The sequence below is a fragment of the Silene latifolia genome, chromosome 11, assembly GCF_048544455.1.
Source record: "Silene latifolia isolate original U9 population chromosome 11, ASM4854445v1, whole genome shotgun sequence".
Classification (NCBI taxonomy): domain Eukaryota; kingdom Viridiplantae; phylum Streptophyta; class Magnoliopsida; order Caryophyllales; family Caryophyllaceae; genus Silene; species Silene latifolia.
The window spans coordinates 92598193-92670281 of NC_133536.1; the positions used below are offsets into that span (position 1 = coordinate 92598193).

General features: G+C 39.2%; 1 protein-coding gene and 1 long non-coding RNA gene across 3 annotated transcripts; one reads left to right on the forward strand and one right to left on the reverse strand.

Annotated features, from left to right (window-relative positions):
• Positions 1-16181: 16181 nt before the first annotated feature.
• On the reverse strand, positions 16182-48804 carry LOC141611815 (uncharacterized). 2 transcript variants are annotated; one of them, XR_012528773.1, is made up of 4 exons: positions 48651-48804; positions 47170-47365; positions 17722-17772; positions 16182-16478 (listed from the first exon to the last, which is right to left on the reverse strand). It is a non-coding gene; the product is annotated as an uncharacterized LOC141611815 (long non-coding RNA). The 2 variants fall into 2 exon arrangements; XR_012528774.1 differs by lacking the exons at positions 16182-16478; positions 17722-17772 and adding an exon at positions 24615-24705 and having other exon boundaries at positions 48651-48798.
• Positions 41395-46701, forward strand: LOC141612541 (WRKY transcription factor 72A-like). The gene is made up of 6 exons (XM_074431355.1): positions 41395-41470; positions 41975-42123; positions 42716-42790; positions 44492-45013; positions 45087-45224; positions 45426-46701. The coding sequence occupies exons 1-6, from the start codon at positions 41395-41397 to the stop codon at positions 46341-46343; spliced, it is 1878 nt and encodes a 625-aa protein (XP_074287456.1). The 3' UTR covers positions 46344-46701.
• Positions 48805-72089: the final 23285 nt, after the last annotated feature.

Consider the following 72089-nt stretch of genomic DNA (forward strand, 5'->3'; position numbering starts at 1 on the left):
AGTTAGAAACGTCACACATGATTTGAAAGGGAGATTCCAATCCGGTGCTCGGATTATGGGAGCCGTCACTAGCACGAGCTTCAACCCATTGAAATACTCAAGGCAAAATTCATCAAACACAAATGGGGCATCCTTGAGGAGAAGTGAAGTTAACGGTTTTGTAATCTTTGAAAAATCCTTGATAAACCATCTTAGAAGCCAGCATGGCCAAGAAAGCTTCTCACCCCCTTCACATTTGTAGAGGGTTACAAGTTCTCTATGACTACCACCTTGGCTCCGTCAACTTCGATTCCCCTCTTGGATATACCATGACCAATCACAACTCCTTCCTCCACCATAAAGTGGCATTTTTCCCAATTGAGGACCAAGTTATGCTCCTCACATCATCTCAAGGCATTAGATAAATTGACTAGACCATGATCAAATGAATCCCCATAGACGCTAAAGTCGTCCATGAAAACATCCATACTCTTTTCTAGGAAGTTGGCAAATATAGCCATCATGCACCTTTGAAAGGTGTCGGGTGCAGTGCACAACCCGAATGACATTATCCTATAAACATAGACTCCTATAGGACACGTGAATGTCGTTTTCTCTTGGTCCTCCGGGTGTATGGGTATTTGGAAAAACCCGAAGTAGCCATCGGGGAAGCAATAATACGCGTGCCCCACCAACCTCTCTAATATTTGGTCTATGAATAGGATTGGTAAATGGTGCAGCAGGAGCTGAGACACAGGTCAGCAACAATCCTGACTCAGCTACCACACCACCTCCACTAGTCATGAAGAGGTTCACCAAGTCTAGTGTGGGGGTGTCGAAATGGCCCCTTAATCAAGCTTAGTCCTGTCTGATAATCAAGTCCAGGGTCCAGGAATCAGTTCATTTTAATTTAGTATCAATCCAGTCACAAGTCAAGTGGAACTAGTTAGGAGAAAGGTCACTATCAGGTTACCATTTTTGTTCAGACAAGGCTCTAAAGCAAGCCAACTAGAGTAAGCATCATTCCAGCAACAATCCGGATGAAACAAATCCTCTTTAAGACTCTAGACAATTGCTGCAACCTTTCACAAAGAAACTTCAAGCCTTCACCAAGCAAAGACAAAGGCAGTTGGTTGATAGACCACTTTTTCTGCAATTCACTTGTTATTTACCTAGCTTTTTCAGTTTTTACCCCCTTGCCAGTCCCACATTGTAAGATATTTGTCCTTAGCTTTATGTACTAGCTTAATCCTGGACCTAGGATTCAAATGTAACCGAGCACAACTCCCAGCAATCTCTATATAAGGAGCATTGCCTGCAATGGAAAAGATAGACTGCTTTTGAACCAAAAACTCTGAGTTATTTTACTCTGAATTAAATCTGCACAACTTGTGCTTAGCTTAGTTTTAAGTCAGGCTTAATTCTAATATGTGCCTTGATGTGATTAGAGATTGAGGACCTGTGACAATTGATTCAAACCTGTGCATTGATGTGGTTGAATTTAATTGTTGTCTGGGTTTAAATCTGAGAATTCCTGTGCTTTGTTGTGGATTTTTCCTATTTAAATTCTCAAGTTATTTGCTTATATTATCATGTGATATTCTGTGGAAATTTAAGCAAGTGATTATATCCCAATATCCCAAAACAAATCATCAGTTCATATCATATCAGAAACTCTGTCAGAGTTCAGTTTGTTGTCCAACTTGAATGAATTATTAAAAATAGTTAGAGTGCAAAATAAATCTCCAAATTTTTATCAGTTGAAGTTCATATAATCATAGTATTTATCACCAAATTTCATGAATTTTAAAAATCATTTGCTATTTTTCTTTGCCTCTGCAAGAACATTGCATTATTGAAGTTCTATCTTATTTGCTTCATTTTCTGTTAAACCCCATAGTTTACATTCCAAATTGGTAATCAGAGCTCAGGTTTAACGCAATTCCACCTTTGTGTTAGTCTTGGGTTGAGAGAAGAGTGAGTTCATTATCCCTAACTACTTTAAAAACACAAAAAAATAACCATGAGTAAAGAGAGAATAACAGGAATTGAAACAAGGACTGAACAATTAGCAGGAACTGTCAATGTGATGGTTAATGCTATGAATGCTGTCATGGAAAGGATCCCAAACCATGACCCAAGGAGAAGACCATCTGGTAGAGGCAGAGGCAGGGCCAGAGGGTTTCCTATGGGAGCAGTAAGAGGACAGCCACATCATGAAGAGGATTATGGCTGAGAGTTGGATGAAGGCATCAGGACATAAGAGGAGGCGCTTGAGCAAACAGACAAGCATCTAAAGGTAGAAATTCCTGATTTTTCTGGTAGTCTTAACCCTGATGACTTACTAGAATGGATTAGGGATGTTGAAAAGATATTTGAGTATAAAAACTACAATGATGCTAAGGCTTGTAAGGTTGGTGTGTTGAAATTGAAAGGATATGCCTCACTGTGGTATGATAACCTTAAACACCAGAGATTAAGGGAAGGGAAGGAACCTATTAAATCTTGGTCCAAACTTAAAAAGAAATTATTGGATAAGTTTGTCACCAAAGATTACACTCAGGATGTGTTCATTAAGTTGTCTAAACTTAGGCAGGATGAGAGACCCCTTGAGACTTATTTAAGAGAATTTGAGCAATTAACCTTGCAATGTGAGATTAATGTGAAGCCTGAGCAAAGGATTGCTAGGTTTTTGGAAGGGCTTGATAAAAACATTGCTACTAAGGTTAGGATGCAACCACTATGGTCATATGATGATGTAGTTAACCTAGCACTCAGAGTAGAGAAAATGAGGAAATCTAAACTTGTTGCACCCAAATCAAACACTAAGCCTGTTTTCAAACCTTACACTGGTGTAAGATTCAATGGCACCTCAAAAACTACAACACCAACTACCTCAGATAAAGGAAAAGTTGTTGCTACCTCTAAGCCTACCCATCCCCCCACAGAAAATAGAATCAAGTGTTTCCAATGACCAAGGCTTTGAACATTTTAGGAAGGATTGTCCTTCTAAAAGAGTCATGACTGCTATAGAGGTAGAAGAATAGGAGAGAGATGGCCTAGTGGAGTATGAACAGGAGGAGGTTATTGAGGGTGAGATTATGGAGGAGGAGCCTAGTCAGGATATTGTGCTGGCTCACCCTGACACTGACCACAGTTTGGTTTTATGGAGAGTGACATACTCACAACAAGCACCCCTTGAGAAGGATCAAACATCATTAATTTTCAAGAGTAGGTGCACAATTCAGGAGAGAGTCTGTAACCCGATCATTGATGGTGGTAACTGCACCAATTGTGGCTTTTGTCACCTTAGTTGAGAAGCTTAACTTGAACACTCAGACCCATCCCCACCCTTATAAGCTCAGATGGTTGATCAAGGGAGTTGAGGTCAAGGTAGACAGGCAGTGTCTCATTCCTTTCTCCATTGGAAAAGTTTACAAGGATGAGGTGCTCTGTGATGTAGTGCCTATGGATGCCTGTCATTTGCTCTTAGGCAAGCCATGGGAATTTCACAAGAGTACAGTTCACCATGGGAGGAACAACACCTACACATTTAAGCAAGGTAGTAGGAAGATAACCCTAACTCCTCTACCTCCCAATCAGAAAAGCTATGGGAATCCTAGTGTGACTGATGGGCTCAATAGAGTTTTGTTCTTATCAAAAGCTGAAATGGTAAGGGAGATACAACAAGAACATCCAGTTCTCATATTATTGGCCAAGGAAATCTCAGAAGCTGAGAATCCCCAAATTCCTATGGAGGTTCAGAAATTGTTGAAGGGATATTCAGATGTGTTCCCTGAAGAACTTCCTAGTGGGCTGCCTCCCCTCAGGAGCATAGAGCATCAAATTGATCTAGTACCAGGATCAGTAATCCCTAACAGACCTGCATACATAAGTGATCCAACTGCCACTAAGGAATTACAAGCACAAATTGAAGAATTGATGACTAAGGGTTTTGTGAGGGAATCCTTGAGTCCATGTGATGTGCCAGCACTCTTAGTCCCAACTAAGGATGGCTCATGGAGGATGTGCATTGACAGCAGAGCCATAAAAAACATAACAGTCAAATACAGGTTCCCAATACCAAGGCTAGATGATATGTTAGATGAGTTGAGTGGGTCTCAGATATTTTCTAAAATTGATCTAAGGCAAGGATATTATCAAGTCAGGATCAGGGAGGGTGATGAGTGGAAGACAACCTTCAAAACAAAGCAAGGGCTCTATGAATGGTTGGTTATGTCATTTGGGCTATCTAATGCTCCTAGCACCTTTATGAGATTGATGACAGAGGTGTTAAGACCTTGCTTGGGGAAATTTGTTGTGGTGTACTTTGATGACATACTCATTTACAGCACCACCAAGGAAGAGCACTTGAGGCATCTTGAAATTGTGTTCCAAATTCTGAGGAGGAATAAGCTATTTGGAAAACTGGATAAATGTATCTTCCTTGTACCAGAACTGAAGCTCCTTGGGTATATTATCTCTGGTAAAGGTATCTCTATAGATCAAGACAAGATAGAGGCTGTTAAATCTTGGCATGTGCCAAAAACCATCATAGAAGTGAGGGGATTTCATGGCCTTGCTTCATTATACAGGAGATTCATAAAGAACTTCAGTGCCCTAGCTGCTCCTATCACATAGTGTATGAAGAAAGGAGAGTTCAAATGGACTGATAATGCCCTGCAAGCTTTCAGGCTAATCAAGAAACTCTTATGTAAAGCCCCTATACTCAGGCTACCTGATTTCAACTATCTATTTGAAGTTGAATATGATGCCAGTGGTGTTGGCATTGGAGCTGTGTTTATTCAGGAGTGGAAGCCAGTGGCTTACTTCAGTGAGAAGCTCAATGGAGCTAAGTTGAGTTACTCAACTTATGACAAGGAGTTCTAAGCAATTATCAGGGCTCTCATGCATTGGAGCCACTATCTCAAACCCAAACCCTTTGTATTGCATTCTGATCATGAGGCCTTGAAATACATAAGTGGCCAGCATAAATTGAGTCATAGGCATGCAAAATGGGTTGAGTTCCTTCAGTCCTTCACTTTCTCCAGCAAATATAAGGAAGGAAAACAGAATGTGGTTGCTGATGCCCTCTCAAGGAGATACTCTATGTTAACTATTTTAAGCCAAAGAGTTATGGAATTTGAATTTAAGAAAGAACTGTACAAAGATGATCCTGATTTCGTTGAAGACTGGAAGTTATTAACAGAAGGAATTAAGGTTCATAGGAGCAAATATCAGCTGCAGAAAGGGTTTCTCTTTAAGGGAAATAAGCTCTGTGTTCCTAAGGATTCCTACAGGGAACTGTTGATCAAGGAAGTCCATTTTAGTGGCTTAGGTGGGCATTTTGGTGTACAGAAAACAATGGAGATTCTCCAAGACCAATTCTATTGGCCAAAAATGTTGGGGGATGTCCAAATTGCCTTAAGGAGGTGTTCAACATGTCAACAAGCCAAGAGCTCATTCCAGGCAGGCCCCTACACCCCATTGCTTGTGCTAGTCAAGCCATGGGATGATGTTATCATGGATTTCATGGTGGCTTTACCAAGAACTCAGAGGGGAAATGATGTTATTATGGTTGTGGTTGACAGGTTCAGTAAAATGGCCATTTCATAGCCTGTAAAAAAACTGAAGATGCTGCTAGCATTGCTGAGGTCTATCTAAAAGAGGTAGTCAGACTCCATGGTGTCCCTAAAACCATTGTGTCTGACAGGGATGTGAAGTTTATGAGCTATTTTTGGAAGACTCTATGGAGGCTGTTAAATACCAGATTGCTATTCAGCACATCTCACCATCCACAAACTGATGGTCAAATTGAAACAACCAACAAGACCTTAGCAAGAGTTCTAAGGTGTATTGTCAACAAGTCTCTTAAGGATTGGGACATCAAGCTGTCACAGGCTGAATTTGCCTTCAATAGAACTCTAGCTTCTGCAACAGGGCACAGTCCCTTTGAAGTAGTTTATGGGGTCAATCCTCTAATACCCTTAGACCTCTCAAATGTCCCTAAAGAATATCTCAACTATGATGCCAAGAAAAGAACAGAACAGATGATCAAACTCCATGCTGCAGTAAGAAGGCAAATTGAGAAAACAAATGAGTCCTATCAGAGGCATTCCAAGAGTTCAGGTAAAAAGAATAAGTTTGCACCAGGTGATCTGGTTTGGTTGTACCTCAGGAAAGAAAGATTCCCAGCAAAAAGAAAGAACAAAATAATGCCCAGAGCTGAGGGTCCATTTGAGATCATTGAGAAGGTTGGCCCTAATGCCTATAAGGTTGACCTTCCTGGTGAGTATGGTGTACATGGGACCTTTAATGTAGGAGACATGAGTCCATACTATGGGGAGTCTGATGATGAAGAAGATTCTAGCTTGAGGTCAAGCTCCTCTTAAGCTGGGGAGGTTACAGCAGCAGCTGAGACACAGGTCAGCAACAATCCTGACTGAGCTACCACACCAACTCCACTAGTCATGAAGAGGTTCACCAGGTCCAGTGTGAGGGTGCCTAAATGGCCCCTTAATCAAGCTTAGTCCAGTCTGATAATCAAGTCCAAGGTCCAGGCATTAGTTCATTTTAATTTAGTATCAATCCCGTCACAAGTCAAGTGGAATTGGTTAAGAGAAAGGTCACTATCAGGTTACCATTTTTGTTCAGACAAGGTTTTAAAGCAAGCCAACTAGAGTAAGCATCATTCCAGCAACAATCCGGATGAAACAAATCCTCGTTAAGACTCTAGACAGTTGCTGCAACCTTTCACAAAGCAACTTCAAGCCTTCACCAAGCAAAGACAAAGGCAGTTGACTGACATACCACTTTTTCTGCAATTCACTTGTTATTTACCTAGCTTTTTCAATTTTTATCCCCTTGCCAGTCCCACATTGTAAGATATTTGTCCTTAGCTTTATGTACTAGCTTAATCCTGGCCCTTGGATTCAAATGTAACCAAGCACAACTCCCAGCAATCTCTGTATAAGGAGCATTGCCTGCAATGGAAAAGACAGTCTGCTTTTAAACCAAAAACTCTGAGTTATTTTACTCTGAATTAAATCTTCACAACTTGTGCTTAGCTTAGTTGTAAGTCAGGCTTAATTCTAATCTGTGCCTTGTTGTGATTAGAGATTCAGGACCTGTGACAATTGATTCAAACCTGTGCATTGTTGTGGTTGAATTTAATTATTGTCTGAGTTTAAATCTGAGAATTCATGTGCTTTGCTGTGGATTTTTCCTATTTAAATTCTCAAGTTATTTGCTTAGATTATCCTGTGATCTTCTGTGGAAATTTAAGCAAGTGATTATATCCCAAGATCCCAAAACAAATCACCAATTCATATCACATCAGAAACTCTGTCAGAGTTCAGTTTGCTGTCCAACTTGAATGAATTATTAAAAATAGTTAGATTGCAAAATAAATATCCAAATTTTTATTAGTTGAAGTTCATATAATCATAGTATTTATCACCAAATTTCATGAATTTTAAAAATCATTTGCTATTTTTCTTTGCCTCCCATTTCTTACATCAATCAACACTCCTCCCGTAGCCAAGAATGGTCTACCTAGGACAATGGGAGTATGGCGGTACTCCGGAATGTCAATGACAACGAAGTCGAAATGGATATAATATTTGCCCACTTTAACGGGTACATCTTCAAGTACCCCAATGGGGCGCTAGATCTATCCGCTAATTGAAGGGTCATGTTGGTGGGCAACAATTCATTCATGCCAATTTTCTTTGCAATGTTTAGAGGCAACACATTAACACTAGCCCCTAGATCACATAAGGCCCTAGATATCTGAACACCACCAACTATGCATGGGATAGAGAAACTCCCCGGGTCACCAAGCTTGGTAGGCATTTTGTTCATCAAGACCGCGCTACAATCCTCGGTCAATGCCACCAACTCTTGGTCACCCAATGTTCTCTTTTTCGACAAGATAGTCTGAGCTGTGTCTAACTGATAATGTATGAAGTCTAAGGTAAGTTTGAGATGAGTATGAATAAACTAATGTGGCAGACTCTTATGACTTTGGAGAGTCTTACCAATAATCATGTCCTTATCGTACTCATGAATACAACTTAAACAAGATCTTGAATGACCATATTTTCTCATATATAAAATAAATAATTATGAAAATTCATTTCACTTATGTTGTTAAAAATAATTAGCCTCTCTTAAGAAGGATATATTCATTTCACTTATATGGATAAGACAAATATCTTGTATTACATAGGCATTTTACTTTTATCTTACTCCGTTCGTCCTGGTCAATTGTTTGCCTATTCCATTTTAGGTGTCTTAGTCAATTGTTTGCATTTCTATTTTAGAAATGCCTTTAATTGGCAATTGGATCATCCATACTCAATTTGGTCCACTTGTCATCTAATAATTAACTACCTCCTCTTTGCTTAATCTTTATGCCAAAACTAAAGGCAAACAAATAACCGAGATAAAGGAAGTATTTGACATATTTAACCCGTCTATATTTGCTTCTTAAAGAATGATAATTAAGTTAAATTATGTCACCTAATTCAGACATCACCTCCCTAGTTATGACCCGGTATTAATCAGAAGAATCAGAGGTAGACCAAACACCATGTAATTCGAGGGAGAATCCAATTAATAATGTTATAATCGGTCTCATTTGTGACGGGTCAAGTATCACTCAAATCCAATTAATAATGTTATAAGATAAAAAGTAGAATGCATAGGTAATCACAAATGACTTGTCTTTATCCTTCCATGCGGATGTTATTTAACCCGTCACAAGCTTGTAACGGATATCTGCCGTCACAAATGAGAATTTGTGATAATGCTAAGATGTACGTGTTGGTAATTTACAAATATTTTCCTGACAAAGATTCAGCGCTAATAATAATTTATGGAGTAATTAATTAGTACGAGTAACTAACTAGCTACCAATAATGTCTTAACATTTCATAAATAATCTTTAAAAGGTAAAATATATAACCAATCTCTACACTAACCCTGAAGGCTAAAGAGTTTAGCACTCCCTATGTCCTAGCAATTTGTTTATCTTTTATATTCTCAGTGGGAGTATTGGGACGGAGGGAGTACCGAAGAAAAGTAAAATAACACGATAAATCAAGTGATTATTGTGTAAGACGATCTTAATAAACAAAAGACAACTTATTTGGCACATTTACAACAACATCAGAGCCTTAATCCCAAAATAATTTGGGGTCGGCTGACATGAATCATCCTTTGGAACCGTCCATGGGTGAACGCACAGCTCAAAGAGAAAAAATGGAAAAAAAAAAAAAAAAAAAAAAAAAAAAAAAAAAAGTGAAAAACGAAAGGGGAGTAAAACATAGTAATACAAAAGTCAGGTAAACTTATAGGTTTTAAAATCGAAATCCAGATTTCTTTTATTAAAACTAAAAATTAAAATCGGGAATAAAGATTAAAACGATTTTGAAAACCGAAGTAAAACTAAGGGTCCGAAATACCTTAAAAGTGAACCAAGTATTAATATATTAGAAAGTTGTTGATAAAAAGGTGTCATAAATCTGAAAGAACAAATAATTTTTTTAAAACTTAAATAAAAATATCAAATGAATAAATTACATGAATAAATAACTTATTTAGCACCTTTAAATGAATAATTGTTTTTATAAAAATTGACCGTCTTAGTATATAATTTGTGTAACACTAAAACTTGGGAGAGACGGTCTCTCACTAAGTTATTGACAGACCAATCTTTCGTACCCTTTTATGTGTATTTCGTACCATTTTTATTGTTGATCGTGATATAGTAATTTCGTACCTATATACATAATAAATGTACCCATCTATCTATATATATTTATAAAAGAGGCTTTTTTCGAGCGATTCTAAAGCGTCCACATCATCAAAAATCAATTTAGGAAAGTGTCATAAATAATAATTTTTGATGTAAAAAATAAAGTGCAGAATCTTGAAATTATTATAATATATATATTTCCAAAATTATATTCAAGTGATATTTCCAATTTTTATATAAAAACTTTTCCATTTCATTTGACAACAAAGTATTGTTAAAAAAATTATGAAAATAATATAATTAGATTCGTGTTAAAAAATGCTATCATTAGAGTATAAATTTTATATCATTTGCACATACTAAAGATAGTGTACCTCTTAGTTCTTATTACATTATATGTCCCACATTGAAAAATAATGTAGGATTGGAGAATATACTACGTATAAATAATAGAATTGTCCCACATCGAAAGATTAAAAAAGTGGGTTAATCCTATGATTATAAATAGGAGACATCCTTGAAACTTAGGTATTAACCCAAATCTTTTGAGTCTCTTAAGTATTGTTTTAAAGAGCTCTTAAACGTTTGTATCATATCTCCACAATATGATATAAAAAATAAAGTGGATATTTTTTAATTATTATAATATATATTTCCTATATTATATATCCAAGTCATGTTTATAATTTTTATATAAAAATATTTTACATTTCATTTGATAAAAACTATCGTAAAAAAATTATATATTAGATTTGGGATTAAAAAAAATGAAATTATTAGAGTATGAATTTCATATCATTTGCAAATAGTATGAAATTATTAGAGTATGTAATTCTTAGTATACTAGTATAGAGCCCGTGCGAATACACGGTATTTTAGAATGTCATGTGTATAGAACTTAACAATTAGAGCTAATAATAATAATATATAAATGAACTTTGAATTTTGGTTGTACTTATCTACAATTGTTAATGTGTAAAAATACTAATAATTAAAACAGAACGAATTTTACATTTTTACTCGGAATAAGTTTATGATTAAAAAAAGAAGATTGTTAGTTTAATACAAAAACTTATGCTTATTTTTTTTGCATTTGAAGCATATAGCTATTTTTGTAATTTTGTTACAATATACGGAGTAACAATTTAAACGGAGTAAAAAATTTAAAGAATAAAAAAGTGAAAAGCACACACTGATTTTAATAATATGAGTAAAATCTGCATATATTTTAAATAGAAAATTTACGACATTTAAAGTACATATATTTGACTAATGAGATAATAATGAATAAAATAAATTTGGCCATACTATAAAAGCTGCGGTGTTTGATGAGATACTTTGACACATAAAGACCATATATTAGGTCCAATTTATATCTAGATAAAGTTAGGCCCAATTTCTAGTTAAAAGCATTTAGGCGGGAAAATTTTCAGTTTTCTTATTCTTTTAGTTTAAGGGGATTATATGTCACACATTGTAAAATAATAAGATGTGGTGAACATACTATGTACAAATAGTAGAATTGTCCCACATTGGAAAATTACCATAAGGTGTGGCCATTCTATTATAAATAGTAGAATTGTCCCATATCGAAAGATTAACATAAGGTGTGCTGATCCTATTATTATAAACACATCGAAAGATTAACATAATGTGGGTGATCCTATGATTATAAATATGAGTCATCCTTGAAACTTAAATATCAACTCAAAATCTTGAGTCTCTTAAATATTGTCTTAGATAGCTCTTATAAGAGTTTGTATTTATTACCTCCACAATAGTGAAATTTATTTAATAGTGAAATTTATTTGTATTATACTTTTGATTTTGGTGGTTTCACAATTATATAATTATATATTGTTATATCATGTCCTTTTCTACTCAAATTTAGTAGTTTACCAATAAGTTATTTATTTTTTAATTTTTAAGCTGAATTTTTAAATAACGAACATATATCGGTAGTATTCTTATTATATAAGAGACTTTAAAAGTAACGTTCCATAATGTTAATTTTTCAAGTTTTAACATTTTTTTCATCTAGAGAGTCCAACCCTAAAAATTACTTAATATTTATAAGAATTTTTTTAAAATTTTATACGTAAGAAAAACTTTGGACTTTAGATAAGATTAGTTTGTTAGCAATAAGATAAAATTGCACAAATGTTACCTATATAGTTGCGAAAAACTTTAGACTCTAGATAAGATTAGTTTGTTAGTATTTGCTCATTATTAAATATTAAATATAACTATTATTAGATATAATGACTAGCAATTGTCCGTATTTCGGGATTTGGGTTGGATGTCGAGCTAGGTGTGAAAAATATGGTGTATTTATTAGTATGTTATTTGTCCCACATTGAAAAATAATTGAGGTTTTGTGAATATATTACGTATAAATAGTAGATTTGTCCCACATTGAAAGATTAGCATGCATAAGGTAGGATGATCTTATGATTATAAATAGAAGTCATCCTTGAAACTTATGAATCAACCCAAAATCTTTTGAGTTACTTAACTATTGTGAAACAGAGCTCTTAAGAGTTTCTATTATTAACGATTAAAATTAAAATTTAACAAACTATAATTTTGTTGTCACTAAATTGTATGTTTGCTTATACTGGCCAAAAACATAGACAGATTTATCTGTTGCACCTTTACGGTGGAATGATAGCAATAAGATGATCAGAGGAGTATACATTACAAGTGCTTTGTGAAAGAAAGAACATAAAAATGAACTCTATGTATCAGTAATTAGAAGATTTTATTATTATTATGTAAGACGGTCTTATTAATTGAACAAAATTTTTTGAAATGACTAACTTATAAGAATGACATGTGTAGGTAAATTGTCCATATTTGAAGGGTATGTATATGGTTCAAACAAAATATATACTCCCTCCGTCCCAGTCAATAGTTTACATTTGCTTTATTCTCCCTTCCAAAAGATAGCAAATGTAAACTATTCATTAATTTCACACCTGTCTTTATATTAATCATAAGGGTTATCAAAGCGCCCCCATTAGCTTACACTTATGATGATTAGTACTTAATAAATTTTGCTAGAATTCGAGATAACAAAGCTTTAGAGGCTACTTAATGTTTAGAATCAAGTACGTATCAAGAGATCATAACGGATTAGGATATTTCATTTTTTTAAGAATTATGTGACACCCGGATTTGAACTTTGAAACACCTATCTTTATATTAATCATAAGAGCTATCAAAGCGCCCCGATTGGCTTACACTTATGATGATTAGTATTTAATAAATTTTGCTAGAATTCGAGATAACAAAGTTTTAGAGGCTACTTAATGTTTCTAAAGTACGTATCAAGAGACCATAAGAGATTAAGATATTTCATTTTTTTTTAGAATTATGTGACACCCGGATTTGAACTTCGAAACACCTATTCGATAATGTTATAAAACTTAGTTTTAAAATAATCAAGGTAATTAACCCGTACGAAGTACGAGCTTTCAAACTAGATTTATCATTAATCATGATTTGTACCTATTTTATTACCTTTAGTACCACTTTTTCTTAAAATTGTACAATGGTCTCTCAATAAAGCTTATTAGGAGACCGTCTCAGGAGACCTACTCTTTGTGTAATAAATTACATGATTTAGCTCTATCACTTTCAGTATAATAAATTATCTAAGTATAACTAAAGCCAGTATGAGCTTATAATTTGCCTAATGGTAAGATCGTGCATTAGAATATAAAACCAACATTTGGCATTCTTAAAATCTATTTTAATTTAAATTTAAGAAGAGAAATGACTTGTGTTATAAATATAATGACAAGTTGATCTGAAAAGTCTAAACAATAGCAACACCTCCATTACTATTGGAATATCTAAAGCAAACACTAGTTTGTTAACAGAGACACATGCCCAATTAACCAATTGTATTCATGATTTCATATCAACATTAGTTCAATGATTTTTATCAAGGGTCAACAACCAAAAAAATAACATTTAAAATACACTTATAATGAAAATAAGCAACTAGAGAACATTTTAGATTAAGAAATTACACAAAGTTTGATTAGAATATCAACAAGACTCAAACAATCCCCTATCTATAAAAGCTGAAGCCAATAAATGATTCTCATTGGCTCCAGGGATTAAGGGAAGAAAGGGGCCCACGTTTTACACAAACCTTTTAATTACTCTCTCTCCTCAATTTTGCATTTAATTGGTCTCTCTTCTCATTTCACCTGTTTTTAGAATTAATTTTCTTATATCCTTAAGATTCGAGTCATCACAATATTTACTAATATAAAATTACAAATGTATTCAAATAAAATAATAACTTTAAGAGACCAGAAAACAAATTAAATGAGTGAAAAAATTATTGAAGTCAGAAATTCTTTAATCATAGTCAAAATAATTTATAAAATTTACCAGTTGTATATGGTCGAAATGATAAATAAATATTTGCAAAAAAATCTGAATCAAAATAATGCTTAAAAAGACATAAAAGAAAAAAATTCTGGAAATTAAGTATGAAAATCATTAAAATAATAGTTTAAAAAGAGTGTAATTGTAATTAAAATGAAAAAAAATACGAAAAAAAACCTCACTACTATTAAAGAAAATACCAATATGAAATATGCCGGTAAAAAAGTGAAAACAATTATCAAAAATCAGAATCTAATTATAGACAAGAAAATTTCCTCAGAAAATAATTCAGGTATGACTTTCACATCTATGAACGAAATAGATCTACAAAGTTACAGACCAAAAAGTTAAAATAATTTGCAAGCTATACACCTTGAGATATACACTTTCAATTTCAATATGAATGAATGTTATGATGATATATCTAATTTTCGAATATTAGTAAGATTCGATCATCCCGTTTGTAGAATTTTTAAAACGATATGAAAGTCAATTAGATATTGACAATGAGATTGGGAGAAAGCGATGAGAGGGATAGAGAGTGAAGTTAAGAGTGGCGGAAGATGATTGACAATGAATATGTTACATGTGAGATTGGAGCAAAGAGGAGGCTTGAGGGAGGCGCTTTTTTAGTGGATAACTTAGGGTTAACTTTGTGTTTTTAAGAAGGGTTAGAACTTAGAAGTGTGGAGTATAATTAGTAGAGTAGTTATGTTGGACCGGAACTATGGAATTACGTAGATAAGTAGATTGTTTGTCCATGGCCCAAGTTAGACTATTGGACTCACATAATAAGTTATAATCTGTCTCATTGTAGACGGACACTATCCTCACTTGCACTATTCCTTTTTATTTTGTGAGAGAGACACGATCTGTCTACAGCTTTAGATCGATAGTGTCCGTCTAAAGTGAGTTGTAAATAAGTTAATAGAATTTGGCACTTTTTGGCTCAATGGATGTAAGTTTATTTTGGCCAATTTAGACAAATATGACACAACTCTCTTTCAACAAGTCTATCTAGGGAGTGTTCGATTAGGCTAATTGTGCTTATTGTCGGGTTAAATAAGTTAAAGCTCTGTCTAATAAAATTATTATCTAAAAGGTAGCTGCAACGTAATTATACAAAAAATGTTATGTAAAATTTGTAGATGATAAGGTAATTTATTATATAACAAAATGTTTGGCAAATTAACTGTAAAGTTACTCCCTCTGGTCTAATGAATAGTTTACGTTTACTTTATTTTATGAGTGGAAAATAAAGCCAAACATAAATTATTCACTAGGACGAAGGGAGTAGTTAATACTCCCTCCTATTCAGCCTAATGTTCCCCTTTCTCTAATATATGTGAGGAGTATTATAATAAAAGCGGAACATTATGCTGAATAGGAGGAGTATATGATAAAATTATATAAATAGACATAATAAAGATTTAATATTATAAATTGAGTGGTGAAATAGGAAGATAAATAAAATAAATAGCTTATTTTTCACATATTATCCTAGATAACCTTTTGTTTTAACCAGCTTATTATTTTGTCAAATAAGCCAAATACAAGTGGACAACTGGTCAACCGTGTTAAAAGATCCCACTTTTGTTGACCTCTTTTTTCTCCAAAATTTATTTCAGATTAATTCACTACTTTGTGTTCTAAATTTGGTGTGCTAAAATGGGTAGACTATTACTATTATCCTTATTAAAAAAACATAATATGACGCTTGCATGACTTAATCACGCTTATTTATATAGCATATTTTTAATAATAACGTCTGTTATTACGACCCGTGCATTTTTTGCACAGGTATAAAACTAGTTGACTACTCCCTCCGTTCCAGTCATATGTTTACACTTCCTTTATTTCCCCCTCACAAAATAAAGGAAGTGTAAACATCCCACTGGAACGGAGGGAGTACTAAAGATGACATTCTCTCCTCCTATAATTGCACCCCATTTGAGATAACTGCTAGCCATGATCAGTACAAATACCAGTTTTTAACTGCAATTTGGTAATTTCTATCCCGGTCATTGGATTGAAATCAACACACTTGATAAATAATAACATTAGCTAATAAAAAAGTCGATGTCTGGGGAATTAAGATGAGTATTTTGATTCCATAATGTCAACTATACATGCCTGCTGGTAGTTTCTTCTCAGAAGCTGCAACATTGATCAGTATTCAAGCTACATCATTTTACTTGACCTTGATTACAAGACTAACCTGGCCTGGCGGCTTCCAGGATATCAAATGAGTCGCAAAGTCACCTTTCATCATCATTACCCATTTACCCCAGAGATTCGCACTTCAAGTGATGGAATACGGGTTGTTTGGTGTAGACTTTCAATCAAAACAGCATGAGCATCAGTTACAAAACAAAAAAAAGTTAAGACCAACAAATATAGCAGCATACAAACAGAAAGGATCAGTAGCCAAGCAAATGACCTATTATCCATAAAACAATGCACGACAGAATAGTAAGCATATTGCAATATCCCACTAATTTACATACCTAAACTTCTCTTTGTGGTTAACTTCTAACGATTTTACCATTTCCTGTCCAAATTAAACTTTTAGGACCGCATTGCCGTCACTAGGGTGAGCAAAACCGTATACCCGATACGGTTTTGAAAACCGTATCGGGTATACGGTTTTAAAAATCGCAAAAATCACTATCCGGATCCGATACGGTTTAACCGTATAAACGGTTTTCGGGTACCCAGAAAAACCATGTATACGGAATCCGTATATACGGATACGGTTTGGTGACAAATGCGCAATTAAACATTGTAGCTATTCAAGAGCTAATAATTACCTCTAACATGACTACCATTGATGAAGGGCTAATTTATATTTATTGAGATAAGTTAGTAAAATAAGTCATAAAAAAACATTAAGCGTGGAAGTTGAAAGAGGAACTTTGTTTTTTTTTTTGTTTTTTTTTTTTTATACAAAAACTTCAAACCGTGTCGAAAACCGTATATACGGTTTGTTTTTGACCGACCCGGATACGATGAAAACCGTATCGTATATACGGATTTTCGTATCGTATATACGGAAATCCGTATAACTCAAACCGTATATCGTATCGTATTCATATTATAAAACAGTGTCTTATATTTTTGCTCACCCCTAGCCGTCACCAAGTAATATACTTGCATTTTGGTCACCATTTTTGTTTTTTCTTCCTCGGTTAAATCTTTAACTAAGTCTCCAGAAGTGGTCCACTGGCTTGTTCTTTTGTTCTCATTTATTGTTTTTTGTAATTATTGTCCGAACGTTAATAAAGTATATTAGTACGGAGTAAGTTTTCTTGTCCCAGAGACATAGTAATCAAAACAATTGGGATCAGTAAACAACTCGTAGCGCCTACTGCGTATATATCAGCTTATATCTCCAAGGAGGGGCCAGTTGCAAAGAAATGCCATTAACAAACAAATAGCATAACCAACAAGTGTTTCTGGCACTTTTGTAACGCATTCATGTTCACGAGGTTCCAAAGTTTATGGACAGATTTATATGCTGCTATCTCGATAAGCTCATTAGGAAAAGCAACGTAAGAAAAATAGAGTGAAAGTGGTACCTGAAGTTCCTACAAGCAATTCTCCGAATGCAAACCCTGGCCTCATATTTTCTGATAAGAAAAATAAACATCCGAGAAATTGAGTGGAATAAAAAAAAGAAGCAGATATAAGGAATTTCACATCTGAATTCCAATAAATCACCAACAATTATACACAATCCTCTCTAATCTCGACATATGGAGTAGCAGTCCAGAAAAAATAGATAGGAGTATAAGACTATTCTTTTTTGATTTGAAATTATCTGAATCGAATCTGAATCGAATCGAATGGGTGAATCGAATCGAATCAACTTAATTGAAATTGAATCGAATCGAAATAATAATAAAAAGATTATATTAATAATAATAATAATTATAATAATAAATATTATAATAAAAATAATACCAATAATAAAAATAAATATTATTATAATATTGTTCATTAATAATAATATATTAATATAATCTAATAAGATATATAAAAAATAAAATATTAATATAATAATAAATAAAGTAATAATAATAATATAGTAGTAATATAAATGATAACATTATTAATAATAATAATAATATAATATATTAATAATAATAACTAAAAAATAAATAATATACTAATAATAATTGATGGGGCATATTCTGCACCCGCTGACCGAGTCAACACATTGAGCAAAGTCAAAGCTAAAAGACAGCAAGTCAACATATTATGACCCTAGCAGGCAAGGCTGCTCGGCTATCATGTCACTTGGGTCTCGGCCAAGAAGAACAGCGGTGAGAGGCATATCCGTGTACTCACATCCAGTCCCCTCGGCATGGAGTCAACCAGGCCTGCCGGCCTGCCATGGGTCCTCGGCCGAGGGTAAGACAGTCTTTCCACCTGCTAGCCACTTGGCCACTACGTGACAAAAGGTGAAAGTGTTGAGTTTATGGATTCAAGTACCTAAGAGGGGGAGGGGGTGAATTAGGTACTATTTAAAAATTTTATAACTCCAACTTTATTGAATTAAAGTGAGTTACGAGAACAAAAGAGATGAAAAGATACTTTGAATAATATTGAAAGATTGAACAAGTATCACGATGAATGTTTCTTTGAAGTATGAAAGTAACAATCGTTCGATGTATCTATTTGTCTCGATTTGTGGAATATGACTGAGACCAAATGCGACGGTATGATGATGAATTACTTCTAAGGTTAAGCAAAGCAAAACAAACAAACAAAGTAAATTGCAAAATGAAATAAAGTAAAACAATGAACACGAGATTTTTGAATTGGTTCGGCAAGAAACTCAAGTGCCTACGTCCAATCTACCTTTTTATTACTTTCTTTTAGTGATCTACTCCGACAACTAAAAGACCCTTACAAAAAAAGACACCAACCTACTCCGGTTGTAAAGCTAGTACAAGAACTACTCCGTTCTTATGACAAGCTAACTCGCAACCTACTCCGGTTGCCAACTCACAACCTACTCCGGTTGCCAAGAGTTAAAGACTACTCCGTCCTAAACTCTACTAACACACTTAGAATGTTATAGGATCAAGTTTCCACTAACACATTCTTAACAAAGAATAGAGATGGACAACTTTTACAAGATCAACAATTCATAAGCAAGAGAGTTTAGTATAGAAAAGCAACAGTAGCCACGACTGTAACAACTTGAAGACTTTTAATGGTTTTGCAAATAAACACGATTTTTATGCTTTAAAAACAATTTGCAAAGTTGGAAAAATTAATTCAGAAAAGTCTTGAGGATTTATGAAGGAGGGACTCGCCTTTTATAGAGGAAATGGGTGAGGGGGTTGCTAGGGTTTTGAAGGGTCAAAGACCACACATGTGAAGGACAATAGCAACCACCCAAGACTTGCACCAAAAAGGGCTCTTTTTCAAAGGCAAGAATAGGGAAAGATAGTTTGAAAGATATCCTTAAAAACTCATGCAAATTCAGAAAACAAAGAGAGAAAAGACAAGTCACATGATGACAAGTTAACACTAAAATGGCAAAAAGCATTCTTTGTTTTCTTAAAGAACCAAAGGGTTGAATTTGCATAAAGAGGAAACATTTTGAAAATAATAATTCAAACCACTCTTTATTGAAGACCATCTCCTTAATAAAAAATCTGAATTTTATCTTTGAAAAATAAGATTCACGTGAAAGGCTTTTGAAAGATAAAATGGGACTTCAAGTTTTACGAGTTGTGGCAATAATCCAAGCAGTTGTTTACTTGTGAAAGCAACAGTCGTCTGGACTGTTTCTATTACTCTAATATACTCTACTTTCTTGCTTGTACATTAGATGACACTTGACTTAATACAATGGGATGATTAACAACTTCAACACTTCTTAATCCATGCTTGATATGATCATATATCCTGAAAAGGTAAACTAAGATGACACAAATCAAATGGGCATGTTATCATCAATATAAGGAACCCAACAAATTCCCCCTTTGATGATGACAAGCCCCAAACGAATGTATAAGCAAGCAAGATCAAATGAGAGAAGGGACAATATTACCTTACCTAAGGCAAGAGCTAGAATCAAACTACCATGACAATTTTACATTGCCCCAAAACAAGATTCAAAACTAAGAAGGTTAGACAAGGCATTAGTTAATCAATATGCAAAGAGATTAAGAGCATGAGTTTACCTTTTCCCCCTCTTGACATCATCAAACGGATAGGGATGTCAAAAGCATTAGAGTGCAGATATTTCACAAGAAAACACAAAAAGACACATGTAATCGTGACAAGGTAACAAGGTCAACATAAACAAGGATTAAACATAAGTTAATCAAAGTTCAACATGGCTAAATAAAGTTCAAAATACACCACCAAATGTCAAAATAACAAGCAAAGAAAAGTGTTTTAGAGGGGCACAACCAAGGTGGGACAAAATGGAAAGGCACGGGTAAAAGTCAAGTGGGCCGAGAGGGAAGGATAGGCTAAGGGGAGGAAGCTTGTTCACCATCCGAGCCACTACCCAAAGGATCATCATCCACATGAGCATCATCACCAATTTCTTTTGTTGACACGAGGGTGGAAATGATATCCACCTCACCACGGATAAGGTCCACTGTAGAAGCAAGGGCCGAGATTGCCAAGTCCTTTTGACGAGCATCTTCCTTAAGCCACGCACTCAACTCAGCCATGGCATTAAGCACTTCCCGCATACCACCCGTATTCACTTGACTGGATAACCCAACCTCCGGGTCCTTCTTAATTTTCACCGAAATTAATTCATCGTTTTCAATTTTGATAAGCATCTTCCCCATTTGACCATCACTCATAACATCACACATATCCAAAGAACCCAAGCTAGTAGTCACTAAAACCCCTTGTGCCTTGAGCACAACCGACAACCATATTCCATAAGGTAAGTGAATCATGCTAGAAGAGGGTCTACGAAGTTTGGTCGAAATAAGATGAAAACGCTTAAACATTAGCCCGACTAGGTTTACCTTCTTATGAGTTGCAATGTGATAAATAAGGTATTGTTGGGCTATGGTGAGTTTTCCCCTATCACCCGAGGGATAAATTGAGCGACAAAGCATATTAAAAATGATGCGAAGAGGAGGGGGTATTTGGGTGTTGCTCACGGGACCAGGAGAAACAGTTTTGGGACACACGACTTGGGCGACATTAAGTGGTGAGGCATAAGGTAAAGCGACCCAAGTTTCGGAGGGGAGTTTGTCATAACCTCCGACTGGAATATCAAGGGCGGTAGCGAAATCAGATTGAGACAGTTTAAGAGGCTTACCGTTCACCTTAGCCGTAAGAGATTCACCCGACTTATCAACACGAACAGTTGCAAAGAACTGAATCACCTCGCTCACAAAGACCGGTTCACGCATTTCCAATAATTTTTCCCAACCTTGAGCTAAGACCATGTCACGGACTGAATGAAATGCAGGCGGTTCAAACCAGGTTTGGTTGTAGACTCGAGGAGAGTGGATTGCTTTGATATTCATCAACCTCTCACAATTTTTGTAAATGGAGGTAGGGAGGTCAATACTTTCAAGATGATCCCAAACAATAGCCAAGTCCCATTTCGAGGTTAGGGAGACCGGATCAGAGGGAGAAAGGTATACAAGCTTCTTCTTCAATAGTTTCGATTTTTTCTGGGGAGGTTCACTGGGAGTTTCAATTGGAGTATCAACAATGGGGTTTTCGATGTTACTCTGTTCGACATTTTCTGAAATTGGGGGTAACTGGGATGAAGTGGCTTTTTCTTTCCTTTTGTTGTTCTTCTTCACCGGAGTCGGGTCAGACTCGGCGGACTTGGTTGGATTTTCATTTAGATCGAACTCGGTTTCTTCTTCAACATCTTCAACAACCACCGTAACGGGTTCAGAGGAAGAGCTCGGAACAGTAGAGCTTTTCTTCCGACCTCCTCGTGTGCGCCGTCCTACCATAGTGGAGATGGGGATGTCGTCGGATGATGGTGGGTCAGTGGGGGTCGGTGATGGTTGTGGGTTTGGTGGATCTGGGTTTGTTGAAGGAGTCGTGTTTGAGGTTTGAGGAGGGAATGCGTATGAGATTTTGGTTGAAGTCATTGTTGGAGTTGTTGATGTCGGTGGGTGTGATGTGACAGGTGGTGAGGTCAAGTTTGTTGGTTTAATGGGTATGTGGGTATTGAAAGAGGTCTTGACCATGGTGGGTTAATAGGTAGGTGAGATGAGGGAGTTTTGTGGATTTGGAGATGAAAGGTGTAGTGGATTAGGATGTTTGGACGGGTAGGCATAGATGGTGGGTTGAGGGAGTTAATGGCCCAATAAATGTGGTAAGTGAGGTGGTTGGCCCAACTAAACATATTTAATCACTCGAAATAAAAACGCAAGGTAGCATATAATAAACGTAAATTTAGATATGAGGTTGAGTGATTACCGACTCACAACTACGGTGTCAATTTTTGGTCTAAACATGATATCAATGCACTTAGAACACTTAATAACATATATCCAATTTTAATTTAATCAATTAAGGAAATTTGTAGAACTCACATTAAAAATCACAAGCTATTAATTAACCCAATTTCTAGTCTAAATTTCTCAAAATGTTCTCTTGCAAGTGGCTTAGTGAAAATATCGGCAATTTGATTTTCGGGTTTGCAAAAGATAAGTTTAATATGCCCTTTTTCAACATGATCACGAATAAAATGGTGACGAATATCAATATGTTTGGTTTTAGAGTGTTGAATAGGATTTTTGGAGATATTTATTGCACTCGTATTATCACACATTAAGGGAATGGAGTCAAAAATAATACCAAAATCCAATAGTTGTTGTTTTACCCAAAGGAGTTGAGAACAACAATGTGCCGCACTAACGTACTCACTTTCGGCCGTAGAAAGAGCTACCGTGTTTTGTTTCTTTGAGGCCCAAGAAGTCAAGCAAGGACCCAAGAACGTTGCAATTCCGGAGGTACTCTTTCTATCCACCGTGCACCCCGCATAGTCCGCATCCGAAAAGCCTATAAGATCAAAAGGACAATGTAAAGGGTACCATAAGTAAAGATTTTGTGTTCCAATCAAATACCGAAGAATTCGTTTAACGGCTTTGAAATGTGATTCTTTCGGATTTGCTTGGAACCTAGCACATAAACAAACACTAAAGAGAATGTCGGGACGACTTGCGGTTAAGTAAAGAAGTGAGCCTATCATACCTCTATACACCTTATCACTAACATTCTTACAGAGTTCATCCTTGTCCAATTTGGACCCGGCTACCATAGGTGTATCATGAGGCTTACCATTAGTCATCCCAAATTTCTTAAGCATTTCCTTAATATACTTTTGTTGATGGATCATGATTCCATCCTTTGATTGCTTAATTTGGAGCCCAAGGAAGAATCCTAGCTCACCCATCATGCTCATTTCAAACTCCGATTTCATTAGTTCCGAAAAATATAAGTAAAGGAGTTCATTTGTTGCACCAAATATAATGTCATCAACATATACTTGTACAACCAACAGTTCACTGGACTGTTGCTTTAAGAACAATGTTTTGTCAACGGAGCCTCTTTTAAAACCGTTTTCAATAAGAAATTTAGACAATCTATCATACCAACATCTTGGTGCTTGTTTTAAACCATAAAGAGCTTTGTCTAATTTGAAAACATGGTTAGGCAAATCATTGTTCTCAAAACCCGGTGGTTGCTCTACAAAGACATCTTCTTCCAAATATCCATTTAAGAAAGCGGTTTTGACATCCATTTGGAAAAGTTTAATGCCTTTGTGAGCCGCAAAAGCTATAAGCAATCGTATGGCCTCAAGTCTAGCTACCGGTGCATAGGTTTCATCGTAATCAATACCCTCTTGTTGGTTATAACCTTGCACCACTAGTCTAGCCTTGTTCCTTACAATTTCTCCCGAGTCATCAAGCTTGTTGCGAAAGACCCACCTAGTACCAATGACGGTACGATTAGGCGGTCTAGGGACTAAGTGACATACCTCGTTTCTTTTGAATTGATTGAGCTCTTCTTGCATCGCAAGCAACCAGTCTGCATCAGTCAAGGCGACTGTTACATTTGAAGGTTCAATTTGAGAAAGGAAGGCATTGTGGGCACAATACTCATTGAGATGAGCGAGATTGTTGACGGATGATCTTGTTCGAATTCCCGAGTTGAGATCACTTGTGAGATTAGTGAGTGGATGAGAGCTTTGATGTTTCCACTTCTTTGGAACAATGGTTTCTTGTTCCCCCTCAACAAAGATCATCCACGGTGGATCTGTTTCTATTGGCCTGGAAGGTTCTTCATCCTCACTTTGTTTTGGGTTACTTGATTCGGAGGTGGATGCAACGATCGTTGGGTCTGTTGCTTCCAGAGAAGAATCGATAGCAGAGGTGCTACGTGTTCCCCCGAGTTCCGATCTCCTTTGAAGGTGACGGTCTACGTATGCATTGCAATTGATCTTTGGGAGCTTCTTCATCCGTGAACACAAAGTCCTTTCGAACAAGACCAATCTCAAACTCATCATCCTCATCCTCATCATCATCATCCATGTGTTGTACCTGTCCAAGAACACTAGATTCATCAAAAATGACATGGATGCTTTCTTCAATTAACAAGGTTCGTTTATTGTAGACTTTATAGGCCTTGCTATGGTCGGAGTACCCAATAAATACTCCTTCATCACTACGTGGATCGAACTTACCCAAGTTGTTTTTACCATTGTTATGAACAAAACATTTGCTTCCAAAACATCTAAAATATGAAATGTTGGGTTTTCTTCCACGTAACGATTCATAGGGAGTTTTATTTAATATACTCCTTATCATGACACGATTATGAATGTAGCAAGCGGTATTTACCGCTTCGGCCCAAAAGTTCTTAGGCAACTTACTAGATAATAACATTGTTCTAGCCATTCCTTCAAGGGTTCTATTCATCCTTTCAACCACACCATTTTGTTGTGGGGTTCTAGGAGCCGAGAAGTTATGGTCTACACCGTTGTCATCACAATAAGCACCAAATGATGAGTTTTCGAATTCGGTTCCGTGATCGGTTCTCATTGAAACAAGTTTTAAACCAAGTTTATTTTGAATCTTTCTTAACCAAATTAGAAACTCATCAAATGTCTCATCCTTAGAGCTTAGGAAGAGTGCCCAACGAACCTAGAGTAATCATCAACAATGACACACACATAACGACTACCACCTCTACTTCTAGTTCTCATTGGTCCACACAAGTCGATATGTAAAAGTTGCAAAGGTTGAGATGTACTCATAATTCTTTTGGATTTAAAGGAACTTCTAACATGTTTACCTCTAGCACATTCATCACATACTTTATCAAAATCAAACTTTATATTAGGAATGCCTTCAACTAAGTCAAGTCTTTTAAGGGTATTAAGAGTTTTTGTACTAACATGACCAAACCTTTTATGCCATAACCAAGGATCATTGTTCATTACACTCATGCAAGACATGGTTTGACCGGATAGAGAGTTCAAATTAGTTAAGTACACATCTTTGACACGTCTTCCTTCGAGTATTAGTTCATTAGTAGTGGCATCAAAAATTCGACACATATTGGCACGAAATTCAACAAAATTACCCTTATCACAAAGTTGAGAAATGCTAAGGAGATTATGTTTCAAACCTTTGACAAGCCTCACATTGTCGACACAAAGTAAGGATGACTTACCAACCTTTCCAATACCAATAACTTCACCTTTCTTGTTGTCACCAAACCTTACCGTGCCACCATCATATGCTTTAAGTGAGAGGAATTGGCTTCTATCACCCGTCATGTGACGAGAGCATCCACTATCCAAGTACCAATTGCGACCGCCTCTCACCAAGCCCTACAAAAGATTAGTTTTTGAGTTTAGGAACCCAAATGAATTTGGGTCCCTTTTTGTGATCAACATAACTTGTGGTGTCTTTCTTAATTCTCATTTGCTTTAAAGTTTTGGTATTCTTGTCAATGTCATTAAATCGTTTTGTACATCCATTAAAAACATGACCATTGTCACCATAATAATTGCAAATGATGTATTCGGGAAGACCTACATACTTCCTTCCTCTAAAATCGTTTTTAGGCTTCTGGATGCAACAAATCGGTCGATTGTTCCATTTGAAGCCCAAATCAGCAACTTTATCACATTTCTCGGTTTGATTCGTGAGGAAGTTTAACACGGTTTGACTTTCTTCCCATTTTTCAGTGATGTTCTTAGCATTAACAAGTTCATTGGTCAAGTCATTGACACGTGAGAGAAGATGCAAATTCTTTTCCTTTTCTCTTTTAAGTTCATCATTGTTAACACTTTCTATGGACAATCTTTTCTCAACAATGAAGTCATGGGTGTGGTTGTTGAGTTTAGACACGAGATATATGATTCTTTCTTTGGACTCTTCATATTTAGATGTCATCTCGTCAAGTCTTTTGTTTAGATCAACGACTTCATCGGATCTATGGTGAGGAGAAGAGCTAGAAGTGCTACATTCGGGCATACCTTTTTGAAAGAAGGTAAGCCTATCATGGAGATCTTCTATTTCATTCTTGAGACAAACAACCTCACTCTTAAGACACTCGTTTTCATTTTCCAACCATTCACTTTTTCTTTTAGACTTGTCTAAATCGTGGTCGAAGCAACTTGAGTCTTAGACACTTTGTTTCTCTTAAGTCTACAACTTCAACTACAAGGTCATAGATCTCATTTTCAAGAGCATCTTTGTCCTTCAAAATGTCATCACGTTCCTTGGTTAGAGAGGAAACTTGCATCACCAAGGTAGTGTTGACATTTTCAAGGTCAGAGACATCCGTGGGGGTCAACCTTAGACGCTCTAGTTCTTTAGTCAAATGTTTGTTTAACTTGTTGACTCTTTTAACTTCGTCATAAGCCTCGAAGTGATGGTGACGTGATCTGTTGCTTTTAGTTCATTTTTCGATTAAAGTTCTCTTGAGCAATTTCCTCAATCTCATTTTGCATTACATCAAGCTTATCATTTTGAGACCGACATTTATCAAGAAGATGATCAAGAAGCTTACATACTTTCTCTTTGGAGTAAGTTCTAGCCTTGGCCTTTAGATGATTTACCTCGTTGTCGGAATCGGAGTCGGAATCGGAATCGTCGGGGTTAGCCATGAGGCATCTTAAGTGTTCAAGTTTTGAGGTTTTTGAGACTTTTTCTTTACCATGATTTGCAAGACACATTTTAGCCTCAAGTTCCTCCTCGATGAGTTCCTCATCTTCCTCGGAGTCGGACATTCCCCAAATAGCACTCATGACTCTATGTTTATAGTCCTTTTTAACTTTTTCTCTTCTTTCCTTAGATTTGATTTCTTCCCACTTGGGACATTCTTTAATTTGGTGAGTTTTATCACCACATTTAAAGCATCCCACGGTGGAGTTAGGTCGTTTCTTAGGAAAGCGTTTTTTCGAGTAATTATTAGTGAACCTTTTGTTATCTTGTCCATTGACCAACCCGGCTAGGTTCCTTGTGAACATAGCAAACTCGTCTTCCTCCTCATCTTCTTCATCACCTGGAGAAGATGTGAGGGCGAGACTCTTTCCCTTTGATGACTCACTAGAATGCTTATCGAGGTTAAACTCGTGAGCCATTAGTGATCCCATTAGTTCATGAAGAGATAGGGTTGACAAGTCTTTAGCTTCCTCTATGGCGGTGACTGTAGGTTGCCATTTAGGAGTTAGACTACGAAGGATTTTTCGAATGATGTCCTCGGACTCGAAATTCCTTCCTAGACTTTTAAGCTCATTAATAATGCAAGAAAAACGAGAAGATAAACTATTTAAAGACTCGACCTTTGACATTCTAAACATCTCATATTGTTGCATGAGTAGGTCAATACTGTGTTTTCTTACTTGGGACGTCCCTTCATAAGCAAGTACAAGGGAATCCCAAATAGATTTTGCCGTAGGACACCCGGAGAGTCGACTAACTTCCCCCTCACCAACACAACGTTGAAGAATCGACATTGCTTTGGAATTCTTTTCGGCAAGCTTGAAGTCGTTCTCATTGTAATATCTTTCCTCTTTTGTCTTGGTGAAACCGTTTAGAATATCGGTTTCCTCAATGGCAAGAGGTCCATTTTGGATGATGTTCCAACATTGATAATCGATACTTTTGATGTAATGTTCCATTTTGAGTTTCCACCATCCAAAATTCGAACCGGTAAAGACCGGGATCTTGGAGTGTTTCTTGGAATCCATTACCCACGAATCAAACTCTAAGGCAATTAGCCTCGATCAAGAGCACGAGGCTCTGATACCAATTGTTGAGTTTATGGATTCAAGTACCTAAGAGGGGGAGGGGGTGAATTAGGTACTATTTAAACATTTTATAACTCCAACTTTATTGAATTAAAGTGAGTTACGAGAACAAAAGAGATGAAAAGATACTTTGAATAATATTGAAAGATTGAACAAGTATCACGATGAATGTTTGCTGAAGTATGAAAGTAACAATCGTTCTGACTGTATCTATTTGTCTCAGTTTGTGGAATATGACTGCAGACCAAATGCGACAGTATGATGAACTGTTACTTCTAAGGTTAAGCAAAGCAAAACAAACAAACAAAGTAAATTGCAGCGGAAATAAAGTAAAACAATGAACACGAGATTTTTGAATTGGTTCGGCAAGAAACTCAAGTGCCTACGTCCAATCTACCTTTTTATTGCTTTCTTTTAGTGATCTACTCCGACAACTAAAAGACCCTTACAATAAAAGACACCAACCTACTCCGGTTGTAAAGCTAGTACAAGAACTACTCCGTTCTTATGACAAGCTAACTCGCAACCTACTCCGGTTCCCAACTCACAACCTACTCCAGTTGCCAAAAGTTAAAGACTACTCCGTCCTAAACTCTACTAACACACTTAGAATGTTATAGGATCAAGTTTCCACTAACACATTCTTAACAAAGAATAGAGATGGACAACTTTTACAAGATCAACAATTCATAAGCAAGAGAGTTTAGTATAGAAAAGCAACAGTAGCCACGACTGTAACAACTTGAAGACTTTTAATGGTTTTGCAAATAAACACGATTTTTATGCTTTAAAAACAATTTGCAAAGTTGGAAAAATTAATTCAGAAAAGTCTTGAGGATTTATGAAGGAGGGACTCGCCTTTTATAGAGGAAATGGGTGAGGGGGTTGCTAGGGTTTTGAAGGGTCAAAGACCACACATGTGAAGGACAATAGCAACCACCCAAGACTTGCACCAAAAAGGGCTCTTTTGCAAAGGCAAAAATAGGGAAAGATAGTTTGAAAGATATCCTTAAAAACTCATGCAAATTCAGAAAACAAAGAGAGAAAAGACAAGTCACATGATGACAAGTTAACACTAAAATGGCAAAAAGCATTCTTTGTTTTCTTAAAGAACCAAAGGGTTGAATTTGCATAAAGAGGAAACATTTTGAAAATAATAATTCAAACCACTCTTTATTGAAGACCATCTCCTTAATAAAAAATCTGAATTTTATCTTTGAAAAATAAGATTCACGTGAAAGGCTTTTGAAAGATAAAATGGGACTTCAAGTTTTACGAGTTGTGGCAATAATCCAAGCAGCTGTTTACTTGTGAAAGCAACAGTCGTCTGGACTGTTTCTATTACTCTAATATACTCTACTTTCTTGCTTGTACATTAGATGACACTTGACTTAATACAATGGGATGATTAACAACTTCAACACTTCTTAATCCATGCTTGATATGATCATATATCCTGAAAAGGTAAACTAAGATGACACAAATCAAATGGGCATGTTATCATCAACATAAGGAACCCAACAGAAAGTCTATAAATACTCTACTTCTCTCATTGAGAAAAGGATCACAATATCATCTAAACATCTCTTAATCTGGTATAAAACTCCCTTATCTCTCTACAATATAATTTGCCAAGTTAACACACAACTTATCTCTTTAAGTTTACTGACTTGAGCGTCGGAGTGAGTACGCTCGGTACCAAGCCGAGCCCTCAGTTTGTTCATCTTTACAGGAGAGAGCGAAAGGAAGAGACGAGCAACGACATCATTCTACAAGCTTAAGTGGTCATAATTCTGCTCCGGAATTACACCCGGAACAATTGGCGCCGTCTGTAGGGACAGATACTAAAAGCTAGTCACCTCCCTTACAAAAAAAAAAAAAAAAACAAAACCCACTCAGCAAGCTAAGAAGATGTCAAAGCAACAAGAAAGTATGAGTGAAGAAACTACATTCTTCCAGGATGACACGTTCCCTAATTATGAAATCGGGCAGTATGGGATGCCGAAAGAGCCAGAAACACCGCTGCCTGCCGGCCAAGTCACTGTCATGGGACATGTGGTCGATGCAGCCAAACTAAAGCTATTCCTGGACCTGATGGGTAGTACGCCGATCACCCCCGCCACGACGACGGTGACGGCAGCGCACCCACAGGTGACAAGGGCCCATAAAGTGACTCCGAACAACTTGTCCGGAGCGATACAAGGAGCTGGGCATACAAGAACGCCAGCAGAGCCCGTGGTGCCAGTGGCAGACCTAAGTCCTTCCCCCACTCGCGGGAGGACAGCGTCGCCGCGGCAACAACGAGGCCACCCCCGAAGGAATGAAAGAAGTCCGACTCACCAAAGTCGGACAACGAGAAGCCCTTCCCGCCAGAGGGAGAGAAGCCGGACTAAGGTTGCGAGGAGCCGATCGCCGTGTGTCATTCGACACAGTGTCAGATAGCCCCTCAGTGCCTATGTCCTCGAAGTCCCTGTGCCGACTAAGCTAAAGCTGCCGCCCTTATCGTACAAAGGGGATAGCGACCCAACTGACTATGCCGAGGCTTTCGAGTCGTACATGTCGGTATGGGAGTAGCCTGATGAGGTGTGGTGCCGAGTCTTCCCAACCACCCTCCATGGGATGGCCCAGTTGGTACAAGGGGCTACCTAATGGCTCGGTATACTGTTATGCCGACCTGAGGGACAATTTCATAGCCCAGTATGCTTGCAACAAGCGAAGGGCCGTGGAAACATCAGATCTCCTCACTATCCGACAGGGGGAGGACGAGTCCCTCCGAAGCTACGTGAAGAGATTCGGCGCAAAAGTTCAGCAGATCCGAGAGCTGAACACCGAACTGGCGGCCTTCGCACTGATGAAAGGCCTCCCGAAAGGCGAGTTCAAAAACGAGCTGATCAAGTGCGAGGACCTCAACCTGGACTCCGCCAGAAAGATGGTCGACCGAGCCGTAAAGGTGGAAGACTATCACAAGACCTGGGTAGGCCACAGTGAAGCTGGGCACCCAGAGAGGAAGAGCCGCCGGGAAAACACAGATGAAGGTCGCCGTGACGGGAATAGGTCACGGCCTGAGAGATCTAATAGGAAACAGAACTCGGCGGGTGCCGGGGGGAGTTCGGGACCATACTACCAGAAGCGGTATAGTAGTCTCACCCCCCTGGTCGCCTCTCCAGCCGTGGTCTTCACCCTAAGCAAGAGCGATGGACAGAAGTGGGCAAGGCCCCCCAAGGCGAGGGGGGACGGTGACGCAAGCCAGTTTTGCGAGTACCACGGCCACAACGGCCACAAAAATGACAACTGCCGACATCTGAGGAACGCCATCGAAGAGCTGATCCGAAAGGGGAGCCTCAGCAAGTATGTGGCTGGAGGCCCAGGAGCAAACGCCGACGGGGCGAATAGAAAATCCGTTTTCCAATGGATGGGAGTGATCCAGGTTGTCATCGGGGGCAACGAGAACGGTGGGTCAGCTAATGGGCACAAACGGCATCTAAATGAGTTGTACCAAGCCATCAACTTTGTGCCCAAAACAGCGATCCCCGCTTCCACCATCCCCGATATAACCATCGGAAAGAAGGACTACGAGGGAGTCGTCGCTCCGCACAGCGACCCGCTTGTAGTCCACCTGGATATAGCCAACCACTTGGTCAAACGGTGCCTGATTGACACAGGCGCCTACACGAACATCATGTTCAGGGAGTGCTTTCTCAATCTCGGCCTGAAGATTGAAGACCTGAGCCCCTGCGCTAACCCGCTATACAGCTTCTCTGGGGCCGGCCTGGTACCCATAGGGTCAATCAGACTGCCGGTGATGTTCGGCCAAGCGGACGCGGCTAAAAATGTTTTATCTGAGTTCATGGTTATTGATGGTTCGTCTGCCTACAATGTTCTCATAGGCCGGGTCACTTTGAGCGAGGCCGATGCTGTGATGTCCATCCGGGCCCTGACATTGATGTACGTCTCGGACCGGGGGGAAGCACAAAAGCTCGTCTCAAAGGACGAGAGAGATGAAGTAGTCAACATCCAAGTGTCTGCCAGAGGGTGCAACATGCAATCCCTCAAAGTGGCGAAGAAATCGGAGAAGAGGAAGAGCCCATCCTTGCAGCAGGAGGGCGATCCGATGAACACTAATGTCGGCATGGTCGAAGGAGCCGAGACCGAGGAAGTGGAAATTGACCCAGGGTGCGCCGTAACTGTCGGTGTCGGCCTGGAGCCAAAATTCAGAGCTGATCTCCTAGACCTACTGAGGAAGAACAAAGATGTCTTCGCATAATCAGCTGCCGAGATGCCAGGCGTGAGCCGGGAGGCGATCGTTCACAAGCTGAACGTACTCTCCACCGCTCGGCCGGTCAAGCAGAAGATGAGGAACTCCTCGGCCGAAAAGGATGAGGCCATCAAAGCTGAAGTAGACAAACTATTAGCGGCGGGCTTTATCATGCCTTGTACTTACCCTGAGTGGCTAGCAAATGTTGTGATGGTGAGGAAATCGTCAGGGGCGTGGAGGATGTGTGTTGATTTTACCAATCTTAATAAAGCGTGCCCTAAAGATTGTTATCCCTTGCCTCGAATAGATAGTTTAATTGATGCCACAACAGCTACACCATGCTAAGCCCGCTAGACGCCTTCTCGGGTATCATCAGGTGTTTATGGCCGAAGAAGACATGCCTAAGTGCGCATTCATCACCGGTAACGGCACATACATGTACAAAATGATGCCGTTCGGTTTGAAGAACGCTAACGCAACTTACACTAGGTTGGTGGACAAAGTGTTCCAAAATCAAAAAGGGCGAAACATCGAGGCTTACGTCGACGATGCTATTGTAAAAAGCAAGTCTGACAGCGAGCACTTGGCCGATTTGAGCGAGACATTTTGTTCACTAAGGAAATATAAAATGAAGCTTAACCCAATGAAATGCAACTTCGGTGTCCGGGCCGCAAGCAAGTTCCTCGGCGTGCTTGTCAGCGCCAGGGGAATTGATGCCAATCCAGAGAAAGTCCAAGCAATACTAGACCTACCGGAGCCGAGAAATCGAAAAGAGGTTATGACGCTGACCGGGAGGATGGCGGCCCTCGCCCACTTCATCTCTCGGTCGGCCTACAAGAGCACTCCGTTCTTTAAAGTGCTGAAAGGAAATAAATACTTTAGCTGGGGGGAGGAACAGAGCACGGCTTTCAGGCAACTGAAAGCCCACCTTCTGACACTACCGACTCTGTCTAGGCCGACGCTGGGGGAGACGCTATACCTATACTTAGCAGTTACCTCGGCCACGGTTAGTGCCGTAATCGTCAAGGAAGAAAACAAGCAGCAATACCCAATTTACTTTATCAGCCATACACTGTTGGACGCCGAAAGGAATTACCCACTAATCGAAAAGGCAGCCCTTGCCGTCGTCGTTGCCGCAAGGAAACTAAAACCCTACTTTGACGCACATCTCGTGACGGTCTTAACCGACCAGCCATTGGAGAAAGCGTTAGAAAAATTCGAAAAATCCGGCAGACTTATCAAATGGCCAGTGGAGCTCTCCGGCTTTGGCATTCAGTACAAGCCGAGACCTTCGATAAAGGGGCAGGCGCTTGCAGACTTCCTGGCTGAGTGCACGTATCAAGAAGAAACACATCCCGGCGTGTGGGAAGTGTATGCCGACGGATCCTCCACGGCGAACAGCTCAGGAGCCGGCATCCTTATCATCAGCCCTAACGGAAACGAGTTTGAGTACGCCTTGAAGTTTTCCTTCTCGGCCTCAAATAACGAATCCAAATATGAGGCGGTGATAACTGGAGTCGAGTTAGCTAGAGCTGCTGGGGCGGAGCACATTGTGTTGAAGACAGACTCACTCTTGGTGACTAATCAAATCCGAGGGGAGTATGAGGCTCGAGACGACGGGATGGTAAGGTATCTGGAGAGGGTAAAAGCCGACACCTCAAAATTGAAATCTTTCCAAATACAGTGCATCCCCAGGTCTGAGAACAACCGAGTCGACGCTCTCTCAAAACTTGCCAGTTCAAGCATCAAGAATGTCGGTCGAACCGTCTTTGGTGGATATCGAAATGCTAAAGCATCACTGAGACCGTCGGCATGGTAGGCGACATCGAAGCCGAGACGACGTGGATGACTCCGATAATGAAATACAAGCTTACAAAAGAGTTGCCGGAGGACCGCAGTCTGTCTCAGAAGATAAGAAGGATCGCTGCAAGGTACTTAGTGTTCGAAGGAGAATTGTACAGAAGGTCCGTAATAAGACCACTCTTGAAATGTGTCGGCCCGGCCCGACGCGAGCTTATATCTTGACAGAGATTCACGAAGGCATCTGCGGACATCACATGGGGGCGAGAACGCTAGCTCACAAAGCTCTCCGAGCCGGCTACTTCTGGCCTACCATGTTGAAAGATTCCAGAGCAAAGACCAAGAAGTGCAAGAATTGTCAGATGCATGCTCCGGTAATACATGCACCTTCCCGAGACCTGCAACCGCTACTTAGTCCCCTACCATTTGCACAATGGGGGATGGATTTACTAGGACCATTTCCGACGGCCTGCGGAGGAAGGAAGTACCTGATCGTTGCCGTTGACTACTTCACCAAATGGGTCGAGGCTGTCGCGGTACCTGCCAAGACCACGGCGGCCATAAGAAAGGTGATTTGGGAGAACATGATAACTCGTTTTGGGTTACCCCAAGTCATGGTATTTGACCACGGCCGAGAGTTTTGGAGTGACATGGTGATGAATTGGCTGGAAGAGCTCGGTATCAAATTCGCATACTCCTCCGTCTGCCACCCTCAGAGCAACGGGCAGGCGGAGGCTGCTAATAAAACAATCCTGAACGGGTTGAAGAAGAAGGTTGAAGATCTAAAGGGAAGATGGGCTGATGAACTACCCGGCGTCCTGTGGTCCCTTCGAACCACGAAGAAAGAAGCAACAGGGTACAGTACATTCCACCTAGTCTATGGGTCTGAGGCCGTCGTGCCAATTGAAGCTGCGGTGTCGACATTCAGAACGCAAACCTTTGACCCAGTCGAAAATGAGGAAGGCCTGAGAGCCTCCCTAGACCTGGTCGAAGAAAGTCGAGACACGGCACGGCTCAACTTGGCAGTATATCAAAACCGAATGAGAAGAGCATACAACCGTAGGGTCCACAAAAGGGACTTAAAAGTAGGAGATCTAGTCCTGAGAAAGTCGGCCGCAACCAATAAAGGAAACATCCATGGTAAGATGACGGCCAACTGGGAAGGACCCTACAGGGTAGTTGATGAAATGAGGCCGGGGACATACCGGTTGACAGACATGGAGGGTGTGCCTCTAATGAGCCACTGGAACACGGACAACCTTAGGAAATATTTCATATAGCGGCGGAGGTGTCCGAGACCGTTGTGGGCACCCCAACGCGTGATTATATCTAATGAAGAGTGATCCAAGTTTTCCATCAAAATGAAGAGTCCCCTCCGTAGTCGTACCAAAGTAGACGCCACGGCCAAAGTCGGGCAGTCACTACAAATGCAGTTGATACTCGCGAAAGCGACCAATATGCTTAGTAGACGCCAGCCGAGCAGTCACTACAAATGCAGTTGATACTCGCCAAAGCGACCAACATGCTTAAAAACGTATAAGTACAGTTGAGAACGCAAATCTGACTGCCCCGGCCAATCCGGGAGTGGCAGAGGAAGCGATCAATATGTCTATAGATACGAACGCCGTCGAGCCGTAACCTCGATTGCCTCGGCCAAAGCCGGGAGTGACGGGGAAACGACCGATACGTTAACATGTTCACAACAGCAGTTGGGAAGCGCAAATCTGACCGCCTCGGCTAAGACCGGGAGTGGAGGAGGAAGCGACCGACATGCCAACATGTTTAAAAACGTTTAAGTACAGTTGAGATACGCAATCTAACTACCTCGGCCAGGCCGAAGGTAAAACGAAAAAGCGCTCAATATGTTTAAAAACGTAAGAAGATAACTGAATAGAGGATGAGATCAAAGCCTCGGCCAAGCCGAGGGCAAATAAACAAAACTTCATTAAAAATATTTACAAGTGAAACAAAGTCGACGGCCGTCCCCATAAGGATAGCCTAAACACAACCTACCAATGTTTAACAAAAAACGAAGGAACAACAAAAGATTACAACATTGAGACATGAAACGCCAAAAGAATGGCAGGGAGGAAAGGCTCAATAGTTGGCCCCGGCTGTTGAAGGTGTCCGAAGGGCCGGTGAATCGGTGACGACCGCCCGACTCCCTATGCTGTTCTTTCGCTCGCCACCGGCAGCAGTAGCAACATCACCAACGATGGGCGGCCCGAGAGGACGACTTGCGGCTTCACTTGCCTTTGCCCTCTCGGCCTCCTCTCTAGCCTCCTTCACCTTAGCATCATGGGCCGCCTTGGCGCAGCCTTCTGAGCGCCTTCGCCGCCTTCGCCTCGTCCGCGGCCTTAGCCTCCGCAGCTGCCGCCTTCTCATCCAGAAGCCGGTCAAAGTCTTGCCACGGAAAGGTGCCTTCAGGAAGGAGCTCTTTAATCGCATCCCTGGTAGCATCTTCAGCTTGGTCCCGGTACCGGGCACACATTTCAGGGATGATGACGGTTTTAAGCATCTCAATATCCTTCTCTCTCTGAGCAAGGATAGCCTTTGTGTTCTTATGCTCCTTCGCCTCGGCCAAATGCAGGGACTTCCATCTATCCCTCTGCTCAACCATGGTCTTATAGCCGCCTTCAAATCTGGTTTTCTCCTCCATGCCTTAGCGGCATCGCCATGCCGCAGACTAACCTTAGCCCTCTCGGCCGGGACCGACTTCTCAGCTTCCTCCTTAAGCTTTCGCTCAGCGAGGAAGTCCTTCATGGCGGCCTGGAAGTCCTTCTTCGTCTTCTCGGCCTCCTTCCTAGCAGCGGCAAGCTCAAGCCTAAGCCGTTCGAGCGCAAGAGCTGCTTGAGCCATGAGCTTTTCTTGCTCGATAATATGAGCGCCGGCAGCTTCGGTCCACTTCACCAGCCTTATGCCGTCCGCCCTGAGCTGAACGGAAGAAGCCTTCTCGGACGAGGAATCGGCGGTGGCATTCTTGTCGCCCGTCTGCACAGGCTGCTTCTCCAATTGCCGTTCGGTGAGAACAGCAGCTGGCGACGGCTGATCTACAAAAAATCCAGACAAAGCATCCATGTCAACATTCATCGACATATCGAAAGCTTTGTCATCGGGAATGCCTAAGGAACCCGCTAAATCCGAGCCATGGGTTAGATCCGCACGGTCCTAGCCTTCTTGGATAGAGGGCACCGACCCCGCCTCTTTCCCGCCTCGTATGATGGCAGCAAAGCGGGCGTTGTGTCCTTCCTCTTATTTGAAGGAGGAGGACCCTCCAGAACGGTGACGTCCTCGTCAACATTGACGACCACCGTCTCCTTTTGGACTGCGGGGATTGAAGATTGAGTTGGAGTTGACGTCGTAGCCGCCGTAGACGTTGTTTTTGGTCTCCGCGCAAAGACGTTACCGCCAATCCGCTGAGTCGCCCCACATCCATTGCCTTCAACGCCTGCTCCATGAGTTCGTGCGGGGCCAGTCTGCGATCACGCGGCGCGGCTTTAGGATGCAGCTCAACAACTCTCCCGTCCTGGTCAAGTCCCAACTTGTTTAAGATGGAGACGGGGAGATCACGGCCAAATCGATCTGCAAGAAACAAAGACAACAGTTAAGCAAAAGAAGTAAACCAAGGCTCAAATACAGAAGCATAAAAGCAAAGGGCGGCCTCACACCGACCCCACTCACCCTGGCTGAGGGCCGGTATGAGGCCGACGTGGCAAAGCGGCTCGTCTTGAAGGACGATCTGCGCCGGAGGCATCCATCCCTTCGGCGTGCCATCCTTCTCAGCCTCAAACACGCTCATAGCCCGCACTTCGTCGCCGTTAAGATAGACCTTCTTGGCGTTCATCTTAATCTTACTACGGGAGACATATCTTTCACGCTCCCTCGGATTCTCACACCGCAAATTGACGCGGCACTGGAAGGACCGGGGCAGTGTATAGTCCTCCGGAACCTCGACGTATACCCACCGCCCCTTCCAGTCCTTGCAAGATGTCAGCTTGGAAACGATAACATAACCCGGCTCGGTCTGTATGATGTACCACCCCGTGCCGCCTAGGGTAGTCTGCCGAAGATGGTGGAGCCGGCGGAAGAGGTTCACCGTTGGGGCCTCCCCTTTAAAAATACATAACCATACAAAGCCAATAATAGTCCTAATGGCCAACGGATGCAGTTGTGCCACGGCGACATTCATGGCTTTGATTATGGTCGCGACGTGTTCATTAAGAGGAAATCGGAGCCCATACTCCAGATGTCTGATGTACACGCCGATACAGCCTTCGGGAGGGCAACAGACCGCCTGATCACCCTCAGGGGTAATGATTATATACCCCCTGCCGAAGGAGTAATGGTCTTCAAAAAGTTCAGGCCCGGAACAACTAGCGAACTTGTTCGTCCAAACACGATCGGGTTTAATCGAGCAGGCGTCGCCGTGCCACAGGAAATGCGGCCTCTCTACATCAGAATGAGTCCTTTCCTCCTCATCATCATCAAAACCCTCCAAAAATTTCTCATCAATTTCAGGAGAAGGCGACAAGCGCCCCCCGAACCCTATCGGGGTGACAACCAGTGGCTCCTGTTCATCAGGATGCGGCGGTTCGCCCCCCGGAGTAGAGGTACTAGGCGGAGCATCAGCAGAAGACATGGTGACAACAATTAATTAACAAGTAAAAAGTTGGGGAAGAATTTGTTTGTTTACCTTGAAAGAAAGTGTTACGCCGAGTAACGCTTTGAAGATTAGGGAGAAATTTCTTCGAAAAACTAGAGAGAGGAAATTTTTTGAGAAAATGAAGTTTGATGGTCAAAATGAGGGGCATACTGCTCTATTTATAGAGCATAGCCCATTCAGTGGACCAATCAGAGTAAAGCCCATGAAGCGTCCACCAATCAGCATCAGGCCACGTGTCAAGCATGCAGCCACGGAATGTCAATCGACACACAGTGACAAATCTTCTTCGACACGCTCCTTGGTATCTACTTGCTAACGGCCACCTGATCAACCAAGCTTGGCAAAGACGGCCGGGGCAATCAAAAGCACACTGCACTCCCAACCTTGGTCTCGGCCAGCGCCATTTTCTTTTCCACATTCGATGTCCATTACACAACCATGTGGAGGGGGATATGGTACGGCCTGAAGCGGGACCAAGCCGAGGAAGAAGTTCGACATGCGCGAGAATACGCTCAACACTCATCGAAGGTCCATACCACGGCATAGACTACTCTGGGGGCAAATTGATGGGGCATATTCTCGCACTTTCCGTCGACCGAGTCAACACATTGAGCAAGGTCAAAGCTAAAAGACAACAAGTCAACATATTAATGACCCTAGCTAACCGAGGCTGCCCGCTACTGTCACTTGGTCTCGGCTCGCAAGAACTAGCCGCCGAGAGGCATATCCGTGTACTCACATCCGGTCCCCTCGGCATGGAGTCAACCAGCTCGCCCGGCCGCCATGGGTCCCTCGGCCGAGGGTAAGACAGTCTTTCCACCTGCTAGCCACTTGGCCACTACGTGACAAAAGGTGAAAGTCTATAAATACTCCACTTCTCTCATTGAGAAAATGATCACAATATCATCTAAACATCTCTTAATCTGGTATAAAACTCCCTTATCTCTCTACAATATACTTTGCCAAGTTAACACACAACTTATCTCTTTAAGTTTACTGACTTGAGCGTCGGAGTGAGTACGCTCGGTACCAAGCCGAGCCCTCTGTTTGTTCATCTTTACAGGAGAGAGCGAAAGGAAGAGACGAGCAACGACATCATTCTACAAGCTTAAGTGGTCATAATTCTGCTCCGGAATTACACCCGGAACAATAATAATAATAATAATAATAATAATAATAATAATAATAATAATAATAATAATAATAATAATAATAATAATAATAATAATAATAATAATAATAATAATAATAATAATAATAATAATAATAATAATAATAATAATAATAATAATAATAATAATAATAATAGGTCTAATATAATAACTTATTAACATAATAATATTAAATATAATAATAATAATAATAAATATGTGATTAATAATATTAATAATGAGTATATTAATAAAATATTAAATATTAAATAATAACTTATTAATATAATAATATTAAATATAATACTAATAATAAATATGTTATGAATAATATTAATAATAATAAATATATTAATAAAATAATAAATATAATATAATAATAATAATAATAATGATAATAATAATAATAATAATAATAATAATAATAATAATAATAATAATAAATGTATTACATATAAATATAATAATATAAACAATACGAATTAATTAGTAATAAATATAATAGTAATATAATAAATATAAAAATAATATAACACTAATAATAATAACAATAACAATAGTAAATACATTAATATAAAAATAATAATAAGAATATCAATAAGAATAATAATAGTAATGTTGAAGTAAATCGAATCGAAATAAATCGATCTCGAATCGAATCAATCGAATCAATTGATTTGAAGTGAATCGAAATGAATCGAATGGGAATCAATCAATCGAATCGATTAGAATCGAAATTAAGTCCAAAAGAACAGAGCCTAAGACATCCCTCAACGAAAAAACCTCATCATCAAATTTTCAGCATAAGATTAAGAACAGGATGCTTATAATAATTTTCATGTTCTTGATAGTTATAAAGATGATACATATGTTATAGTCCTTACTCCTGAGATTCAAGCTACACAGGCACAAGGAGTCCCACAAATTTGCAAAGTGAAGTCAAGTTCAGATGCAAATGAAAATTCAAATGATGAAATTCAAAAAGAAACTGCAGTTTTCAAGTCAATATATATGTATAATGCATCAAGATAAAACCATTTCAACCTGACATAATAATATTCTAATAACTAAGTTATAGTTTTACAAAGTCCTTTTATGAGGTCTGCTGTTGTACAGCAATTGCCAACTGTATCGAAGGCAGTCAACGACCTAAAATTATCTAAGATTGGCTGTTAATTAAGAACCAATAAGATACTTAATTAGCCTACGAGGTCAATGCGATTGACAGCGGAGTCTTGATTATTCTTTTAATTAGCATCATTTGTTTGGAGCTCGATCTCAGTGTAAACTATATCAACTAGTAGAAAGGCATCCCACTCATGATTCTTGAATGGTATCCCTCCCTGTGACATTTTCCTCTTACATGTCTCCACTTGTACTACATACTGTACTAAAATATTGCGACGACCATTAACAGTTATCTAATTAAGGTCTATTTTTCTCCACTTGAAACTATTTTTAATGGAACAACTCAATTTTATACGCTTACGTTGAATTCGTCTTTGATAATGTTTTACTCAGAAATCATAAAAATATGTGATTATTAATTAGGGCATGGTTGGCTAGTTCTTTTTGTTATACCTGTGTTTTGGTCATGGGAAGAAATGGGGAGTAGTTTTTTAATTCAAAGTCAATTTTTGGTGTTTCTATAAGAATACCTTACATGTGTTGGCAGTTGAGGACAAAAATAGTTCATCAGATAACCTGGTATATCCCAACAAGATGGAAAACAAGCAAGAGAACTCTAACTCTAGCAGTGGCGAAACCAAACAAAAGGATGTCAAAAACATCTGTTTTGAAGACAAATGCAGAGACCAAGAACAGGTAAGGCATTTCTGATTTCTTCATATGTTCCATAGGTATTTCTTGTATTTCCAATCAATCCAAAGGTTCACTAATATTGAGCTATAGAGTTGATAAACACAACTAAATTGTCTCACTTATATACACTACTACTTATGTTGTCAAGAGGCCAGCCATTGAGGCAATTTTCTCTACCACGTGGGTAAAAGATTGATTCAATTCTACCCCCTTACCCCAAGAAAGAATAAATTCAAACCCCTAAAACTCGTTAAAGGTTGGAGCCTTTGAGGCACTAACGTAATATTAGATGTTTCCAAGTCCATGCACAAATTTTCGGCATTCCTTTAAATGGGTTATTAATTTTCTAGCCTTCAAAGGGTATGTATGACAAATCTCAATTCTCTACAAAATCTTATTTACAATCGTTAATTCTACTTTTCTACTTGCCATAACAAAAATTAAATTCTTGTCTATGCATGGATTTGATCTCCCAACAGATTAGGCCAAATCGTGTTAAAACCTATATAATCAAGCTAAGTATAGCATGTCTGTTTGCATGGAGCACTAGAAATCACTAAACGCTGACATAGGTTCCTTCGTTACTGTACTGCAGGTAATAATCAAAGATGAGGACATGAGCTCAAAGACATCATCCCCCAAGAAGGATAAACCAAGGCGCGGCAAAGAGGTATTTCCTTTATATTACACTTGTAATCTAATGCTTAACAAAATTTGAGGAAATGTAAGCAAATATACTCATATAGTTCTCGTTTGTTCATAAGAAGAGGATCACGTGTATGCACAATTAAACTAAACATTACTACAATGAATCAAAAGATATTTCTATAGCAGATAAGACGTATGCAAACATACTCCTATATCAAAATCACGACCCCCATGACGAAAATTAAGAAAGGATGATCAGGAATTGTTTCGATCGATTATTACTTGACAATATATGATACATAGATACATTATTCACCAGTCATACTTTCATTCAGAGTTCAGACATATTACAATGCAACAAAATAGTGAATCTTTTGTTTCAATATCCACACATTCAAACATACGTAAAGTCAACAATTGCATCAAAGCAAATATGTAAAGAATTATACTACATCATAATTTTTAAACGACATTTACAACGGTACAAACATCCCATGAAAGAGTTAGAACAAGGAAAACACCACTTTGAATCACAGGGGGCTGTCATCACTAATTAACTTTCTCAACAAGGTTTTGTTTCATATGCAATGCAAGTACATAGTTTCAAAGAATAAGTTTTGTCAAAAGAATAGGATACGTAACAATTACCCCATCCGTCCTAGTAATTTGTTTACCTTTAATTACAATTATCCCTCACAAAAAATATAAAAGGTAAACAAATAATCGAGATAAAGGAATTATTTTTTTTAACATTGCATGACTCAGTGAATCAAAATCCCTAAGAACCATATTGCATGTTTGACTTCTCTTCAAAAAGGGATTCACCTTACATCTAGCCTGAGTCAAAGACTCAAAGGTAAATACTACGGAGTACTATTATAATAGCAAATGGTTAAAAATATCATATATTACTTCTACATCACATATGGCAGCTTTGACTTTACACGATCCTCATGTCATCTTTTGTTTTCTTATGGTGAAAATCGTTTTCTAACAAGCCTCAGCAATATTTTTAACACCAAGTACATTGATTTCCTACGTAGTGCAATAGCTTACAGATTAAATAATCCCATCATTCATTTACTGTCATCACCAGGCAGGCACATGACTAAAGTCCCATTTAACCTTTGAAAATTACTATCTACCTTCTCCTCTCACAACCGATTAAAATATTGCAATATTTTGTTTAATCCACTTGCCTTCCAAGACAACCCAATATATGTTGTTTTCATCGATTGTGAGCAGATAAAGAGAGACAGTTGGAGAGAAGATTGAAACGAGAAAGTGGATAACAACTCTTTTAACCTATGAGAATTTACTGAAAAGAAACGGAAAAAGAGAGTGAGGATTAATTGCAAACCGATTAGGCTAACGATAACAAAGTACTTTTTTTTAATCGAAAAATGTTAATGAGAATTTATGAATACAAATTTAAAAACTAAAAAGCATATAATTTTACTATTTCTTGAACTTAATTTTCTTTTAGATAAAATAAAAATTAATATTAAGGAGATAGGATGGCTTTCGTATGGTTTTACGTATATACTAATATCTAAACACTGGCTAGAAAAGAAGAAGAAAAAACTTGATGAGACAAAAGAACAAATGAGAATATAAAAGAATATATAAGAACGAAACTGATTAGCATTTCTTTGATTATATATACATGCATGAGTACGAAGCTTAATGTTTTATGGATCCTTACCTTTTGTAAAATGTGTAGGACGAGCTTGAATCTGCAGAACTGGAAATAGGTGAAATGAAAGAGGAAAATGAAAGGCTAAAGAAGACGCTTGCACGAATGAAGAATGATTACAAATCCTTACAAATGCGATTCTTAGATATCCTTCAACATGACCAGCCTCCCAGTACCTCAGAAGATAGAGCTCTAACAACTGAGACAAAGAAGCAAGAAGACCCTGAAACTTCACTTAGCTTAGGATTCCAAAGTACCACCAAGCGCAAGAAGGATGATAACAGTAGCACCTCCTCTAAAGCTAGAGGGTCCGCAGAGCTGATGAGTGACGGGCTTTCTCTTGGACTGGAATTCAAATGTACGCCTCATATTGATCTAACTGACGTGGGATCAGAGAGAAGCAACGAGATTGATGATACTGGGGAGAGTTGCCTACCAAGTAAACTCTCCAAGACAATGGAGAATAGTGAAAAACAAGAAGACTCTGAACAATCAAACAACCCCAAAAGGGCAAGAGTGTCTGTAAGAGCAAGATGTGAGACGCCTACAGTAAGTTAAATTATGTAGCATCTGTTGGAAATTTTTTAAACATATATGTAGGTAGTTATCATGTTACTAATGCCAAAAGTGGATTAAAATCATGCAGATGAACGATGGATGTCAATGGAGGAAATATGGGCAGAAAATAGCAAAAGGCAATCCATGTCCACGTGCCTACTATCGCTGCACAGTAGCACCAGCATGTCCAGTAAGAAAACAAGTAAGTTAAGAGTTCACAGGGAATGTTGTGTTCCTTCAACATCATTTTCACGTTTTAAATTCATTTCAGTAACACACACACACACACACACACACACACACACACATATGAAGGAACACATAATCACCCACTTCAAAATAACGATAGCCGAAGTTGCACCGAGTGAATACTAGATTTATAATTCAACATCATCTATTTCAGGTGCAGAGATGTTCCGAAGACATGTCCATTTTAACAACAACCTATGAAGGAACACATAGTCACCCACTTCCAGTAGCAGCTACAGCAATGGCATCCACAACTTCAGCAGCAGCGTCTATCCTCCTATCGGGCTCATCAACCTCCCAAGGTCCAAGTTCCTCTGGTCATACAGTCAACACTACTAATCTCAATGGATTGAACTATACCCTCTATAACAATTCAAAACCTGGACAACTTAATTTACCAAACTGTTCTTCACCTATACCACCAACAATAACCCTAGACCTCACTGCCAATTCCTCCTCACAGTTCACTAAACGATTCTCCTCAAATTTCCATCCTTCTCATAGGAACTCTAGAAGTCTAGACTTCTCTTCTTCAGAAGCTCCTGCATTCCCAACAATTTGGAATAGTTCAAGCTATCTAAATTATAGTAGTTCACTAACCTCTACTAAAAGTCTAAGTGGGTCAATAAGTTTCGGTAAATCATCCCAAGAATCGTTAAGTCATCCATACATGGATAGGATTAGCCAAAGTCTCACTTCATCTTCTACCTCTTCTCAACATTTTTTGACAGAGACATTAACCAAAGTTCTCACTTCAGATCCCAGTTTCCAGTCTGCTGTAGCTGCTGCAATTTCAACAATGGTAGGAAACAATAACAATAATACCACAAACATAAGTCGACTCAACACAGAGTCTATCGCTCAAAACCTGAAATGGGGTGATCAAGCTCCTGGAATTTCAATCTCTACTTTGCCTCATCACAGTAAAGTGTGTGTACCAAAATTTTCAAATAGGCCAACATCATCACCAAATTCTCATGCAACAGGTAGCTTCATGGTGTTACAACCTTCATTCCCATTTTCACTATCTAAGACCTCTTCTTCGCCAGACATCAGTGATCATCTTAAGTAACTATTGTATGGAGTTATTTACGTATCCAATAACTCATCTTATATAACCTTAAATTACATAGAGTAGACTATAATTTACAGATCACTTCAGTTTTTCACACGCCACATTAAATACATGTATCTGATATTAAAAGGTAGCACATTCGAAGACAATGAAAATTGCAATTGTATACCTACTCACCTTGTTAGACAAAATGAAGCTCATTTCTCCTCTCATGGGGTAATCGTTTTTTCAAATGTTCATTATTATTATTATTTTTAAATTTGCTTCCCATACTGACCACCCAAGCATTTCTGTTTTTCGAACTCAAGCAATATGTTTCTTGTTCATCACATTGACAAGAATTGATTGATATGACTACAAAGACACTAAGGCAGCCCCTCACCTTCCCTCCTTAGTGTCCTCCCCGCTCCTCCCTTCCCATTCCGTCTTCTTTTTGTATTTAAACAAAAAAGTGTGTATAACTTGATCTACAAAGTGAATCACTAAAAGTCTTAATACACCAACAAATATAACAACCGAAGAAAAAGCGCACTTATTGAAAACAGTGAACAGAAAAAATAAATGTATTACTCCCTCCTATTCTATATTTTGTTCCCTTTCTCCTTTTTACACAAGAAATAAGAGAGTAAATTTGGACCACACAAACCCACTACCCCACATATCATTGAATTTGGACCACACAAATCATCCCAAAAAAGGAAATAGGGAAAAAAACTCGAATAACCGAATAAGGAAATAAGGAAGAAAATATAGAATAGGAGGGAGTATAAGAGAAACAGAAAGACAATTATGTTCAAGAATATAGGACATCACAGATTCTTACGATGGTCAATGGGTTCGAAGTATCTTTTCTCTAAGAAACCTCCAAGAGATCATCATGTAATGCTTCCTCTGGTAGATGGACATAATCTGCTTGTTTTTTTCGTTTTGTATGTTCCTTCTGCATTTTCGATAGTTTTCTTCATCGCTGAACATAGCCAGCATAACATTTGTCCACAAAAAATATAAATGCAGACAACCTGAGAAGATATTAAAAAAAAAGACATTACAAAAAGTTAACTTGAGATTTCGACAGTGCATAACATGAAATCCTATCACATTATCGACAAAGTTTTAGATGATGAAACTCTCAAATTCATAAGTTTAAAATAACAAAGAATCAAGAATAAGTAGCTACTGATAGATGCGAAACAGGCCAATTTGAGCCTATGTACAAGTAATAGTGGGAGAACTGTTTCATATGACTTAGAAGTTAATACAACAAAGCATAATAAACTAACTTAAGATTTAAAACTTTCTTTTAGATCATTCTACAATGAGCAGTCGTTAGACCAAGTTATGACAAAGCTAGCAAGACTGAGAAACGCATTCAAATGTAATTTGTCGTAAAATCTTCCTATAACAAGATGCAAACCTTGTCGTAAAACTTTGAAAACATTTTCCTCGACTAAATACTAGTATATTTTTATGCACAGATTGGCCTGCCTAGTTTATAAACAGCTTCTACTGTAACGTAAAACTCATAGACCACAAATACGGATCAAAACTAGGAAAATTAAGACTTGCCAATCATCCTACACTAAAAATCATATTCATATCCTCCATTTTAGTATATCGGCAACAAAAGCGTAGTCTCTCAATCTCATTTATATTGTCCCCGTTGACTTTGTCTAGTCAATTTTTAATCCTACTTTCATACTCCCTCCGTCCCGGTCAATTGTTGTCCTTTGGTTTCGTACAAAGACCAAGGAAAGAGGAGATGGTCAATTACTAAATGACAAGAGGACCAAATTGAGTGTGAATGATCAAATTGCTCATCAAGTTCATTCTTAAAATAGAAAGGACAACAAATGACTGAGTTTCGTAAAAATATACGGAGCACTCCCTAGTATAAAGATAGTAGTTTCATAAATCATACTCGTACGTGATGAATTGACAATGTATTTTTACACATTTAACGAAAGATTAATGTTAAAAGTTAATAATCAAACAAATTTTACCTAATCTTCAAGGACTTTTAACATGATCCATGTTTGTAGCTGAAAACACTCAAATCTATACGCTGAATTAATGAGAGTTTAGAGTTTACAAAATTATGAAATTCTTGTATCGTAATTGCATCCACAGAAGCACAACTACTGACAAACCCTAATAGCATAGGATGAAATTGAAAGCAGTTACTACACTACTTCAATAGCATAAAGATTTAACGAAACATAACTTAATTGAAATGCATATTAGGTTGTTAAGTAGCGAAATTGGAAATTAGAAGAACAATTGAACAAGAGTAAGTTAGTTACTTACAAACTCCAGTCTCTGTTCCACCGACTTCCACCATTGGTATGCAAGGTTAGGAGCGGATAATGCACGACGGTACGAGTACATGAGAGATTTAAGAATAGAGTATCCTTTAACATCCGGAGAAGTGGTGATTGACCCCTAACTTTGTGCAATTGTGAAATTAATCCCCATAACTTTCAATTTAAGTAATTAGGCCCCGTAACTTACATAATAAGTGAAATTAAACCTTTTTCTCAAAATCTCACGAGAAATTCAATTTATAATGTCACAAAAGTAAATATGGTTATATTTTTAAGAAAAATACAAAATAAAAGTTTAAAAATTTAATAAAGAAAATAGCACATATATTAGATAAAAAATAATTAAAAATATTTTACGAAAACAAACAATTATTTTTACATATGTATGTAATTCGGTATGATTTTTGGAAAAAAAAAATTAACAGTTGTATGTGAATTATTTTGAAATGCTGAAAAATTGAATGTTTTTTTTACCCTTTTATTATATTTTTTGTCATGAAAATCTTTTATTCCGACTTCTTATTTTAACACAACTATCTAACAAAATATTTTGCAATTATTTTTTTTACAAAAATTGTACAGTAAAATTTTTGAAAAATGTACTTTATATAAAAATAAAAAATGTTTTGTTTTCGTAAAATATTTTAATTTTTTTTATCTAATATATGCTTTTTTTTATTAATGATTTAAAATTTTATTTTATATTTTTCATAAAAACATAACCATATTTACTTTTGAAATATGATAAATTGAATTTCTCGTGAAATTTTGACAAAAGGGTTTAATTTCACTTGTTATGTAAGTTACGGGGCCTAATCACTCCTATTGAAAGTTATGAGGGTTAATTTCACAATTGCACAAAGTTATGGGGATCAATTACCACTTTCCCGCTTTAACATCTAACATCAGTAGTCGGAATTCGGAAACCTCCGTTACTTTCATTTAAGGGTTGGGAGTACTAGTTGGACTGTCAGTTCCCGTCCGGCCTACTTATACGGAGTACTTGCTTTTTTTTAAACCAACCTGCTAAACATCGTCGACATTTTACTAATTATCGTCGACATTTTTTAATAATTTTCCTAAATTGCCCCTACCTTAAACTCTCCCATATAATATAAACTTCATATTTCCAAAATATGAAGTTCTCATTCTCACTATAAATCTCTTAAAAAAAACTTCCCACATAAAAACAAAAAACCGCCTCACATTTACGAGATTTCCGTCATCTTGTTCAAACAAAGGTATGTAATCTTTTTTTTTTATACTTAATTTGTTTTAAAAAATTTGTATTAATTAGTTTAATTAGAATGAATTAGGATAGAAGCGGTAATTGTAGAACGGTTTTAAGACGGAAATTAGTTGATTATGCGTGTTACTATTCCTTCGCCCAAACCAAATTCAAGACGGAAATTAGTTTTTTTTAAGAAAAAAAAAATACACGAAATTGGGTCCAGACGAAAAAAAATTTCGTCCAGACCTAAGTTTGGACGAAATTTTTTTTCGTCCAGACCATATTTTGTATTTTTTTTAAAAGAAAAAATTTTCGTCTTACAAAGTCGTTAAATATATTAATTTAATATTACTAATTATCTTTAGTTACTATAACTAATAGTTAAATATACGTAATATTTATTATTAAAATCTTGTTTTTAAGTAATTGACGTCATTAAATATTGTTAACAAAATAATAAAAAACGATATTTAATTACATTAGGTTATCGTGTTTCTAAGTTTTTTTCATTATTACATATCGTTTTTAAGTATCTAACGTTATTAAATATCGATAACTCGTTAACAAAATAATAAAAAACGATATTTAATAACAATAGGTGTATCGTGTTTCTAAGTTAATTATGGTTAACAAATTTATATATTTCTTTAGAAATTAACGTAATTAAATATCGTTATTAATTTCATTAGATTTTTTATCCGTTTAACTAATCAATGTTTATTTTATTTTGTTATTAGATGGACGGTAGAGGAAAGGAGCCTGTAAGTCGAGTTCATAACCGTAATGTCACATCATCAACACGAGCTCGGAGGGGTCCCCCGATTCGGACAAATGTAGCACCGGTGGTTGGAGAGAGGAGTACTCACTCATGGTCGGAGTAGGAAGTGGAGCATTTGTTTGGAGTGGGGAGCCCCCGAGTTGTTGAGGAGGGGACTTCTCAACGGGCTAGTGAGGAGGTGGCCGAGCAGGAGAGGGACGGGGAGAAAGTTAGTAGGGCTCCCCGCGTAAATGTTTGACGGACGGAGAAGGGATGTTGGCAGCGGGTGTCGGACGAGGGTTCTAGTAGCGTTGTGGCTCCGAAGAAGAAGTCGAGCAAGGATATGTCTTCGATGATTACTGAGCGTGTTCCTGGTAGGCCAATGTTTCCTTACGTGATTCCTAGCTTTGGGGGTCACATTGTCCGCACGTTGTGGTCGACTCCTATGAGGTTGGTCGACAAGTGTTGACCGGTTACCACCGATTTGGTAAGACGAGGGTGTTGAGTAGTTGGCGGCTAACCTCGGACGCCCAGTCTACTTTTGATAGAAGTGGTCTTTCTCATCTTCCCGAGTGCATGCTTGAGCACTTTAACATTCCTCTTATTTCTGCTTTTGTTGAGAGGTGGCAGCCCGACACCAACAGCTTTCACATGCCATTTGGAGATATGACTATACTTCTTCACGATGTTGCACAAATCTTAGGTATCCGGGTCGACGGTGACATTTTTAAGGTGGAGAACGATGACGGGACTTTGGCCGATCCCCTTATGTATGTTTGTGGTTTTTTTGGGAAGTCAGCGGAGCAGTTGAGGTTGCCTTTAGATCATACGAAGAACGTCCCTATCTACAAGAGTGGAGGTATTTTGGTGGACTCGGTGTGTTAGGTGGCGAGGGTCGGTGATGATGATGAGCATACTCAGGGGTTTATCGCCGTTGTTTTGGGGTCAACACTTTTCTTCAACAAATCAGCTGATAGGATACGTCCTCAAGTGTTTCCCTTGGTGGCAGATACCGACAGTATAGCATCTTATGCTTAGGGTGCTGGTACACTAGCCTACATGTACCGACAGTTGGGTATTTCTTCACGTGCTAGTGTGAAGACTATTTCTCACCCGCTCATCATCGATCCTGATCACAATGAAGCCCCCTTACCACGTGAAGATGCTGATGTCACTGTTGAGGTAATAATATGAATGTCGATTCATTTAATATATTTTGCTTAAACTAATACTATTTTACTATGTCTAATGCGTTATAATTTTTTTTTTTTTTGCAGACCGCACACGCTTTGCTCGACTTGTTCGCCGAAGCTGAGAGGATTGTGGATGATAGAGCACAACTGAAGTTTTCCGCAACATGATGAACACGGTACGACCACTGATTGACGCTCGGAAGAACAGAAAACGTCCAGGTCCTCGTCAAACACCCGGCGATCAAGTTCAGCGTAGAATGGATGGCGAATATAGTGAAGATGAGGAGTAGTAGAGTCGTTTAGGGACTATTATGTTTGTAGACTTTGAATTTTGTGTGTTTTTAAACACTTTTTATTAAACCGTTCTGACCGTGTTAAAATAAGACCGTTATTCAGTTAAAAAATATAGCCGTTATTAAGTTCAAAAATATAGCCGTTATTAAGTTCAAAAATATAGCCGTTATTCAGTTCAAAAAATATAGTTATTCAGTTAAAAAATATAGCCGTTATCCTAAATTTCACTATAAATACCACTCGCTCAATCCATTTCAATCACAATTCACAGCAATTCTAATTCTCTATTTCTCAAAGAAAACCATCAAAAACAACAGAAATCCTACCAAAATGATTACAAATGCTCAAAAATTCAGAGTTTACCAACAAAAAAGTTGATTCCATCATTTTGGATTTACCAAAGTTAGTGGATCGTCTTGAATTTGTCATCCCATTTGACACTATATGGAATCTGCTTGAAAATGATCCAATTGTCAGAATCTCTTACATCTTGGGCGGGAACCCGCAAGATGTGCTAACTTTCTACTTTATGTGGTGGTAATGATGGTGTTGTGTCTCTAACAACATTAACAGAGAAGATGTTGGAATATCGCAGTTTGCGAAGTGATGTCATTACATAATTTGAGCGTGTACTGACAGTGGTCGATTACGCAACACTTTCTGTTTTATGTGGTGGTAATGAGAAACTCAACGTCATTGATAATCTATGATCAATATTGTAATACTATGGTTTTCTATGTCTGTGGGTATTCTATCGAGTGGGACTTACTCTGTCGAGTAAGTATCTTTTTACGCAAAACAGTAGCTGACCTGATGGGTACTCGATCGAGTATGTGTGACACTCGATCGAGTAAGGGGCACTTGATCGAGTAAGTCACTTACTCGATCGAGTAAGTGCGTATTACGGGTTGTTCGGCCGGGTTTTGTTAATAATACGAGATTAATATAAAAGGGTTTCCGTCACTTTGCTTAATCACTTTTTAATCTTCTAAAACCTTTCAAAGAAAAGAAAACAGTTACGTAGTTCGCATTCATCGCATTATTAGCAAATCCCAAGGCTTGGTTTGTCGGATTGTCTCGTTCTTTACGCCGTTGTGATCGTTGTGTCGAAGGTAAGCTTCCCGTATAATTTTTATTATGTTTTGACAAGTTTGGTTAAACCCTAATTGGGTATAATTGGGGGATTTGGGTGTATTATGATGATTGGGTGGTAATTATGTGATTATGTGTTATAGGAGGAGGATTCGTAGAGGAAAGGTTTTGATTAGCTGCTGTGACGGTCTCGTGTGATTGCTATTCCAGGTAGGGTTTCCCTACTCAGTATTGTTTACATGGCATTGTTGATAGTTGGTTGTTGTTGTTGTTGTTGTTGTTGTTGTTGTTGTTGTTGTTGTTTTTGTATATCATATTGGTATTGGATTTGGAATTGGTGATTGTTGATAGTATATTGTGATTGTCGTATAATTGTCTGTGGTTTGCGAGGTGCGTCCTTGGCTGAGTGGAGTCACTTGAGGGAGTGGCCTGGCTTCACGCCCTTGATTCGCCTTATGTGGAACCCGCCACAGAAGGGATGTGCACATTTAGGAACTTGGGTTTATCGCTCGGATGAGATGAGCGGGGCTTAGGTGGGAACGGCTACGGTCCCCCACTGGCGGTGTGGAATACTTGTTGCGATGAGTATTCTGGCAGGACTACACACTAACACTTTAGTGTGTAGTCAGGTGTGTGGTGATGTGATGGAGTTTGGTTGATTGGATTGGATTGTAGTATTGTTTTTATTGCAGATGTGTTGTCTTGTGTAATCAGTACTGACCCCGTTTAATTGTTTTAAAAGCTGTGGTGATCCATTCGGGGATGGTGAGCAGGTATTGAGCAGGTATGAGTTGATGCGCATGTGATAGCTGGGTTGAGTCATCACGAGCTGTTTAGAAGTTTTCCACTGTGTCAAAACATTCTTTTACTTTGATTTAGTTGGTTTGGCAGTTTTGAGGAACATTTGTATTTCTACTTTATCAGCTTTGGAATTTGAACTTGTATCGCTTTAAACTTATTTATTAAAGTATGTTTCTTTATGGTCTATTTGATATTCATTGCCTCGGGTAACCGAGATGGTCGCATTTCCATGTCTTAAGTGGTCCTGGTAAGACACTTGGGGTATGGGGGTGTTACAAATATGTTGCTGGTCTAGAAGAAATTGAGGCTGGAGACGATCTAGAAGATATGGAACCGTCATCTTCATCGGAAGAAGATAATTAAGTTGTAATTTTTAATTTCTATGTTTTAATTAAGTTGTAATTTTTAATTTCTATATTCTAATTAAGTTGTAATTTTTAATTTCTATGTTTTAATTATGTTGTACTTTAAAATAAAAGATAATCCATTAGATGTTGATAAATAATCCGATACAAGTTACGATAATACCTAATAAAATAAAAGATAACAACAAAACATAATCCATTACATGTTGATAAATTATCCGATACAAGCTAACGCCGTGGCTCGAAATTTCTCCACATAGCGAGTTGATGTCGGTAAATGCCACTATAATGAGCAACGCTACCATAATATGGCCAACAATGACATATAGGTGGCATCGGTGAAAGGGGACGCATGCGGATCCTCATAAAATGGTTACCCACGTGCAAAATCCATAAAACACCATATTGGCCACGTACACCAACCGGGGCTCGTAACGGCAAGTAAGTGGCACTCGTACCCCAGTGATGTACACCGTGCTCGTCGATAAAGGAAGAAACATAACATATCACCCAATTATACATTGTGGCAAAACCGAGTAGATCAAACATGTCCATCCAGAATTCCTGCCCACACGGTACTTGCCGCATAAAGTTAATGTAACACCCCCATTTATTCAGGAGCCTTTAGCAAGACATTCCCAAATAAAATAGGACAGTTACCATCTTGGTTTCCCGAGGTAGTGAATAACAAAGTACAACAAACCAAAGTACTTTACATAAAATTTAGCGATTACATGTTTTTTACAAATTAACCAATTAAACTTAATATAAAATAAGATACAACTCGCAGCGGAAATAAATAAAGTGACTAATAATCTATGTGGTCTAGACTTCTGGGTAGACTGCTGGTCAAGTCCTCACGCATCCCGTAGCTCCCAAGTCAGCTAATCTTTAGTACCTGTCAAATCTGCTCCCTATTATGGTTCATCACAGGTGTTCACGAATACACTATCAACCACGAGGTTGAGTAGGAATAGCCAAACAACAACAATAAATGAATGCAAGACAATATTAAATGCAAATGCAATGCATGCTCATGATCAATCCTCTGACGCTCCCGTTCATCCCGCCAATCCATGGCCGGGGTAATCTCAATAACATCCCAGAGACAAGTCCTGCAGAACCAGCATGGCGAAACCAATGCAAGTGCTTATGATATGAAATGCAAACAATTGAGCTATACAACATTCTTACCATCTCAGACACGAGGCTGAGGAAACCATAGTATAATTCATCTCAGACACGAGCCGAGGAAGCCAATAATCAAATCATCTCAGTCACGAGCTGAGGTAGTCATAAATCAAATCATCTCAGTCACGAGCTGAGGTAGTCATAAATCAAATCATCTCAATACAACCAACCAACAACCATATATCATCCATCACAATTCCAAACAATTCCACTAATACAATCAGATAATATCATTCAAGTAAACATTAAAGTGATTGAGTAGCTATCCTACCTTTTCGCAAATCTTCGAGTCACGCGAATCACACAAGCAATCAAAACTGATCCTTTACAAATTCATAACCTACATAACATAATTATGTACAATTACTATATAACCAATAATCAACCAACTAATCATGCACTTATCCTATGCCCATCACGTCCTAATCCTTTTGACAACTTCAAAGCTAAATCTCTAGTTCTACCGTTTTACAGCATAGTTCAGTCTCGCTATAAAATTCATAATTAATTCAATAAAAATCTAAACGATGCAAGACAAGTGGGGTTGGAACCCTAAGACACTTATTTACAGTTCTTGTGAAATAGACGTTCCTCAAATTCCAGACTTATCAAGGTGTTCTTGAAAGCTTTATAAATACTGACGAATTCCGTCGCATAAAAAGTATCGATTCATAAAGCAAGTTTAACATATTATTTTTGATAAATTCTAATGCCTACCATCATCTAGACTCTTCAAAGTTAATATATGCAAAATAACCAACTAAATTTCAATTTATAAATTAGGTTTACGAAATAAACCGTAGACTACTAGTGCATTTGTGGATTCTCAGTCGACATGTTCATAACGAATTTATTCTGGAAAATCTACATGGTCAATGGCTACGAAAATTTACAGGCATCAACTAGACTTGAAAATAACCTAAGTTTATTCTTTAAGTTTTTGAAGATAATGATTTTAAAATGGTCTGATAATTCGTTTAAGACAACTTACAGATTTACAGAATTGCTATAACTTTATTCTTTAACAAACTCGTCACAACTTTAACTATAGATGATTATATTTAATCTAGACATGATTAGGTGATGAACTAAAACTTAAAACATGCTTATAAGGATTAAAGATTAAAACTTTGAAAGATTAAAGATGAACTTACGAAATAAAAGATTGAATCCAATAAAAGTAGATGCAAAATCCTCAAATTGATTCCCAATATCCCTTTTCCCTTTTTTTTTTCTTCCTTCTTATTCTCCCTCTCCCTCCTTAACTTTTATGTGATGTTGTACAAGTGAATAAGTGATTTATGAATAGGCTAGCATGATATATATAGTAGTAAGGTAGTATTATTTTAGGAAAGTTTCTCTCTTTATTATTATTATTATATTATTATTACAACTACTACAACTATTATTACTATTACATATTATATTAATCTTTCCATAAGTAAGATTACTACATACATCATTTACTAATTTTATTATTACCATAACACTAATATTATTAGGATCATTACTATTATAATTATTATTACCTTTACCTATTATTAGTTTCTTTACTAATATTTTATTAAATCCCGAAACAATTCCCGACCATACTCATACTAGGCCTCATATAATCGGCCCACTTATCTTATACACACGGCCCAATGGCTTATTACTAGCCAAGTCCAATTCCCGACTTGCTTACTTACTTTATTATTTAATTAACGTCTTACTTGCAACTATTATTAGAAATGCCATTAATTAATTATTTAAATTACATAAATTATTCTCATAAATCATTATTATACTACGGGGTATTACAGTTAATTCTAGGAACATCGTTATCATATTTGTTCCTTCCATAAACATGGTCACGATACGTGTCGGAACTCTGGATTTCTCTAAGTAGGTCCATTCTAGCCATCGTGAAGTGATTTTCGTCACCCCGTAAAGCATGTGAGATAACTTGGTAACCGCAATGACCGTCTGGACGAGGATCAAACCACGCTTCAAGATACTCACTAAACCACGGTGGCAAAAAAGAAAGACAACTAAAGCACCTCCAATGATCTACAACATAGTTTACCTGTAAAGGTGCACAGAAAGATGTTTCAAAATTACCCGTAGTAGATGGGCCGGGAACCGTCGTAGTCGTACCGGTGGTAGTAGACGGAGTACGCAGAGAAGCTCCGGGAGAAGACGGGTCTCGTGAAGATGCTGATCTACCTCTACCTCTACCTCTACTATTCCGCATTCGTGCATGCTCAACGGCGGATGGGTCTCTACGAGTTGCCCTCTTTGATCGACCTCTCGGATTCTCGATCTCCGCTGGCTCATTTACATCCTCCTCCTCGGGGTGTAACTGGGCGTAGAGAGCATCGTACATGGCAGATATCATACTCGGATCACAATTCCGAATTTCATCAGATAATTCCTCAAGCCGATCTTCATTAGTAGCCGGCATTGTCTCATTACCATCGTACTCTAACTTCCTCCAAAATTCATGTAAGACATCAAGTGGGACTCGAGAACCAGCTCTAGATAGACGATGAAGGGAACAAATACATAAGAGACCGTGTGATGTAGTCAAGACACAACCGCAATCAACTGTCAAACGGTCTTCCGTCATCTTCGCGCCTCTTTGGAATTCTTCTCGTAATGATATGAGAGCATTCTTAGAAAGCTTACAAGCTAATTTGGAGAATAATCGATTAAGCCTCGTCAGCCGTTTCGATCTAGATAACTCTAATAAGTGCCAGATCTCCACGTGTTGCATTTCCATCAACGAATGAAAACGGACCCAGATGCTCAAGTGCCAGTTTCGCGCTATTCAACCATTTCTTCAAAATTGCATGTGCCGACTCAACCCAAGATGTAGATGTGTTTCCAAAATGGGTTAATTTGTTTGTTCGGTACTTGGCCCATTTTTCAATGTACGGGAACCATGTAGATTGAATATAAGCTGCTACTGGTGGCCATTGCTTTGCTAATTTCTCCCACGCGACATCAAACTCGGCTCAGGTCCCCGCCTCTACAACCGCTCCAAACAACCTTGAAGAAATGTATATAGCCCAATTACTATCCCGACTGACAAAATCAAGTGCTCTCGTCTCTACGGCAGCATATATATGTCAAAGACATAGCAAATGGGAGGAATTCGGAAAAACAATGGGAATCGCCTTCGTCAACCCTCTTTCGAAATCTGTAAAATTGACAGTAGGCTACACGTCGTCATTGAGAAGGGCCTTCAGATGCAGTAAGACCCAAGCATAACCGTCCTCGGACTCGAACCTCACAAAAGCATGTGCGATCACAAAATCCTTTCCAACAGGTGTGACCCCAACCAACTCAACAAGCGGAAGACCGTGTTTGTTGGTCTTTTATGTGGAATCCATGATGACCACATAGTAGTATGATCGAAACATCTTCACTGCTTCCGAATGAGCCATGAACACGTGGGTTAGTTGATTAGTAGACCGATCGGTAACCCGAAAGTGCATGTATTTATGTTGAACCGCAAGTGCTAACATTTGTTGTGTCGGGTTTCTTCCTTCTCTTTAGTCGGCCCTCACTTTTTGAGCCCAGCTGTAGATTTTTCGTCTTGCAGGTCGTGGTTTTTCTGGATTCCGCTTATGTAATCCCGCACTTATCAGAGCCGGTGGTACATGAGCTCTAACTTGGGCATCGATAAATGCCAACTCATCATCATCAAGCTTAGCATAATATCTATCACCGTCGCCATACTTCACCAAAGCATGATTATGAACTCCGAATCGCATGTAAAGTGACCATTGTTGAGGGACGGCTTGTGACACCCCCATACTCCAAGTGCCTAACCAGGACCACTCAGGTATAGGAATGTCACCATCTCGGTTACCCGAGGCAATGATAATCATAAGACAATAAAGAAACGTACTTTAAAATTAAATATAGTTTAAGTGAATACATGTCTCAAACCAAAACTGTTAAATGAAATACAATCCAAAACCAAAACTGTCTACTAGCAAAACTGAACAACTACAGACATCGTCTGACACAGCGGAAGACTCTTCTAATACCAAGTGATGGCTCATCCCAGCTAGCCCAAAAGCCTCGCATCAAACTTGCTCAACAACTGCTCACCATCCCCGAATGGATCACCACAGTTTTACAAAACAAACAACGGGGTTAGTACTAATTACACAATACAAATCACAATAAAACAAATGTCAAACAGCTCAATCGTCACATCCAACCCCAGTCTCCATAATCAATCTCCACACAACTGACTACACAATCAAGTGTGTAGTCTTGCCGGAGTACCCATCGCAACAGATACTCCACACCGCCAGTGGGGGACCGCAGCCGTTCCCACCTAAGCCCCGCTCATCTCCATCGAGCGATAAACCCATGTTCATTAATGTGCACATCCCTTCTGTGACGGGTTTCACAGAAGGCGAATCAAGGGCGTGAAGCCACTCCCGCAAGTGACTCCACTCAGCCAGGGACGCACCCCGAAGATCACAGACAGATACAATAACAATCAACGATATTAATCAACAACCATCTCAAACACCAGCAGTATGATAAATCAACAATAACAATACAACCACCACACACATCAGGTAATTAATACCGAGTAGGGAAACCCTACCTGGAAAGAAATCACAGAATCCGACGATTTAGCAGCTGTCTCAAAATCTCTCTTCTACGAACCCTCCTCCTATATACACATTCATACAATTACTACCACAACAATACAAATCATAAAAACCCTCAATTCCCAAATTAGGGTTTAACCAACATTAACCAATTGCTATAAAAATGATACGTAGAACTTACCCTTGACGCAAGGATCTCAACGGTATAAAGAATAAAGGAAACTGACACCTCTAGCTCCGGGATTTGCCAATAATGCGAATGAATCGAACAACGTAACTTGCAATCTCTCCTTTTTTTGTCTTTAGGTTTGTAAAAGTGTTTAGGAAAAAGATGACGGAGTATTATATATTAATCCGCATTATTAACAAACCCGTCGCAAATCACCCGATAACCAACTTACTCGATCGAGTAAGTCACGTACTCGATCGAGTGCCACTTACTCGATCGAGTGCCAAGGCTTCTCGATCGAGTACCCTACAGGAAGACTATTGTTTCATATACCAAACATACTTACTCGACAGAGTAAGCCCCACTCGATAGAGTACCCAGAGACTCATAAAACCGTAGTATTACAGTCTTCCCTCCTTAAAAAGAACTTCGTCCCCGAAGTTCAAACCACAACAAAACAAAAACACACTAACACTCTCCCGACACGACAACAAAAACAAAACTCAACATAAAACTCCAAAACATACTTACCAAACCAAACTCAACCCGACTCAAACAACTACTAACTATATCAAAATCAACATAAAAACATGTAAAAAAAACTCTTCACGACCATCTCCTACCCCCCTATAAGAAACAAGGTTACGTCCCCGTAACCATACATACCTGATCAAAAAGAGACGAGCACCGCTCCCTCATAGCCTCTTCTGCCTCCCATGTAGCCTCCTCAACCTCATGATTAGACCAAATAACCTTAAGCAACACTGTCTCACCATGTCTAGTTTTCTTAACCTTTCGATCAAGAATCTGTTTAGGCACCTCAAGATAAGACAAGGACTCATCCAGCTCTATGTTCTCTACCTCTAACACATGTGACGGGTCACAAACATACTTCCGCAACTGAGATACATGAAACACATTGTGTACCCTATCCAAAGCAGACGGTAAAGCCAACCGATAAGCAACCTCTCTAACACGGTCTAAGATCTTATACGGTCCTATGAACTTCTGACTCAACTTCCCTTTCTTACCAAATCTCATGACCCCACGCATAGGAGACACTTTCAAAAGAACCTTGTCCCCAACCTTAAACTCTATATCCCTGCGATGTAGATCAACATAACTCTTTTGTCGATCTTGGGCCGCTCTCATCCTCTGTCTGATCAGCTTGATCTGCTTCACCATCTCATGAACCATCTCTGGTCCCAAAACTACCGCCTCAGCACTATCGTCCCAACAAATCGGACTCCTACATCTCCTCCCATATAAAGCCTCAAATGGCGCCATGGCAATACTGGTGTGATAGCTGTTGTTGTAAGAAAACTCAATCAAATCCAACCTCTGCTCACAGCTACCACCAAAATCCATAACACAAGCTCGCAACATATCCTCTAGAGCCTTGATAGTCCTCTCCGTCTGGCCATCTATCGCAGGATGAAATGATGTACTCATCTTTAAGGTAGTTCCCAAAGACTCCTGCAATTCTTTCCAAAACCGTGAGATAAACCTCGAATCTCTGTCAGACACTATATCTTTAGGCACCCCATGTAATCTCACCACATTCTTCCGATAAGCCATAGCTAACTGTGTCTTAGACCATGTATCTTTCATTGGCACAAAATGAGCTGACTTGGTTAGTCGATCCACTATAACCCATATCATGTTGTTACCCTGTTGACTCTTCGGTAAACCCACGATAAAATCCATAGAAATGGACTCCCACTTCCACTCAGGTACCTCAAGAGACTGAATCTTACCTTGTGGTCGTCGCTGCTCCCCTTTTACTCTCTGACATGTCAAACAACGAGCCACAAACTCAGCTGTTTCTTTCTCCATCCCAGGCCACCAGAAAGTCTTTTTCAAATCCTTTTATAGCTTGTCACCGCCTGGATGTACCGAGTATGGTGTGCAATGAGCCTCTATCATGATCATCTTTTTCAACTCCTCATCATTAGGAACACACCACCTCCCATCAAATCTCACACTACCGTCTGTATGAATAGAGAATCTAGACAATGTCCATTTCTCTACTCCAGCTCTCCACTCCATAATCTTGGGATCCAACACCTGTTTACTGCGAATATCATCATAAAGATCAGGATGCACTGTCAAATCTCCCATAGCATCCCCTTTCTGGATCATATATACCCCGAACTTCCCCACCTCATATCTCAATCTCATCAAAGATATAGCTGTGCACAAAGAATGCACACTCTTCCTGCTCAAAGCATCTGCAACCACATTGGCTTTCCCTTCATGGTAGATAATGTCCATGTCATAATCGCCAATCAACTCCATCCATCTCCTCTGTCTCATGTTCAACTCCTTTTGAGTGAAGATGTACTTGAGACTCTTGTGATCTGAAAATACCTTAAAGGTCGCCCCATATAGGTAATGTCTCCAAATCTTAAGAGCAAACACAACTGCACCCAACTCCAGATCATGAGTAGGGTAGTTCTCCTCATAAGGCTTCAATTGCCTAGAAGCATAGGTAATCACTTTCCCATTCTGCATTAGCACACAACCCAACCCATTCTTTGAAACATCCGTATACACCTCAAAGTTCTCACTCCCTGCAGGCAATGCTAGGATTGGAGCTGTGGTCAAACGCTCCTTTAATGTTTGGAACGCCGTCTCAGAACTTTCATCCCAATGAAACCTGTTCTCTTTCATCATCAAAGCTGTCATAGGTCTAGCAATCTTGGAGAAATCTTTCACGAACCGTCGATAATATCCTACTAAAACCAAGAAACTCCTGATCTCAGCTACATTCTTTAGTGCTTCCCACTTGGTAACTGCTTCAATCTTTGCAGGATCCACAGCTACCCCTTTCTTTGAAATCACATGCCCCAGAAAAGGAACTTCCTCTAACCAGAACTCACACTTGGACAACTTGGCATACAACTCATGTTCCCTCAAGGTCTGTAACACAATCCTCAGATGCTCCTCATGTTCCTCCTTAGTCTTAGAAAAGACTAAGATGTCATCTATGAAAACCACCACAAACTTGTCCAAGAACTGACTGAAAACCTGGTTCATCAAATCCATAAACACAACTGGTGCATTAGATAGCCCAAACGGCATCACCACATACTCATAATGGCCATACCTCAACGTGAAAGCTGTCTTTGGTATGTCCTTCTCTCTAATTTTCACCTGATGATAACCCGACCTCAAATCAATCTTAGAAAAGACTGCTGCACCACTCAACTGATCAAATAAGTCATCTATCCTTGGCAAAGGATACTTGTTCTCCACTGTCACTCTGTTCAGCTCCCTTTAATTTATGCACAACCTCAGGCTCCCATCTTTCTTTTGCACAAACAGAACTGGTGCTCCCCATGGTGATACACTAGGTCTAATGTATCCCCTCTCAATCAGATCATCCAACTGCTTCCTTAGCTCCTCCAACTCCTTAGGACCCATCCGGTACGATGCCTTAGAGATTGGCCCCGTCCCCGGTTTCAGCTCAACACTGAAATCTATCTCCCTCTTTGGTGACAACCCCGGAATCTCCTCTGAAAAGACATCTGGAAACTCCCCCAACTGGTATCTGCTCAACTGTCGGACTCTCCACTCTGTGATCCCTCACATGGCACAAGATAAACGGGCACCCTTTCCTCAGATAGGACTTCAAGGTCACTGCTGCAATCAACTTAACTTTGGGTTTGACAACAAACCCACGATAAGACACACTAATCCCCTTAGGACCTCTCAGAGAAACTTTCTTTTGATGACAATCTATCTTAGCTTTGTACTTTACCAACCAATCCATCCCGACTATCATCTCAAAACCGTCTAAAGGAAACTCTAACAAGTCTACAGGTAGATTGTAGATACCTCATTTCTGCACCTCTCGCAAACCACCCGGTGATGATTGGGCCGCATGTTTGGTACGCGGAACGATTTGTGACAGTTAGTAAGATTATCATCAAGTGATTGCTCAAATATCAATGTATACCTCTTATTTGTCATCTACGTGCCGATACGGTCGTTTTGACAGTAATTAGAGTACATTCGGAGTCCGAGTCCCAAAACCGTCTCCATTTTCTGATGATCATTAAATCCCGAGTCAGAATGTTCTAGAATGTTCCGGATATTTCAATTCCATATTTTAATAAATATTTCACAATCTTTATCTTTTGGTAAACAATTTCCCGTAATATTCATATAAGATATTAAGGAAAACCAAATTATTCCGTCCTACCATAACTCAAACACGGAAATCTTTCTTCCGCAGGAGGAAACCACTTGGGAACAGACGCAGCAGGTGCTGCGCCTCTTCCAAGAGACGCAGTGCTTGCTGCGCCTCTTCCCAGGTCCTATTCTGCATAGTTTTCGTATCTTTTTCATATCTTTCCGAGATTCACTTCCAAAGACTCTCCGAAAACCCTATTCCTTCACGTGATTAGTATAAATAGGAGCCTTCGCTCCTCATATTTCTGACGCGAGTGTCCGCCCTTCTCTTCTCCCTTTGCATTCTAGACTTTTGTTCTTACTTTTGGCGTCTACGTGCTTGATCTTTCGACCACGTAAGCTCGGATCCTTCTGAGTACCAGCCTCGTTTTGCATGACCGACCAATTTGACCAACTCCACAATCAATCAACTTAATTAATCTAATCGTTTTCCTCTTACGAGGGCACTTTCTTTGCATTCGCGTCGAGCATCACTAATCGATATCTTAGTCCTTCTCGTTTCGTCAACATGTAAGTCTGAGGGTGTAAATCTCTCTTTTATTTATTGTATTTTAAGTATTGTATCACAATTGTAAGGTTTATGTCGAAAATATCATTAAAACCGATTTCTAAACCATGCTTTTAAAACCTCTTTTTACGGATTTCCAGTGAGAGGGCGTCGAGAAAGGACGCGCAAGAATCGCTGCGCCTCTTGAAGGAGCGCAGATTCTGCTGCGCCTCTTCGTGAGGCTGCCGCAGTTCCTGCTTCCTTTCTTCTTCCTTCGTCCTCTGTAATTCGTCAAAGTGTATTTGTTTCGTTTGTTTTCTTTAATTCTTCGTCATAATAAGCATATATTTCACACATGTTTTATTCATCATTAAATTCCGACTTAAATCCCTTATAATCTCATATTTGCGGGTTTTCGTCATTAAATTCAATCCGGGTTGTAGAAATTCGATTCATTCATATTGAATTTCTGTAATTCGATCCTTTGATATATTTTCATCTGTTTATTCGCATATTCGTCATTAATTTGTTATTAATTCATCATATTTAACCTATTTCATTCACCCATGTCACTAATCAAATATTAATCATGTAATTAATCCATCTTAATTCCGTCTCATCCATGTTTATCGTTTTCATGACCATTAATCACATGTAAATAACCAATTAATCACTTTCATCCGAGTAAATAAATTAATCGATCATTAAATTTACCAACGAGTATTAACAACACGCAATTCCGGCTTCACAGCCAGAATTCAGGTCAGGAACAGACGCAGCAACTGCTGCGCCTATTCCAAGAGACGCAGCTCTGCTGCGCCTGTTCCGGGTTGAATTCTGTCCCTGAACTCCGTTGTTGTTTGACTTAGTTTTATTAGCTTACGTATAACTAACTATTATTCGTATTATCGCCTTCTGTTTAATTCATTCTTATTCTTTTATTCGTTTTCTCAAATTATCCGTTTTAAAGGTATTTTCGACATAAATCGCCTAATCCGTTGTAATTATTGTAATTTTCATTATTGTAATTTATAATTATTGTGTTTCTTTTATTGCTTGAATGTTTTCACATGTAATTGAGCATTAAATCCTGCTTTGACATTAATTGTTTGCTAAATTAATTGTCCACCGACTTAGTATTAATTCTCACATGCTAGGATTAAAACTTGGATGTTGCATTGCATGCATATAGCCGACGATATATCGAGTATAAATGATGTCCCTAATCATTAGTAGAGGCCGCTATCGAGGCGGGCGGGATTAGGTGTTCGATCAAAAGAGCTTCCTAATACGTACCCTCACCCCTTACTCCAGATCTCCGTGAGCACCCGTGTTCATTGGCATCCACGAGAGTCATTCTAGACATAGAATGCTAAGGGTAACGATTGCTTAGTGTTCATGTCTTTACTTTGTGTCTAGACATGACACGAGGTATTCGAACGGTTCCAATTTCCCATAAAAATTGGTGGCGACTCCAACAAAAATGCAAACGCTTGTTTCTCTTCTCTCCCAAGCGCCCCCGTGGGCCCCCCGCTGTCCACAGTTTGGCGACTCCGCTGGGGCTAATACTCTTACGTGTAGCTAAGGGTGAAACTTGAACAAGGTTAGGGAATAGTTTGTACAAGACAATTGTCGGTTTTCATAACTCGGTCTTCCTAGACCGTTTTACTCGGCCTTCCTAGGCCCAATCCAACCTATTCGATCAATCGTCCCGTCTAAACGGTCTTAATTCTTATTTGGGCCTAAGGATGGATAGCGATTGACGTCATCCATACCATGATGCTTACTCTTGTTTGTATCAAGGGCCTTCACTACTTGAGGAAATGGACTAGGAATCGGCCTTACTCTTGTTTGGTACGAGCCTCTCCACAGACTCCGGGTTTGATGGTTCAGTATGGCAACCCACCCTTTAAACCAAAACCCTTTTAAATGCACTCAGCATCCCGTTATAATGCTTGTATAAATGCTTGTACATTACATGATCACCATTTTCTAAACAAAACCATGACGATTTTTCAAAAATCAAAACCCCTTTTCTTAATCAAAATTTCAAAATAGGCCATTTGATTAGCGCAAAATCCAGTCGAAACTCTGTCCGTTTGTCAAGTCAAAATTCGGGCCACAAGCCCATTTCAAAACCTCACTTTGAGTCCACTCCTACAACTACACTATAGTTGACTAGGACACACATTTTCAAAAAACCTTGTCTCTCTTCAAAACTCACTCAACACAAGTGGCACACACCCACTTCACAAGTCAAAACGTTTCTCCTTTTAGTAAGTGTGTTAGAATGGTCGATCGTGTTTTGATTCGTCGCCAATCTCTTATCCAGTTTTCAAGATGCCTGGATCCAGTGAAACAAACCTCCACCAACTTCAAGATGGTAATGATCGAATCCTAGCCGCGCTAGCCCAAATGCAAGTTACCCAAGACCAAGTCTATGACCGCCTGGAGACCATCGATGGCCGAATCTATGCCGTAGAGGGGAGGTTGCCCCCTCATGAAAGTGAAGTAATAGGTGACTCCGAGAATGAATCCAGAGATGAAAATCCTCTCATGGGGATGACTGTAGCCGAGAAAAGACTCCAATACTTAGAGGAGCAATTGATGTACCTTAAGGGGGATGACATCTATAGGGAGAACAATCGCAAGTATGAGGCCGTCAATTCCAAATTGCCAACCAACTTCAATATGACAGATATCCCTAAATTCAAGGGGCACGAGAACCCTTTGAACCACATCCGCGCCTTCAAGGATTACATGTCTATCAAAGGCATCAAACCCGAGATGTTCTTAAGGATCTTTCCTTCATCTCTCGACACCATCCCGAAGCAATGGTTCTACTCTCTAGATCATAAGAAGGTCGCTACTTGGGAGGATGCCGCAATCGAGTTTTCTAAACAATATGCGGATAATGCCGAGATCCAAGTTAACATGCGCACTCTAGAGGTTCTTACCCAAAATGACAAAGAAGGATTCACCGACTTCCTAAGTAGGTGGAGGAAGACTAGTACCCAACTAGTTGAACGCCCGGATGAGGCTACCCTTGTGGAGAAGTTTGTGGACAATCTCAAACCCATCTATGCCAATCATTTGAGATACCAAAATATCAAAACGTTCAAGGACTTAACCGTACTAGGGACAAGGATTGAAGATGACATCCGTAAAGGACTCTTGTCCAAAACGGTAGGTCGAGGATATCAAGGTTCAACAAGTCGTTCATATGGCTCTACTAGCAAGACAGATGAAGTTAACCTTCTCGAGCCATCCAAGAAAACTACCCCACCAAGGAAATTCACCAATCTTGGGGATACTTACTCCAACGCTCTAAAAAGGCTAATGAAGCAAGGCAAACTCCAACCCATTGGGCCTACTCCCGAACCCGAAAGGAAATCCAAATTCTGGGACGAGAACTCGTATAGTGAATACCATAGGGGCAAGGGGTATGACACAGAAAAATGCTACAAGTTGAAAAATGTGCTTCAGGACATGATTGAAGATGGTCGATTGCCAATACCGCCGGGAGGTAAACCCAACAACAATCAGAATCCTCTTGGAGTTCTAGTGATTACAAGTGACGAATCTACCTTAGATTGTTCACACCTCATCTCTCCAATCGAAAATGATATCCATGCCATCGAGAACGAAGGGTTCTACTCTACTATCTCCCCTACCATTTCCGACTTCATCACATGGGCAAGGAGTGTAGATAGGCAAGTTTGGGAATTAGAAAATATGGTGACAACTTTACGCGATCCCAACGCAACACCCAAACAACATGTGCCGCTAATCTTCTCTCAAAGTGCTACTATGCAAGAAGTAGTCACCGTGATTGATAAACTAGTCAACCAAATCATACGACTAGAAGATGAAATCATGAGAATGAGAGAGCTAGCTACGATCAATGGAGTTTGGGCCGACGATGATGAGGACGAATATCTCATTGAAAACTCCCTAGTCAAAGAAATAGTCCAAAATGGCGAAGATCAAGACGTGGACCACCTAACTCGTTCGCGTCGTCCATATCAAAGCACTACTCAAAATGGTCCAACCAACGTTGTCACACCAAATGATAACGAAGATGACTCCACTGATCATTTGCTCAAGCAATTACAGAAGACGAAGGCTGATCTTTCAGTCTGGCAATTAGTAGCAAGCTCATTCCCACATCGCCAAGCTTTACTGTAAGCTTTGGCCAAACTAAATGTAGCACATAACTCGACACCCGAAGATGTAGTCAACTTGGTCTTCCAAGAATCACCAAAGCTAAGTAATCCTATTACTTTCTCAGACGAAGATTTGCCACCTTTTGGCGCTAGTCACAATTTAGCTCTTTACATCACTGTCATTTGTCTAAAGAAGAACGTGCCAATGACCTTGGTAGATGACGGCTCCGCGGTCAACTTCATACCCCTCAAAACGGCATACAAGCTAGGCATGAAAGAGTCGGATTGGACCCCTACCAATCAAGGTGTGCGCGCATATGGTGGTACACGACGAAAGGTGGTAGGACTTGTTACCTAACCATAGCCACATGGCCAATTGAGCGAAAGGTTAACTTCCAAATAGTGGACATCGGAGCTTCCTTCAACATACTTCTGGGAAGGCCTTGGATTCACGCTTCCAAAGCAGTAACATCCACCCTTCATCAAAAGATCAAAATCCCACTAAATGGCAAAGTAGTGACGATCACTTCGTCACCCATCAAGGCAATAATCGAAAAACAGTCGAACAATCAAGTCCTTGCAGATCCAGTATATGAACTTGGGGGCTTCTAAAGCATAAGTGTCATAGAAAGTGAGTTGGCACCCTTATACTATGATCCCTACTCCAACTTGGTGGTCAACCACATGCTCAAAACCAAGGGATACTTCCCTGAAATGCCTTTGAACCCTATTCGAAGAAACACCTTCGCACCATATAAGGAAGGCAACTCAAAGAGGATACCACTTGGACTAGGGTACAAACCCACTAAAGAAGAGGTTCTCGAAATGCTTGCTCAAGTCCAAAACCGCAAGCACGTAGGAGTCCAAATGCGACCCTATCTCCCTACCCTAAATGGGTACTTTGTTCAAGAAGGAAGTCTAGAACTCTTTCACGGATTTCCCGAGCCTTGGCATTATCTCGAGAGGAAGCTTGCCGGAATCGAGATCTTTCACGATTGCTACTTTATCCCTCCAGAAACGGTTCCTACCGTCAAAACCCGTCAAGCACCTTGCTTAGACGAACAAGCTGTTAGCTTGTTGTTCGGAGAAGATCGATTCGTTAGAGCCGCGCAGGATGAGATCATTACCATGATACTTCAAGACGACCACTTCAACCCTACCGCGTTAATCACAGAAACAAACGCAAATGAGCAGAAAGGATGGAGAAAATCGATCAAGTGGACCAACAATCAAGGAAGGCTCTTCAAGCTCACCACTGGAGAAGGAGAGATGTTCAAAGGAGAACCAGAAGACGATGAGTTCGAGTCGGAGTCGGAGTCAGAGTCGGAGTCTAGAGAAGTCATTAGAAAGTCTCTTCCTGTCGTCATCCCCACTCCCTTTGTTTCTCCTAGCTTAGCCTCGAGTAGTCACAGTAGTTCGGGAAATGCCCCAACCACTTTGTCCTTTGCCGCCACTTGACCATGGATCGGATGGCTTCTTTGTTTCAACTTTACTCAAAATTTAATATGAATAAATCGGGTTCGCTTACTCTTTGTGTTATCTTGAGTGCACTGCATTTACGGTGATGCGAGGATGACCAAGACCCGGACTCAATCGAGATACCTCCCTACGTAGCGAAAGAAAATACGGGAAGGGGAAGGGGGACCAGTAATAGAGGACACCGAACCCATCAATGTAGGAACCGAACTAGAACCCCAAGAACTTAGGATAGGGACTACCTTGAGCTCTACCGAAAGGGCCGATTTCATAGACCTTCTAAACGAATTCAAAGACGTTTTCGCTTGGTCCTACAAAGACATGCCAGGGATCGACAGGGATATCGCCGAACATAGAATTCCGATTAAGCCAGGTTTCAAACCTGTGAAACAGAAGCTTCGACGAATGAGAACGGAATGGGCTCTAAATATTAAGGAAGAAGTTGACAAACAATTCAAAGCCGAGTTCATCAAAGTTTCCGAGTATTCTGACTGGGTAGCCAACATAGTACCTGTACCCAAAAAGGATGGGAGAATCCGTGTTTGTGTTGACTTTAGGGACTTAAATAAAGCAAGTCCTAAGGATGACTTCCCTCTACCCCATATCGACATATTGGTGGACAATACTGCAGACCACGCGTTACTATCCTTCATGGATGGGTATGCGGGTTATAATCAAATCAAAATGGCCATGGAAGATATGCATAAGACCGCCTTTGTCACTCAATGGGGAACCTATTGTTATACAGTCATGCCATTTGGATTAATCAACGCCGGAGCTACATATCAACGCACCGCAACTACACTCTTACATGACATGATGCACAAAGAAGTTGAGGTATACGTAGATGACATGATTATCAAGTCCAAGGATAGAGAGGGGCATATTGCGAACCTTCGCAAATTCTTCGCAAGGCTACGAAAGTACAACATGAGGCTCAATCCTCAGAAATGCACATTCGGGGTAACGTCTGGCAAACTCCTGGGATACGTAGTTAGTCAAAGAGGTATAGAAATAGATCCTTCCAAAATCAAGGCTCTGATCGAAATGCCACAACCTCAAACAGAAAAAGAAGTCAGAGGATTCCTGGGAAAAGTGCAATATATAAGTCGATTCATATCAAAACTCACCATGATTTGCGAGCCTATCTTCAAGAAGCTCAAGAAAACAGACCACACCATGTGGGACGACGATTGTCAGAAGGCATTTGACCGAATCAAAGAGATATTGGCTAAACCACCAGTGCTCATGCCACCTCAACGAGATCAACCTCTTGGTTTATATCTCACGGTGGCAAAAATAAATGACCATGGGCGCCATGCTAGCACAAATCGTAGGAAGTGAAGAAAGGGCTATCTACTACCTTAGTAAGAAGTTCCTGGAG

Coding starts and splice junctions, on each gene's coding strand:
- LOC141612541 (XM_074431355.1), top strand. CDS start 41,395: ATGAGGTCTGCTGTTGTACAGCAATTGCCAACTGTATCGAAGGCAGTC. Junction 41,471..41,974: donor AAAATTATCTAAGATTGGCT/GTTAATTAAGAA, acceptor ATGTGTTGGCAG/TTGAGGACAAAAATAGTTCA. Junction 45,014..45,086: donor CAAGATGTGAGACGCCTACA/GTAAGTTAAATT, acceptor TGTTACTAATGC/CAAAAGTGGATTAAAATCAT.